General features: G+C 39.1%; 2 protein-coding genes across 2 annotated transcripts; both read left to right on the top strand.

The window, feature by feature from the left end:
* Window positions 1-31378: 31378 nt before the first annotated feature.
* On the top strand, window positions 31379-39057 carry kbtbd8 (kelch repeat and BTB (POZ) domain containing 8). The gene is made up of 5 exons (XM_041783644.1): window positions 31379-31414; window positions 34187-34394; window positions 34512-34818; window positions 35019-35838; window positions 35997-39057. Exons 1-5 carry the CDS (start codon window positions 31399-31401, stop codon window positions 36458-36460), a joined length of 1815 nt encoding a protein of 604 aa, XP_041639578.1. The 5' UTR covers window positions 31379-31398; the 3' UTR covers window positions 36461-39057.
* Window positions 39058-39341: 284 nt separating this feature from the next.
* Window positions 39342-66283, top strand: LOC121528205 (monocarboxylate transporter 2-like). Its single transcript, XM_041815507.1, has 5 exons — window positions 39342-39436; window positions 42996-43216; window positions 49078-49221; window positions 55186-56001; window positions 63062-66283. The coding sequence occupies exons 2-5, from the start codon at window positions 43000-43002 to the stop codon at window positions 63325-63327; spliced, it is 1443 nt and encodes a 480-aa protein (XP_041671441.1). The 5' UTR covers window positions 39342-39436; window positions 42996-42999; the 3' UTR covers window positions 63328-66283.
* The last annotated feature ends 5806 nt before the right edge of the window (window positions 66284-72089 follow it).

Raw genomic sequence — 72089 nt, 5'->3', positions numbered from 1 at the left:
TGATATTTATATTAATTAATGTGCTGACATAATTCACTGTCATCCTGAGAAGTAATTATTTATCGTCTAAGTGATAAACCGCCCTGGATTTGTACTGAGAAAGTATGCGGAATATTCCAGTCACTGAGCACGTCCAGGTTGAGTGTATTCAGTTTCTAACTCAGTGCATGCCGCTCTTTGTCACCCTTATGAACGTAGAAGTATGCATTCATGCATCGTAGGCCATCCGTGACACCAAGCAGCATATGTCGGTGCGAGGCCATGCACACATGTGTAAGGCACCAAATGAACAGATATACAGCTGTGTATGAATCGGTGAGAGTGTGCATCTGACACTCAAGCATCAGCAGCTGGTGAACTGCTCTCACACACCAGGTGCAACCTGTAGCTTTAGGCGCTGTGTCAGCAAATAGCGTGGCAATATGACACTCCGGCGCACAAACACACACTTACACACAAACATTCACTGTATGCACACACACACACAGAAAGTCTGCTCACAGAGGCACGCATACACAAGACGTTTGAAATGATGAAGCCAGACTTGGATAGAGAAAGCAGCAAGTTTAAATATGAAAGGTGTAAATCACTGATTCTATCAGAGCATTCAGTTTGATCTGATCGGCTGACAGCCTGAAGAGCTTTGAAGACTGGGAGAGAGAGAGAGAGAGAGAGAGAGAGAGAGAGAGAGAGAGAGAGAGAGAGAGAGAGAGAGAGAGAGAGAGAGAGAGTCATGTCATGTAGTCCCTGCAGTGTTCATGACTGATGTGATCGGGACACACAAGTGGTAAAGGCAGGCAATAAAAGGCATTTGGTTGCCATCTGTCTCTGTGGCCCCAGTGTCAAACAGTTGGCTGTCAGGCTCATGCCATAGACACACAACCAGGATAACCATTAGTCCATAAACAGGCGCCCTTCTATAGACAAATGGTTAGGGATTTCTATGCTCATGTCTGTGGTGAGATAATGGCCATAAAGCTTTGACGTACAGCTGTTCACGTGAAATACATGCTAAATGGAAGTGGATTCAAGGAAAAAAATGCCTTTAAGGAGGATTTGTTTATGTGTCAAAGAATAACTGGGTGACTTATGGAGGATCATGTAGGATAATGGGCAGAGGCCTGATCTTTCAGCAGGAGGACAAGTCATGTGGAGATCACAAAACTCACAATTGTTTTCACTGTATTTCTTACAGAGCTGCTGTCCAGATAGTCCCCTGCTTATTAGAGATGGTGGTATGTTCTTAAAGCCAGTGGAAATCCTAAACCACACAAGTATGGGGATTTATCTTGATAATATAGGAAGCATCTTAATTATATAAAATCAGCATTAATCTAAATTTGCAACATTTTTATATGAGATCCTGACATTTATGATTCTTATGTGATTTTTGTCACAAAATTTTTGCAACTAAAATCATCCAAACTCAAGCTTGAGATAAGTAAACCAGCAGATATTGAATTTGTGCATTCAGCATGAGCATCAACCAACCTCATTAATTTCAACCAGTGGAGATACTTGTTGACTAATGTTGCTGATTTTAACCAGTGGGGGTTAGTGAAAGCTGCTGTTGATCTATTTTTGTCTGTTTTTGGTGGCAGGTGTTGAGCGTAAGCTCAGGGAGTTAACACTGTAACAATATAGCACTAGCTAATGCTTCAGAGCGATCTCTTTGCATTTCATTCATTGCTTTGACAACTAAATGGTAAAGTCTCAGCTGGATGTGACATGTGTGCTATTACCAAGGATAAGATACCAATAAACATATATTCAGACTCTTTTTGAAATGAGTACTTCTTCTGTGCAGGACTTCTGCTTTCCTCTTTGATTCTGACTAAATTCAACGTTAGACAACACCTTTTTAGCATGATTATAGCCTGGGCTTACTTAGTGTGCCAGAGAAGCTGTTTCATATATCCATTGTTTGGATATATTTCACATTCATCTGGGAAACCTCCCATACAAACTTTTTTGGAAGTGCAGGACTTTTCAAAAAATTATTGGAAGACGTCTGTCACAGTCATGACGGGCCAATCAGAGCAGAGCAAAATGAGGTAGTAGGCGTGCACAGCTCTGGTGCTAACCCTAGCGGAGCAAGGGCAAGAGCTAAAATACATTCAGCCAGTCGGGAGATATCCAAAAACATTGTTTCTGCTGAGAAAAGCCTTCGGTTTGGCTTGTTGCTCTTGTTTTAATAAAGAAATCTGGTTGAAGTCTGATTAAACTGCCACTTTTCCACAGCTACATCCAAAGCTTACAGTACACCTCCCTCCACCATGACATCATGAAAAGCTTACAATGTTGTTCTTTGTTGGCTGTTACTTATCCAGCCATTAGCCAGAGCAGTTCCTGTCTGCAGTGACAGAGAGGGCCACATCCCAGATTCTCTTTAACTCAATTTGACTCCTTCATGCCATCTCCTGCATGTGCTAAGTTTAAAGACAATTTGGCAAAAAAAAAAAAAAAAAAAAATTCAATGTTGTAGTTACTGGTGTGGGTTTAATCTTTAAATGCCTGGGAAAGTCACTCAACTCTCAGGCTGGCTAGAAAAACATCTGTAGCGGCTACAAAGGCATGGACAGCATCATAAGAATGGCACAACAGCAGGCTGCAAGAGGAAAAAAATCAAGTAGCTACAATTTATGGCTCAAAAGTAATTCAACACACCTGAGACCCACTCAAAATGTCTTCAAAATAGCTAAAATACAATAATACCAATATATAGTACCACCTGATGCTGAACATATCATATGATGCAGTCCTACTCTGGTTCAACTGTTACTTTATTTGAACCATGATCTAAAATCATTTGGTTTTATTCTGTGCTAGTTAAAAGCTTTGTTTTCATGTTACAGGTGTAGGAAAGAACAAGGTGCAAGTGTGTCTCCAGTGTCCTCTGTTTGACCGCCCAACCTGCACGTCTGGACAAGGCATCAACTTCTCCAAACTGCTGGTTAACAGTAAGTACTTTATTGAGGCTTGATAATCTGCAGAATTAATCTTTTTCTTATGAGGAAAACAGAGTGGGCGATAGGAGCAGCGCTGACAGACACGCTGAGGACACAGACACCACTGGCTCCCACATCTATCCCTCTGTACAGCAGACTTCCCAATCGTCTCCGGCTTCACATAAGCCTGTCGTTGGGATTTAGAGGTTATTACTCTGTGTTCCCTTCTTTGTTTGAGGGGTCATCCTCCTGAGCTGAGGTGAGATGGGGGTGAGCACAAGAGAAATGCAGGGTAGAGCAGTATTGTGAAGCAGAATAGATGCTAAAAACTCAGTCCTGAGCGCTCATCGCCTCTGATGGCATAATCTTTGATGATAAACGTGGGAGTGTGAGGTTACCTTATATTGTTAAAGATGAGAGGAGAAAAGTAGCTTTAGAGTAGCTCAGCCTTCCACCCCCCTGGAGCGCCCCTGATTGTGAGGCCTGTGCGTTTGAGCACTGAAGGTCATGGGTGACACCTGTTTCCCGTCTCATCTCCCAACATCAAGTTAAGTCGCAGGGAGGGGTGGGGTGGGGGGGCTCTCAACCCCCACTACAGCACAGCACAAAACCTCCTGTGTTCACTTCCTGCCTCGAGCAAAATAAAAAAAAAAAAAAAAATCACTGAAAGGGGATGAAACAGCCAAGTTTGTGTATCAGGGTGGGAAATTAATTTCCGAGGTGAAAGGAAAGGCATGCATACTTTTGAAGAAAGAAAGGAGCCACTCTGCTTTAAAGAACAACAGAGTCTACTGCAGGCCAGAGGCCCACTGGAACACTTGGGTCAAACTATTCTACCACTTTTGTCGTTCTTTAAAGGCAAATCTGTCATTTTCATGCAGCAGCCACAGAAGGTCCACATGGACCGAGATGCAAACACTGGAGAAAGTTTGCCCCCTTGTGGAGGAAGTGAGTACTTTGTTCCCTGATGAGTCTGCAGAGTGAAAGGACGTCTGCAAAATCAGACAGACTCAAAATCACATGTGCATTGTAAAATCTACTTAATATGACATGAATTTCCTCAGATTATCTTAAAACAGTAACAACAAGCAGAGTTTGCCAGAGGCTGTCTGCTTTTATTGCACCTCTCTGGTTGGAAAAGTTGTACCTGTTTTTGTTGTGCTGCTGCGTGACAAGCCATCTGTTGTCTGTTTTCATGGTCAAGTTCAGGTCCTTGTCTTTTACCATATGGTGCTGCAGAAATAAAATTAAATCAGTTTTACACAAGCATGCAGGCCTATTAGATTCCCCAAATATCCCCCATGTTCATACAGATACAGTCTAATGCCTTTAAAACAGAATTGGATTGGGAAAAAGTCTGCTAGAGCAGAAAATCATCTGCTCCCAGTCTCTTTATTAGCCCCTGTTTCCCAGTTGACTTCTCTGCAGCTGAGGCGTGAAACTGCTCCATGTTTAGGCTGGGCCCAGCTTATAAGCCTGCAAACACGCCACCGTGCTCGCAGCTGCATCCTGACTCAAGGTACAAACCCAGCTGCTTCTCTTCTCTGAACCCTCCTCCTCCCTCCACATTTTCTCCCCTCTCCATAACTTCCTCACTCCTCCCACAGTCCACATGCCATACCACTTATATTTCAGGGGCTTTAATAGCCTCTCTAACACTTGCCTTCTCCGCCGCCAGACAATTAAATGGTTTTCAGAATGCATCCATATGTATGCCATGTGCCATACTGCAGGGGGAAACTAGACTTAATCTGGTGCTCGTTACTTCATTCATTTCTGAATTAAGTGCATATTAAACTAAAGAAAAAAAGCAAATTTATTACAAATTATCTAACAAATTAAATTATCTTTGCAGTTTTGGACCAGAAACATCTTTTTTCCTAATGAGCATAGTAAATCAGAATATTTAAAATGTGTTAAGTTTGGGGAAAACCAGACAGCAGATGGCATCAGTGCGCTGGACTTTTGTGCATGTTTTCAGCTGATCTCAGACCATTTGGTGCTTTTGCTAAGGTCACTTAATGTTGATAATCTGTGCAGAACTTATTCTGGCCTCTGTCTGACAAGACTGGAGAGTAAATGCAGAGTATGACATGTTAAAAGTTATGTTCTGGGGCATGGGTTACACTTTTATGACAGTATAATCCCATGTATCCCATGGTGCAATTCACAGAGGCAGAGATGTTTTCAAGAAAAGTCAAAATCCTTCACTGTAATAAAAACCATCATAATTTAAGCAATTTTAATTGATTTATCCTATCTTGTAGTGATAATGTAAGCTTCTAAATCAAACCAGTGTATCCAGATGTTGTCATGGAAACCTGTAGTAGATAGGAGCTGACAGCTGTTTAGTGAAATTATTCAGCAAATCTGGCAACTCCACCCCCTGGACAGATGGAGAGGCTGGCAAGGTAGAGATCACATTTAGTAACGTCACACATCACTCTGGATTTGCTAATTGCCAAACTCTTTCCATCATTTCTGGCGCTTAAAATCTGTTTGTCCTCTGTATTTAAGAGGAAGAAAAAACAGAATAGTAACGTGACAGTGGACAGGATTTAGCTCACGGACAATTAGGAAGATGACCTAATTCTACAGAGGTCCAGCCAACTGGTGCTAGTAGTCTCACAATTAGTGAAATTGGGATCACCTGAGTGCAATGAATGTGTTTCAAGCAATTGTAGTATAAAGACACCTGTATCTGGAAGGTCCAGTCACTGGTTAATCAGTATTTCTGGCAACCATTACACCATGAAGACAAAAGAACACTCCAAGCAACTCAGAGAAAAGGTTATTGAAAAGCATAAGTCAGGGGATGAATACAAAGAAGATCCCAAGGCTCTTAAGATCCCCTGAAGTTCAGTTAAATCCATCATGGAACATGGCACATGTGTAAATCTGCCAGGATCAGACCGTCTTCACAAACTGAGTGACTAGTGGAAGGAGACTAGTGAGAGATGCCACCAAGACACCTATGACTACTCTGAAGGAGTTACAAGCTTCAAAAGCTGAGATGGGAGAGACTCTGTATACAACAACTGTTGCCCGGGTTCTTCACCAGTCAAAGCTTCATAGGAGAGTGGCAATGAGAAAATCGTGTGTGAGACTCCACGGTCAAGGGGAAGAAAGTTCTTTGGTCTGATGAGACCAAAATGATGCTTTTTGTGTCATCAGATAAGACACTATATTTGGCGGACACCAAACACTGCACATTACCACAAACACACCATCCCCACTGTGCAGGACGGTGGTGGCAGCATCATGCTGCTTCTCTGCAGCTGACCCCTGCAAGGCTTGTGAAGGTAGAGGGTAAAATGAATGCGGCAAAATATAAAATCCTGATTATCTTATTCAGTCTGCAAGAGAACTTCAGTTTGGGAGAAAATTTGTTTTCCAGCAAGACAATGACCTGAAGCATACAGAGATACCTACACTAGCATCTTAACTATTACTCTTCCTCTTCTGGTTCAGAAAAAGTCCATCATGGATATCCATTACTAATCATTACAAAATTTACCCTAGCCTAGCTTAGCAGTGCTTTGAGGCCTCAGCTGCTCTTTTGGCATGCTAGAATGCCTGCAATGATATTCAAAGGCCAAGCTAAGTTTATTGCTAATGTTAGCATGCTAGCACAGTCACGTTAGACTAATTATCATAGACCAGGGTTTCTCAAATAGAAAAAAATGGGCATACTGGTGTGCTTTAAAGGCAAGTCTTGGTGTGTAGTGGGAAATAGTATGATGATATGTTATTATAGCAACTTCTGAACTACTGAAGTAACTGTAACATGTTTCATTTGATCATAGGTTGAAAGGGAGTTGCAAATTGCTGTAGTCTGTTTTACTCAAATTTTGCAGAACATCCCAACTTTTTTGGAATTAAGGGTTGTACCTACAACAGCAAAATTTTCATTGACGTACTAAATTTATTAGATGGTGAATAATGGGGTTCTGTCTTAATCAGATTTCATGAAAATCCACAACAGACGTTGTTTAAATGAGAAACTAAGTCCTGCATTGACCAGCATGATCTCCTACGGTACCATACCAAGCAGCTAAAACTCTATCAAGTCAACAGAAGTTTGCCGTGTTTGCAGCCCTGTAAATTCTCTCAACGTTTCACTGAATAACTTTATTGTGCTGATCCTCTCTAGTTTCCTCTCTGTTTCTTTTTTCATGTTTTATGCACTCTTCACCCACAGACGCTGGAAGTTCTCTGGAAAAGTCTTACACCAAGGAGTGTTAGTGGATTACTCAAAGCACAGGCAGCACTCTCTAAATTTGGCTCATCAGAGGAACTTATCGATTTGGCCGCCAAAGACCTCGTTTGTCTCCCACTTGGTGAGGTGTCAGATGACAGAGCGCTTGCGTTTTACCCTCAGCGAGTGGCAGCCAACCTTAGACAGAGAGACAGAGTATTAATTAGGCCCCACTCCCCCCCCCCCCGCTGCCCCTCTTCTCAGCCTCACCTCTCTGGATGCTCCCACAGAACGGGCATCTGCAGCCAACACTGGAAATGAGCCTTGAAAGTGTAATTAATGAGTGCAATGGTGAGATAATTACAGAGAACAAAATTATTGATCAGGCCAGCAAACTCCTGAGTCTTAAAATGTCTGACCTGAGGAGAGTTACCTCATACTAATGTCAGGAAATATGGGCTGTGAGGTAATGTAATACTGTGCTAGCCATGGAGCATGTTTAATCGCTCTTTAGAGATTAATAAGAATGAGAAAGGATTGCTTATTTTCACTGAGAGAAAAGTATTATTATCACCATATAAAAATGCCAAAAGTTATTTTGAAATTATTAGTGGTGCAAGTTTAGTTCAGTTATGCAAGTTATTGCTTCAAAATGCTCTGAGTGTACTGGATTACATGAAAATAAATCTGAAACTTTTTTGGCTAAGATACTTAACAAGAAGAAGATTGTTTTTTATTTACCTAAGATTGTAACCTGAGGGATTTGCAATTGAATTTGGGACAGAGATAGAAGAGGACAGGCTTCAAGTCTTGTTTGTAACAAATGTCTGAAGAACAAAGGATATTCCCCTCTGCTTCTGCTGTCGACCATATGCAGTTAACAGTGGATGTCTCTGGCTAACATTGTGGTGCGGCAAGGCCGCCCATAAGGGGGGATAAAGGGGAGAGCTGTTTGGGGCCCCACCAAATTGGGGGCCCATGGAGGTTAGCAAAGTCATGGTCCATTGTAAGGTTAAGCTGTGATAACCAGATTTTATATTCAAAGTGAATAAATACCACTCTTATAAAAGTAGCAAGTGGCAAAAAGTGGCGAAAATCATTGAAAGTGGCAAAATGGGTTCAAAGTGGTGAAAATTGAAAAAAATTGCTAAAAGTGCCAAAAAAACATGTGAAAATGGGTGAAAGGCTGCAAACATGTTTTTCAAAGGAGCGTCAAGAAGTGGAAAAAGGGCTAAAACCAAAAAAGTTGGTTAAAAGTTGTAAAAAAAAAAAAAAGTGGTAATAACAGGTTAGAATCAGCAAAAATGGGTTTAAAGTGGCAAAACCGGGTTCAAAGTGTGAAAAACAAATTCAGAGAAAGCCAATAAAATTTGTGTAGAAGTGGCAAAAATAGGCTAAAAATGCAAAAAAAAAAAAAATGCAAAAAAAAAAAGCAAAAAAGGAGGGAAATGGTCAAAAAAGGGCGGCAAGCTTAAAATGTTTTTCAAAGCAACAAGAAGTGGCAAAATAGGCCAAAAAAATTAAAAGTGTCCAAAAAGTAGCAATAAAAGGTCACACAAAACAAATGGCATTAAAGGGGCAACAAAAGTGGCAAATAAGGCCAAAAAGTTTCAGAAATTATTAAAAGGATCAAAAATGGGTAAAGTTGCAAAAATGGAATAAATGTGGCAAAATGGGTGAAAAGTGGAAAAATGGGTTAAAAGTGCCAAAAAAGCAGCAAAATTATTTCAAAGGGGCAAAAAAGTGGAAAAATGAGTGACAAGCAGAAAAAGGGTTAAAGCAGCAACAACAAATGTGGTGAAAAAGGTTAAAACATTGATAGATAATTTCAACACCTGAACCCAATAGTAGTCTGACTCTCTTTTCAGCTCCAGAATGAGGGAAGTGTTAACCAGGATGCTAGCACCAGTGCTCAGATCAGCTAGAAGGTGACTAGAAGAAATAAGCTGACAACTTATTATTGTGGCCAGCTTACTTCTTCTCTAGTTTCTCAACTTTTGTTCAGGTCCAGATTTACAAATGGCTCATATAATTGAAGAAGAGAGCGTTGAATATGAAAAAAAAAATCTACTTTTAAAAATGTAAAGATATATTTGGCTATTTATGCCTTCATTTAGAGAGGAAGACAGTGGATAGAGTTGAAAATAAGGATGAAAGAGTGAAAGGAAGGGGGGCTGGACTTGAACCTGTGCTATCTGTGCCAAAAAAGTCTAAATTTTTGAAGAAGCATAAAATAAAATGTGTATTTAAACTATTACTAATTCATGTTATCATAAATTAGATTTAGGATGGGCCTTGTTTTGGCAAATCTTCTTGCCCCCTATACCCCAGAAACTTTCCCGCTTTTTCCTCTTTATGAGTGGCTTTTGGGTCCATGAGAAAATCTGGTCCCCCACAGCTGCTTTAAACTGCTTAAGATCCCTTATAATAGCTTATTTAATAGCTCATGTTTATGTTTGCAGAAAGCATACAGCCTAGAAATAAAGTAAAACTTTTGCAGGACTATAATAATGAAATGTATCTCATAATATCAAAACCAGTTCAAACACAAAGCTTGTTTTGATTTAAACAAAGTGCTTCTATGTTTGATTCAGTTATAAGAAAGAAATGTTTTAATTGGCTGTTGCATATTCGTGCATCTGTGAAGTCAGCTTTCTGTTCTCTTGTTTACTGCCTGTACTTTTACAGATTTAAATGCAAACTAGCTTTTATTGGTCTCTGATCTACTAACATGCATAAAATACACCAGGCATTTTGTATGATTCATGTGTGATATCACTAATCACAAACTGAGAATGAACCACATTTGTCAAAGTTACCATGAGAAATAATTGCAGCTTAATGTTGCAGCTTAGGACAAATTGTCAACTCTCTGAAAATGGGACAAACCATGATCCTGAAATATTGATTACAGGCCAGAAGAAGATGATGATATTGCCTGAAATGAGATCAAATGATTGCCTTTCACATAGCTTCACATCTGTTAAATATTGTTCAGGAAAAAAAAAACGTACCAAGTATGTGTGTAAATGTGTGTTTTCTCCTCTCTTCTCTGTCTTTCCCTCCCCTCCCTCACCTGTGCTGTGTAGGTAATGAGGCTGCAAGCTGATGGCCAGATGAAAGATGGACAGTGGGAGCGACAGGTTTATTTTTGGTCTTCAGATACAGCACCAGGCATGAAAAATGACTTGCCAGCTTGAATAATTAAACAGTTTCAGAGCTGCGCTCATCCACCTGTCTGCAGATCAATAGACAACATTCAGATGGAGCGCGCCATATGTTCTGAAGTGGCGAGCTCCACCGCAAACTGGGAGAGGATGCCCACTTTATTTTGTGGCAAGGAGGTATGAGAAACCTGAGATAGCTTCAAAACAAATTGGCTTTTGAAGTGCTTTTTTCTTGCATCGATAGCTATGCTATCTTGTCAGACAAAAAAGGCAAGGAATGACTGGATCGAAACATAGAATTCATATTTAATTGTAATCCCATAATGCCCTTCCTTCCCTGTCCACTCATGGCTAACCCCTAATGAATACTCATAGAGTGTTTGCTCTGTTCTCAGGGATCAATTTTCCATTTTATATCTGTGTTTTGAACATCAAATGCTGTGCAGGGCCCTTGTGCAGGATTAGAGGGCTTGTTCCTTCCTAATAGGCCCTTGACCTTCGCTGCTTCCTGACAGGACTCTGGCATTACCCCCCCTCCTTTTTTTTTTTGGTGGTACAACGTCCGCTACCCAGGCTCCCATGATGCAAATTTCATGTCACAACATCAAACGGCGTGCTGATCAAAGGTCAGCCCTCCTTTGTGTAGGTGTTTGATATCAAAATTTCTATTTCATCTCCTGCTGTCAAGGGCTGTTAGAGCTGAAGAGCAAAAAGGATGGAGGGAGAGGGGAGAAGAGTGGGGGAGGGTAGTCAAAGTTAATAAAAGAAAAAGTGGAGTAGTGGACCAAGCTTGGAAAAAGGCGACAAAGTCAATTAGAGCTTAAGTATTTGAAATGTTGCATACATTTTATCCTGAAATATGTTCTCTTTTTACAATACGGTGCATATTTATGAGAAGTGAGCACACAGAGGTATTATTAAGCTTCCCGTGAAGAAGACATAGTGTTTATTTTTTCTGTGGTTGCTTATTTTGCTTTGATTGTGCTCCTGTTTCCTCATCCGTGCCTAATAAGCCCTTGAAAATTGTGCAGGAATGGAAAGCAGGAAGTTGGGATCAATGCATCATTCCGATTAATTAGGGCCGTGATTTGCCGAGGCGCCCCTGAAATAAACTAATCTGAATGTAGAATTAGGATTCAGGGCAGAATAGCAGGGCTGTGCAGTCTCTAGATCTGTGACATTATGCATGAAATTAAGATTAAGAAAGAAACTGTCTCTCTCAATCATAATGACACACTCCTGTGGCATTCAATGAATGTGTACAGGTGTGTGGATGGATGCACTCTATGTTTGCATGCATGCTAATAAAAAGGAAAGGTCATGCATCACACACTCCAGTGTCAATGCTGCACAGCAAATGCACATGTTTGTAATATGTAATCTCACTTAATAAATGGCACTTTTGACTTATTTGGCTTGGGAAAATTAAATCACATTCTCTCTCAGGAGTAGCTGGTGAGACTTTCGGGAGTCACAGTGTTCCACAAAGTGGCTGCAAATGCAAAACCGGTGTAGCAGTTAAAAGGAATAAATCTGAAGCTGTTGTAGGCCATGCAGGCCACACTATTTGCATGAGGAATATCACTCATGATATTATATGTTAGGCATGCTTGTGTTCAACTTTTACCACTTCAGAAGCCATATTTGGGACTATTCATCACTTCATAGCCTGATTAACCTCCGGTATAATTTTACATGAGCTTCCATTGGCTTCATTTAATCATAAGCAGGCAGAAAAATCAAAGTTATGGTTCTGAACTCAACATAAATTCAAAAATACTTCTCTTGTTTTTAGGGAGTATTGCTCTGCAGAGTCTTCTCTTCCGCTTCTGTGGTATATCTGCATTTCTGTTTCTCACTGATAGATGGCAATGTTGCTCTTTGAAAGAATCACCCTGTTGGTTTGGGTACTGCTTTTTTTTTTTTTTTAAAGAGTGACTTTCCTTGGGAAACATTTTTGTTGGTAATTGTTCAATTTAAGCCCATCAGAATGCACTTTTGTCAAACACACGTTTGTGTGGAAACACAAATGAATGCAACACTTGAAGGAGTGAAGGTTGGGAATGTTTATTATGAAGACTTTAAGATGAGAAAAAAGGGGATCAGATAATGTTCAGTTTCCATTACTACTCAAAATATATTTCATACTTGAGCAGCAGCATGAAACAAAAATAATTCCTCTTAAAAGCAAAAACCTATTTGGTGAATTATTTTCTCATTGTTTGCAGGTTCTTTGACTCCAAAAGAAGTTTTTAAAGGTACCATTTCTGATTTTACAGTGCCTGTAAAAAGTAATCACCCCCTTGGATGTTTTACCCTTTTACTGATTTTATAAATCTGTTATTGTCAATATAAATTGCCTTTTTTATTCTTTTTTTACAAAAACTGTTTTATGTCAAAGTGAAAAGACATTCCAACAAAGTAATGTCAGTTAAAAAAATATGTAATGTAAAAAAAGTGACTGCAATCACATCACTGAGTCTGTGTGGACAGGTCTCATGTGGGCTTGCACATCAGGATACTGCAGTTTTACTCCATTCTTCACATGGGGATCAGGCATGAACAGCTCTTTTCAAGTCCAGCCACAAATTCTCTATTGAATTGAGGTCTGGGCTTTGACTCGGCCACACCAGAATATTCACCTTGTTGTCTTTAAATCATTTCCGTGCAGCTTTCCCTGGATGCTTCGGGCCATTGTCTTGCTGGAAAATAAATCTTCTCCCAAGCTGAAGTCCTATTGCAGACTGAATAAGATTGCCCCCCAGGACTGTCCTATATTTTTGCTGCATTCATTTTACCCTCAGCCTCTAAAAGCCCTTCCAGGGGCAGCTGCCTAGATGCACCCCCACAGCATGATGCTGCCACCACTGTGTCTTACAGTGGGGATGGTGTGTTTGTAGTGATGTGCAGTGTTTGGTGTCCGCCCAACATAGCACCTTATCTGATGCCAAAGAGCACCATTTTGGTCTCATCAGACCAAAGAACTTTCTTACCCTTGACCATGGAGTCTCACACATGCCTTTTGGAAAACTCCAGTCAAGATTTAATAAGTTTTCTTCAACAGTGGCTTTCTCTTTGCCACTCTTGAGTAAAGCTTTAACTGGTGAAGAACCTGGGCAACTGTTGTTGTATGCAGAATCTGTCCCATCTCAGCTGCTGAAGCTTGTAACTCCTTCAGAGTAGTTACAGGTGTCTTGGCGGCCCCTCTCACTAGTCTCCTTCTTGCAGAGTCACTCAGATTGTGAGACGGCCTGATCCTGGCAGATTCACACATGTGCCATATTCCTTTCATTTCTTGATGATGGATTTCATTAAACTATGGGGGATGTTCGGTGCCTTGGAAATTTCTTTGCTTACTTATTTGTATTTTTTGGTTATTCTTTGACTGTCAATAAAAGTCAAATTGTATTGACCATGAATGACTTACAAAATCAATCCAAGGGTAAAGCATCCAGTGGGGTGAATATTTTGGCACTATAGCTAATTTATGTTTGCAAAACAATGTTAACCATTATCTGCTTTAAGGTAAAAAAAAAATTTCTTGGCAAAACAGTTTATATTTATGCTAAATTCATCATACCAGCATCTGAATCCCTAGACACAGTAGTAAAGTTTTTATAGCTTCAACAGGAAAAGTCATAAATTTGCACTTGTTGTTATGCATTTTCTATTTGTTTCCTATTAGCATATTGTGACAAAAATGGGGGATTCCTCCTTTAACAGACTGCCACATAGAGGCAATCTGCAGAGATAGATTAGCTGCATATTTACATAGGAAGGTCATTACTCTCCCTCTGATACAAATGAAGGGGGGATATCCTCCAGCTCATGAATGGGCTATTTTTTTTTTTTTTATAATGAGAGGCTCTTCATAGCCACAAGGATCTACATTAATAGCTTGACAGGACCAAAAACATCAACATGTTCACAGAAAGGCATGAGGAATAGCAATAGAGTATGGGTAGGGGCGTCCTCTTTTTTTGTCTTGTTTCTTCCGTTGTTTTTTTCTTTCTTGGCCTCACCACCTGTGGAGAGGCAGGGAGAGAGAGGTAGAAAGAGAGGATGATGGGATGGAATTTAAATGAAGTTGCAGAAGTTGGGAGAGTGAGAGAGACGAAATAGGCAGAGAAAATGGGAGACCCGGTGCTGAAAGGAACATAATCAGCGGCAAAATGAAACAAAAAGCGAAACAGAGAAAGAGAGATATCCTGAAAAGAGGCTGTTCAAATCCCACTTAGAGCTTAGTTCTGATATGAAGGAGGGGGTTAGGGGTGTTCTCCAAGGTTAGACACCCATTAAAGACAACTTTCTTATTCATCCACACACATTTCCTGCAAAAACTCACTTCTAAGCCGGTGTATCTATCTAGTCACACATATCTCATTATATAAGGCACACTCACCTGACAAGTCCAAACAAACAACTTATTACAAGATATTAGGCAAAAAAAAAGGTCTGAATTGCTTGGAATGAGTAAAATCAACTGCAAATGCAGCAAATAAATAAACTTGTTAAGGTTGTTGAAATAAGAAATTACATCAAATTTAGGACATTACCTTTAATTTGATGGAGGCTGGGTTGTTTGACAGCCAAGTAACTGAAAACAATGGTATGCATTAGAGGACCTTTTAAGATGTCAGATATAAAAGAAAATACCTCATTCTGTTACAAGATGTTCAATCAATTGATAAATTAAACTTTTTTTGTGTGTAAAAGTACTTTTAATACAAGTAATAGCAAAGTGGCTCTCACCAAACACTCCTTAACTGAGAAAAATACAGCATCTCTTTAGAACAAATAAATACAGAAACTGGGGAGGTGTTTTCATAATTTAGATATTGCTGTATCTTGAGGAAACACAACATAAAACATTTATTCAGACTCTAACTTGGCATCAACAACCATAAATCCAACAAAGACTAGTTACACAAATATACAGTCAGAAATGACTAAAACAGTTTAAAAACCATTAAACCAGATTATAGAGGTGGAATGGAGTAAACAGATGGATGCATAAGTTTAATAACTGGAATCAAAGGTCATGACTGAAAGGTAAAACACGATTAATAAGCAGAAGAAAGCCTTTGAAGCCTTGCTTTAGGCTCCATTTAAGCCCATTTCAAACTGGATGTGTGGGAAATGCGTAACAGTTGCATCATGTTTTGATTTTTATTTTGATGCCCCCTCCTGTAGACCACCACTGTGAGACACCACCTCTGTCAGGAGGGACGTTAGATAATTTGCTGGTACCAGGGGCATAGCTACGGATTTTAGGCCCCAAGAAAGAATATTGCACAGCCCCACCCACCCACCCACCCACCACCAACACCACCACCATCAACAAATGTTGCGTCTTTTTTTTTTTTTTCAATAATTTTACTATAGTTTAATTTTGCAGTGTTGGTCATTTTTAAGGGAGGAGCAGCATGCTTCTGCATGTATTTCTATCCTGATCTAGGTGGAGTCTAACAGTTTTGGTCTGTAGAGCGCCTGATAAGCATGTCTTATGCGGCAAGAATCAGAGGAATAGAGGGCTCGCCTATTCCCACCAAAAATGGTCCAGAAATGATAGACTAGATAAACTTTGTTTTAGCAGAAATGTACATAATTTTCAGGCATGTTTGGGCCAAAAATTGAGTCTGGAGTAAGGCATGGTCATCCTGCGCAGGAGGATTGACACAACCCCAGTCATTCTCTGGATGTCCTTGCATATTACCACAGGCATGGGAAAATAAGCTGTTGAAAAAATAACAAAGTCCACACCTTTAGGGGGGAATAAGGGGTGGATCTGATGAGTAATTGTGGCCTAGGGTACCGTCCGACTGGTGGGTTGGCACAAGCCCCTTGGTCGTGTTGTGGATGTCCAAAGGGTTTGAAAACTGCTGGTAGTCTCCCGGTGTAATACCAGAGGTGAAAAGGCTCGGATAAAAGACATGCCATAGAGCTTGACCTCAGTTGCCTAACGACACACATGTGTCGACATTTATCACGCTAAACTCTGGCCTCCCCCCACCCTTCTACAGCCCCAGGGTTGTGGCACATTGAGCCCCCTGATGAATCCTTAGGGCCCTACATGCCTGAAATGTATGCACATGACTGTACGTCACCATGGATAGAATACCTCCTAACTCCAAAATCAACACTTCTCAATTAATTTCAACACCAAATAGCGATAGTCAGCATATGTGTGACACTTTTTATTGGTTTTAAACAGCAGTGTTAATTTTAGTCTTAGTCTTTAGATGAAATGTCTTTTAGTTTAAGTCAGATTTGAGTCTTTTCTACCCTTTATAGTTTTAGTCAACAAAAACTCAAAAACATTTTAGTCTAGTTTTAGTCTGTAAAAAGTCCTCACATTTTAGTCTTTACTTTTAGTCCAAGGATTTAGTCTCTTGCCTGAGTCTGGTACTAAACCATGGTAGTGTGTTCTCTGCACTCTGCCAAACCTTGGATCCCTGCTTTCTACATCTGAGAGGCAGAAGAGAAAAACCTGCATTGTTTTTTGACAGATTTACCCACAGTGGAGAAATATCATGGATTTTGAAAGACTGACAAAAACGACTTTACATTTTAGTTTAGTTTTCGTCATCTTGATGAAAACTAAACTGACTTTTTGTCAGTTTTAGTCATCACAGATTTATTTTTGTTAGTCTAAGTCTAGTTTTGGTCATGGAAAAAAAGGCTGTTGGTGAACATTTTTGGTCATAGTTTTAGTCAACAAAATTAACACTGATTTTTAATTTGTAAAACCCACTCAAAGATGTAAAGGACACTCATTTATGGAAAAAAATTTAAATCATGAAAAATGGAGATAGGAGGTTTTGACCCAATGCCAGCGACAGGCACAAATGCATCAGTCTAATAAAGGTGTTCCCTAAACTTCAAATGTTGTTGGAGCTTTCTGTGTCCAGTAAGATTACGCTTCCAGTTGGTGCTTTTCAAAGTAAAAGCCCGGTTTAAACATTGAACCCTGAACTAGTCCTCAGTGAGAACCACTGTCATAGAATGAATACTGGCCACTGATCTACTGCTTACCTATTCAGTTTGTTGCATTGTAAGAAAAGTAATGATGTTTAAGATTTGATCAAAGATATCTGTCTCTAAAAAAGCCCAGTTCAGGATTTCTGTGGAGAACCGTTGTTTGCACAAAACACTTTTATACTGATTTTTTCCTGGCTCAGTTCCTCTTACAGTGCGTAAAGTCTCTGAGAGAGAAGATAAACAGGGCACATACACACTTGATATAAAAGCTGTGACGTTGCAACCAGAGTTGACACGCACCACAGCAGACATGCATCAAGTTTAAAATAGGCATTAAGGTCTGCTGATTTTGGCGCCCCTTGTGGACAAACCGGATCATCTATCCATCCATAATCTGCATTGCATGTCCCATTAAGGGCTGTGGAAAGCTGGAGGCAAACTAAGCCATTGCTGATGAGGCACAGTACACCCGGGACTTTAATCAAATGTCTAGCATGCAATTTGAATAAAACTTTGCTGTTGAAATTGTTTTAAAAGTCTGCTCATGCAGCATGGTGCAAATTTCATTGTCCGTCACTCAGCCCCTGGCACTGCTTTCAGGAAATTAAAATAACAATAATGAAATAGTTTTGTCCCAGATGGTTTAATTTTCCTTTTGTCGGTCATATTTGAGCAACATAATTTCTCACTTTTTTATTACCAGTGAGAAACTCTTAACAGCAGCTATAAGGGATAACTTTGCATTATGCTTCCCTTCATCAGCCCAGATAATCACCATAGGAGGACAATGAGGCCTAGCTGTAGTTTGCTTTGAGCCCGAGGTCAAACCAGGATAGAGGTAATAAACTCTGACATTTCCAGTCTTATTGTAGCAGACGGTTTCTGGCTGCACTCAGCCCCATCTCTCCTTAGTTCTGCGCTCCATCCCGACACCTCAGGTCAGTAACTTTGACTCGCTAACCGCCCTCATTAGTATTCTAGAAAGCTCCGTGGCAGACGTCCAGGTTCTGAGAGGGGAAAACAAAAGCTGCTGGTGTAGGTGTACTGTAAGATTCTGCTTCTTTCCAAATGGCTGTGATATGAGCGAGAGTGCTGGGGAGAATGAGGATTCGTTCTCTGCAATAAAAGTTTCAGTCTCCTTGAGAAACCTGTGTGGAACAGTACGCCAACATCAACCGGTTTAAGAAGAAGAATGGTTCTGTGCCAGGATTACACAGTTTCAAGTGCATTTGCACAAAAACTGTGGCACAGTTTTTTATGAAATACCTCACTAGAACTTTCAAAGATGCAACATTTAAAGAGTTTTAGTGGCAAGAATCTTTGAGGATTGAGATTTTATCCACTAAATTTGATGGGGATGCAGTTTTTGTTCATCTAATCTAATTCTGTTTCAAGGTTGAGCCTTTCAATCCTATAATTAGACCAAAGCAAAGAAGAAGAAGATTTTGAATTTTAGAAAGTACTTTATTTAAATGTCAAAAATTAAACTGGTATACAAGTGACATCAACTTTATTCAAACATTTAAGCCTCAGCTAAGAAGTGTTAAGTTTTAGCTCTCCTTGTTTGGACACACTGCACAAAATCTCCTCAAATCCCCACAGTTCCAGAAACCTCTCCATGTTGCCTTTGGCCTTGTGGAAGCAGAACTCCAGCCACAGCCTGGCTTTAATGTTCCACTTTTACAAGACCATATGCTCAAGCCGAGGTCCAGGCTGCAGTCTGTCTCTGCTCTGAGTCAGGTAGATTGACAGTTTGGCTTCTCCAATTAAAAAAGTTGATGATTAGACTTGTTTCTTATGTTGTACCTTATCCCACAGATACAAACAGGATTAGTAAAAACAGCAGTAGAAAGATTAAAAATTGCAGTTAAAAAGCTTTAAAAAATTTGTCTCCTACACATTAAAAACATGAAAGGCATTCTCAGAAGGACCACAAAAAGGACAGGTGGGGTCAAGGCCATCCATAAAGGGGTATAAAGAGGAGAGTTTCTGGGGCCCAGCCAAATCAGGGGCCCATGGAGGTCAGGAAAATCACAATCCAGTGTAAAGCTAAGCTGTAATAACCATATTTTATGTCTGACCTAAAAAAATAACTACTCTTTTCAAAGCCAAAAATAATGAATTTCATCTTTGCTGGGGCACAAAATAACCCTTTTTAGATGTATAACTTTTTTCTTAAAACAGAATTACATTTTTAATGTTAATGCTGTCATTGTGGATGGAAGAATTGGACTAAACCCTTTAGTGATAAAGTCAGACTTCAGAGCTAAGCCATGATGTACAAAAACACCAGGAGGCCAGCAAATAAAGTGGGAGTCAACAACACTGAGAAAGAATTTAAGAATTGTGGAAATGGACCAAAAAATGGGCGAGAGTTAACCTGAGACATCAGATGGAGTCGTTACACACAACCATCTAGAAATCCTCCATAGACAGCGTCTGGAGAAGGGAAGAGCCTTTGAAAAAAAAAAAAAAAATACCTCAGAGGGTTATTGGACAAATGTTCTGTATGTCACATCTTTAAGAGCCAATCAGAGCACATGTGACATTGTAGATGTACGCCACTACCGAAGAGTAAACTCCATAGAGAAGTGAATAACGTGAACCGCAGCAACTGTAGACATGTCAGTACACGACTTTTTCTGTTTTTGAAAACAAAACAGCTCAATGCCTTTCTTTGTTCTTCTTTTAACTGAGAAATGTTGTCAGGTTCTGATGAGGCAGTACTTCCGGGCACGGCGGAGTCGTGACGTAAGCAAGTAGCAACAAGACACCGGTGCAATTACTGCGGAAGACATTAGCATGGATGCTGCTAAAGCACCAGTTTTATCAGAACTTGAAGACTTTTCTTCGTTAAAAGAAGAACAAAGAACAGCAGTGTGTTGTTTCTATTCAAAAACCACAAAAGTCGTGTACTGACATGTCTGTACATCATGGTTGGCATTATTCAGTTCTCTCTATGGTGTTTACTCCTTTGGTAGGGGTGCAGCTCGGTAGCAGCTACATCGCGTGTTTTGTTGCTCTGATTGGCCTGTAAAGATGTGACAGACAGAACATCCATCCAATCACCCTCCGAGTTTTTTTTTTTTTCAAATGCTCCGCCCTTTCCCAAATGCTGTCTATGAGTGGTTTATCAGATGGATGTGTGAAATTAATCCATCTGGCGTGCCAGGTTAGCAACAGGGTTGGAAAGTATCAAAACTTGGTGAAAGTGGCAAAAAATGGAAAATAGGAGCAAAAGGCAGCACATATTGGTAAAACATGGCAAAAAGAAGCAGCAAGAATGGATGGGAAAATGGTGAAATGGGTACCAGACTTCACAGCTAAGCCATGATGTGCACACACATCAGAATGCAAGAAAATAAAGAAGAAAACTGAACTGAAAATTAATTGAAAATCAGTTCAATTGTGAAAAGAGACAGAAAACCATGGGTGAAAAGTGACAAAATATGGCAAAAATGGGCAACAAGAGGCAGAAACAATTTTGAAAAATGGCATAAAAGCAGCAATAATGGTAGAAAGGCAGTAAAAATGGTTTTGAGTAGCAAGAGAGGGTAAAAAGTGACAAAAATCCGTCAAAATCGGCAAAAAGAGGAAGCAAAATGGGTTAGAATAGGGCAAAAGGCAGCAGATATTGGTTCAAAGTGGCAGAAATGTGGCAGAATGGTTGGGAAAAGGGGTGAAATGAGTTAAAAGTAGTACATATAAATAGTATCAACATCAGAACTCAGTAATAGCTTCATACACTGTTCACTTCCAAAATGAGGGAACTGTTAGCAAGGATGCCACCAATGCTGATCCAGCATCAATAAATCACTGCTGGGGACGGCCCATTCATGGGTTTGTCAGAGGCCCAGCCAATTCTGTGGGCAGGCCTGGTTGGGGGGTTGGTGCCTTGCTTAAGTACTCCTTTGTACCAGTTAGGAGGTGAACTGGCATCTCTCTGGAGACCAGACCAATTACCAGAAATTGGTCCTTTCATGACTTGAACCAGCAATTTCCAGTTCCCTACACAAATCCTTACAGACTGAACTCCTGTCAAAGACATGCCATAACAATAATTCTAAAATCAACATAAACAAACACACAAAGAGACAAAAATACAACAAAAAAGGCGAATAGACACGAGATCAATCCTTAAAGCTTTATCCATACAAACAAAAAAGTTAAAGTAGTGAAACAAAAGCAGTGGTGGCAGATAATGCTGAAAAAGTAGACTTGCTTTATCCCTTAAAGCTCCATTTAAGAGTTTTCAGCTTGTAAATTTAATGCTAATGCCTCTATGGGACCTACAGAAGCAAACAATAACCCTTATCATAAACACTGACTTCCTCTTTATGTCTGTTATGTTTTCGACATTTTCAAAAACAAATATTCTGAAAAAGTGTCAGGTTAAAAAAAACAAACATTACGGGACAAAAAAGAGAGAGATTAAAGGTACCAATTTGTCCACAGGGGGCACCAAAATCCACACAAATATAAAGGTTCTTACTTGAGCTCTAAACGCATAATGGAATATTGTTCTGGATGGATAAAACATGAACATTGTTGCTGGTATGTAGACCTAAATCTGTAGAAAAGGAGAGGGAAAGCTAGACTTTTTATTTATACATACATATAAATTCACTAAGCACTGTCAGAAAATGACAAGGATTCAGGCAACATCATGATGACTCCCCAAAAAATCTCAATTACCCAACAGTGGGAAGCAGAGCTTTAAACCTACATAAAAGAAATCAGCTTAAAGCAAACCACTGAGAAAAGTGTGACTTGACAGGATTTATGTGCTAACATATTGCCATAACATTTGTTTAGATGGATCAGTTTAAAAATACAGCCACATTTACTAATGCTATGATTCCTGTGCTTTTATGTTCCTTCATTTGCACTAGACAGAGGAAACAAATGAGTGTGCAGATGTTTGAAAAAGAAACGGAGAGCAGAAAATACACAGTGTGCAGTCCTAACTGTGATTCATCTTTAACATAAATCCTACATGAGCTCGTTTTAAAAATGTCCCAAAAACACTTCTTATTCATCAAACAAATAGCTGGTGGATAAAGCGTCTGCTTAAACAACCTTGCCCCTGCAGTTTGAGCAGCACTGTTATGCTTTGCCCACTAATTCCACGACTTGGCCTGCGGTCATGGGATTAAAAGAGATAAGTGCTAGTGAATATTCCTCTGCTTCTGGAATAGAGGTCTCTCATTTATCACCCAGTGAGACCAGTGAATAATACATGGGCCTGTCCGGTCCACGCACAGTAAAGCAAGGGCACTTGTAGTAAAAAAGTATCGCCCTTGTCTAACCAGTTAGACCTCCCCAGGCTGATTCCGACAGGTCTATTTGGAACAGTCTTGTTTGACCTCTCCCTATGTCTTCCCTTGGAGCTATGCATGCAGCCGATCAATCACTAGATAATACACACTCCTCCCTTTTCATTTCTATGCACACACACACATACACAGATAGCACGCTTTTCTGTTTCTGGCTTTCTGTGGACACACACAGAAAGCTGAATTACACAACCCAATTTCCTTAGAAGTTGGGATGTTGTTGAAAATGTCATTAAAAGTAGAATGTGATGCTAAACAATGAAACCCTAGGTTTAATCATGAATAGCACAAATACAGCATCAAAAGTTGAAAGCAGGGAAACAAATTGTTTTGGAAAAAAAGAAATAAGGACAATCAACATTAGTGTGTCAACTGCAAGTCATTACGGTCAATAATTAATGCATCAATTCTTTTTAACCAGGATTAATTTCATGCTTTATTGTCCCTTTCAGCCCACTTCGGTTACTGTAAATAAGGACAACACTGCAGCATGATGAAAAGTCAAAAGTCATCTGCATCTTACGTTAACTCTTCGGGGTCTACGATCACGCCAATCAGATGTCATTATGGGCTATTTTTGTCACATAACAGCATGAAAACAAAGCCACATTTTGCATTACAATCATTTCATGTGGAAATCATTATCTTTAAGCTTCCTTTCAGTTTTTGTTTGATGTCAATAAGCCAAGTAAAACAGGAAATATGATCATTTTAATTTGATATAAAACTTAATTTGACACATAGGGGACAGTGGACCATGCTGTACAAGACTGACACTGGTATTTTTTCATAATTTCAGCATATTGTAATTTCTTTTTAAAAATGGCAATATATTAATATTAATAACAATTTTTAAAAATCCATTTTGTGGGGTGTTGTGTTTTTGGAGGCCCTTTATCCAATACAATGATTTAAATAACAAAATATATCTATATATAGTTTTCATTTTATAAAATTGAGTTAGTGCCAAAAAAGATTATACCAAACATGAGCATAGAATACTTTTTATGACTGGTTTATTTAGTCAAAAGAAAATTAACAAAATGGCAAAAAAAAAAAAAAAAAAAGCCAGTGGACCTTTAAGGGTTAACAAATAGTTCACCTATTTTGTTGCCTATTTCCTTTGCAAAACTTAAAAACTTCCTTTCTTCCTTTTTTTCCATGGTTTAGTACAGGCCATAATCTTCAATCTTCCCAAAGGTCCTTATTTTTCTCTGAAAGTAAAAGAAATTACCCTCAGTTCAAGAGACTTAAAATCCAAACACAAACAGTCTGAAATGCAAAGGTGTGAATTTCAAAATGTGACAAACAGGGGAAATTATTTGCAATTAAATAAAAGATTTTGCCATTTCACATCCCTTGAAATATTCTTTAAAAAATAATTGTTTCAGAAATTGGTAGGAATTTATTCTAGTAGGCTATAATTACCAAGAAATTAATCATAATAAGTGTAATTATCTAGTAATTTTTCAAAAATAAGGTAGTAATTACCTGCTCATAAATTGGCATTTTACCAAGGAGTGACTCAGTAATATTAAGGAAGTGTTTACCTTGTGATAATGTCTAAATTATCTAGTAATTACTAGAGATAGGGAAGCAATTTTCTGGTATTTATATAGCATTTTACACTAACCCTACCCCCTTACCCTAATATACTAGGAAAAATACTAGGAAAATCTTCCTTAACATTATATTTACGAGTTACTACTTTTACTATCTTATTCTTGAGAAATTACGAGATAATTACACTTATCACTATAAAATTACTAGGTAATTGGGGCCCACTTAAATAAAGTGTTATTCAAAAATCTTTCATGTAAACTGTTTCAAAAAAGGTGGGACAGGGTCATGTTTTACCTTTGTTGAATAACTTTTGTTTAAATCAACTTTAATTTTGAAAGAACTATGATGTGTCATAATTTCTTTATTTTTGATTTTAGCTTGTAAACAGTCCAGGGTCTCTCTTTTTGTTGTTTACATTTGATACTTCACCAAAAATTTTCAACAGGTGAGAAGTGGGGGCTGCAGGAATGCCACTTAAACACCTGACTCGATAGATGTAGAATTATGTAAATAATTCTGTTCTGATTCATTTATATTTAACTAAACATCCAGATATATAAGGAAACAGTATCCGTTTCCTGACAGACATAAACTCAATGTCCTTTAAACGTTCCTGGAATGCATGTCAGCTAATGTCAGTGGCATTCCTCCACTTATGCATGCATGCTTTTCCACCACGACTCTGCATTGATCACACCAGAATGACTCTGATTGTGGAGCTCCGTTCACAGAGGAGATGGGACTCATGAATCTGAATCTTCCAGTGGGTGTCTGCAGGTAACATCGCGCCCAGCTGAGGTCTTTTTCCGCATGGGCTGAATTGACATATAAGCACAGGTCTGAAGCAGAAAAGAGCAGGGATTTGGAGAAGAGAAAGCTCCCAGCCATGAGGGACACACTACAGCAAGCCCACCATGAGGGCTCTGGTTTTATATTGTGTGGGAAACCTTCCCATAGACTGTTGCAGCCGCTTTGGGCGAGATGATTAAGTGCTAAAGTTGCATTTTGTCCTCGGAGCAGGCAGCCCTAAGGCCAGAGAGGTTGCATGATTGCCTCTGTGTGCTACATTACATTGACATGATGGAGAATACTCTCCTGGGGACTGAAATAATGTAAAAGGAAAGAGTGTGTGTGTATGTGTGAGAGAGAGAAAAGCCCATCCCAGTCTTTTCTGCCAGGACTTCAGAATTCTCTGCGTGCAATCGGATTTGCTGATAGATCTACCCGCGCCACTGCCTCAGTATTGATGACTGGCAGAGCATTCGCACACTGCATGGCATGGCAGCACACACCAGGGGTGTCCCTTAATCCGATTCTGCTATTAGAGCCTCAGACCTCCCTGCTGGGTGTCTTGAGCCTTGCGGCCACTGACAAAAGGAGATCAGCTCTGCTATGGACACAGGTCTGTGAAAAAGACCACAGGAGGACAATTGAGAGGGAGAAAAAAGAGGCTAGTCAAATTGAACGAAACGTGTGGAGGCATATTTTCCCCCCTCCCTTAACTAATTAGCGGGAGGCTAAAAAAAGCCAAATTTTATAAAACCAAATCCATCAGCCGGACAAGTGGAACAAATGAGTCGACCTCACAGTGGGAGGCGGCGCAGCCTTATTTGTTTGCTTTTACAACTTGAAGGGCACACGATGTACGGTCACCCAGCAGCTTACCCAAACTGTTCCTAAAGTTAGAGGCAATGTGAACCTCGGCTTCTTACCAGTCATGGTGGTATCTTTTGGCAGGCAGATCAAAACACATGAGCTTTGATCTATGTTGTCAGCACAGTCATTTTTTCAGCAACTCAAGAAACAAGAACATTTCTTCAGCAGGCTCCTCTCTGCTTAAACCATAAGTTTGTCTCTTTTTTTCACAGCTATATAAGCATAAATGTTTTTTATCAGCACATAACCAGCATGATAGCAAGAAACTGCCACTCAGACACCTTCCAAGAGTCTAATATTTGTACCATCTTATCATTTCTTACATGAACTTAGTCTTTGGGAATCCCAAGAAAGGTCTTGTGTGCATACCCCAGATCTCAGATTCCCCTCTCTTGCAGGCCACTACTGTGAGATGTCACCTCTGTCAGAAAGAAAGTGAATATGCTGGTACAACGTTAATATGTTTTTCTTTAATTCAACATTATTCATAAACAAAGTCTGGTAGTTACATTCATGGAATAACTAGATTGCAAAAAGTTAAGACTAAGCACCATTACATTAGGAAAACAGTAAAAAAGTTCAGAGGTCTAATCCGGGATTAAATTACATATAAACCCATTTTAGAAGTAGTTACTTGAACCGTGGCTCACTTTAGCTTTGTTAGCTTAAGCCAGCGCTAGCATAGCTTCACAAGCTAAGTAATTAATGTTACTATGTCTGCTTTAGCTAGAGCTAACAGTGCTAAAACAAGCCACTATTCATGTAATTATTTCTGAAACGTACCGAGCTTTAGCAAACGTAGCGTAAGCAAACGTAGCTAACATAGCTTCATTTGCTTTAGCTTTAGGTACGTTAGTGTTGTTGCTAAGTTACCTAAGTAGCTAACCTAGCTAACGTGCAGTGTGTCCCAAACTGTGTTCTTCTGTACAAAATCTGAAATACTTTGAGTGCATTAGTGCGCACACTTAAAAGCACACTTAGAGCACTAAGAGCATACTCAAATGCAGTGTACTACTTGGGCACTCAAAAATGACCAAGAATTGAGTGTGAAATGATGGATACTTCCCATCCTCTATGAATGCCATTTTGGTGACTTAATGGATGTCGTGCTGTTAGCATGCTCACGTGCTAGCGAATGTTAGCATCTGCTAGGTAACTAGCATTTCATTAGCAACAGCAGTACATTTCAGTTGAGTTAATGGGAATTTAAGGCAAAATAAGCTAGTGTTACTGAAGCAAATAATGTTAACAAAAACAAGTTACATGAATTCAATAGTGAGTCACAGATTTAAGGTCTTTACACACCTCTGTTAGTTTCGGATGCACTTTTTCAGATCTGATAAAATGTAACACACTCAAACCTTGCACACTGAGTCTGATGTGTTTTTATTTGCTTTCACTGCGAAAATTTGTAACGTGGCAAATTATTTTGTACTGTGTGCAGCTGCTGCTGTAACTTTGATCCTTTTGCACTACTTCCCCTATTTTTAAACAGTTCATTACATATAACTCTGTTTTTGATTTTTATTGATATATCTATATTTATTTTATACACTGCAACTGCTTTGTTTGTCAGTATTGGTCCATTTCACAGTGTTATATATTTATTACAGCTGAGATCTTCATCTCTTTGTACTACAACCATTTTTGGCTTTCATTTTTCACCGATATTGTAAAGCTTGTTTCATATAACTGTCATATCTGAGACCTATATTTATAAGCATCTGTTTAAAGTGATCATTTTTGTATACAGACATACATATACTGTATAAATGTTTTTAAAACTATTTTCTTTTTATATTGTTTATATTTGCAGTTTTTTTTAATAAGACTTCTCCTCTTTGCTTTTTATAATGCTGCTGCTCTAAGTGCCTTGAATTGCAAATAAAGTTTAGCAAATTGAACAGAATTTAATTTTCAAATAATATATATATAATTTATTTACAACACAAGACCCCTGGCAGAATGAGAAAACCTCCCACATCTGAAGTTAAGCAGCTAATCAACCATTAACAAACAGCTTTGTCAGCACTTTGAGTTGTCAGGATTTGATTGTGTGTTAAGGTGCTTTTAGGGAGACTCAGACCATCTGCTCATGTGCTCCTTAGGGTGGCGTTAGCAAAAAAAGAAAGTCAGGAGCAGAGAGTTAGAGAGAGACTTTTTAAATATGGAGAACGACCTCCAGGTCTGTATTTACAGCAGCCTCCCATTGTGCTCCTATTTGTCTCCTCCTGAGTGGCAGAATGGGGAAGCACATAGCTCTTCACAACATCTGCAGGCATTTTTCCACAAGCCCCCGGTAGCATATAATAACCCATTGCCTCCATCTTTGACAAAAACACACATTTAAACTTCAATTACACCCCCTGCCTTCTCTTCCACATGCATCCCATCTTGTCCCATATGCTTTTCTGCATTTCAGTCACAGCCAACCTGGGACTTCATCATTTAACCCCCTGCAACCTCCGTTTCTCATCGTCTACAAAGATTACATCAGACTGACTCAATTTAAAAGGGGCCTTTAAAGAGAGGATGAGAACTTTTTAAAAGCCTGTCACAAATGTTTATTTCTTTGAGTATTTATTAATGAAAGGAAAATTAAATGGAGCTAATTTTTTAAATGATGATATAGCCAGCAAAATATGTAGACCTAGTTGACTTAATACCCACCAATGTTAGTTTTTTTTTGGAATAAAACAAAAAGAAAACTGCTTTTTTGAAAGATCAAAGATAATATATCCATGTTTTCTATAGTCACCTCACCAATTCCTTGCATACCGCCTCCTGGCATGTTTTAAAGCTGAGCTAGAGCCATTTTGAAATAAATTCATGGCTTTAACATGACAATCCTCACAAGATTGGGTATGAAGAAGAAAGTGCAGATATCAGGTGATCATTTTCAATGTAAAGGCATAAAGAGGTAAACAAAAACCACAGCCATCATCAAATAACAGCTACCTAGGAAGCTCTTTTCTCTCATTCAACGGCACGTATAAGTCCAATTTCACAGGCTGCACTGCAGCTGGATGAAAAGGAATTGGAAAAAAAAAAAGTGAAATCGATTGCTCAGATTGTGGTTGTACCTTTATTTGTCTTTCCCTCTGTCATCTTACAGTGTTATGCAGTGTTAGAGTGCTTTTCCAGCCTGTACAGCTCAGATAGTGGCGCTGTTTTAAAGGTGTTTCCTTTAGTTTGCACATTTATCCATCTGCATATAGCTTTCAGTGTTACCACATTTTATACACCTTTCACTCAGTAATGATATAGTCACATTAAACAGTGTGTTACACAAAGATATAGTTTAAGTGAAAAAAAAAAATCATATAATAACATTAACTTCAAATCTAGTAACTCCTAGCCTACACAGGGACTCAGACGATGTCATTGCAGCCACAGGAAGTCAAAAGACAAATGCCCCATGTTTTTATCGAGAATAAGGTGAAGAGGTTTGAAAATATTGCACGTTTCCTGCAAACTGTAATGTTCAACAATGACACACAAATTGTCACTGTCTCTCACTGGTAGAGTAGAGAAAGGTGGGGGTTCGTTCCTCAGCTCTTGTAGTCGCATGTTGGAGTGTCCTTGGGAAAGCCACTGAGCCTCAGTTTGCTCCCACTGCTGTGTCAGTTGTTTGTGAATGTGTACAAATGGGATTTGTTTATACTATAGACTGCAGAAATTATTGGATGAAGCCTGAGTGACGTCAGCCATTTGGTTACTGAAGAGGGGCTGAGTTTAATCTGCTGTGGCCACCATAATGAAAAGGCTATCTCAAACTTATTTAACAAAAAGTAGATTTTGAAGAAACACCCCCCCCCCCCCGCAGTGTGAGCCCAAAAGGCAATAAACCTCCTACATCCCAGCATCACCATATGAGGACATTATATTTTACTATAACTATTACTCTTAATTCTGCTGAACTTAGACATGTTAGCCTCATTCGTAGAGACTGTCTTTCATCGTGATCACAAAAGCACTTTTTAAAATCACTGTCATTTTAAGATGGCCACCATTGTAACTAAAATGCATGTTACAGTCCTGACACAAAACTGTTTAAAGTACAAAAACTCTTCAAACCTTATGACTGGAAGGTTTTTATTCATTAACCATTTATTGTAGCGCAGACTTGTTTAGGTATTTGAATAAAGTTGTATTTGGGCCATTCTACCAAAACAGTGCAAAAAAGTGTAGAAAGGCATAAAAATCCCCCAATCCTGGCATGCAAAGCTCTCTGTATCATATTAAAAAAGACTTGAGGCTGTAATTGCTGCCAAAGGTACTTAAACCAAGTACTGACAGAGGGGTCTGAATACTTTCTGTAAGTCAATGTGATAACACTGTGTTTTCACTTTGTCATTATGGGGTACTGAGTGTAGATATGTGAGAGAAAAAAAATGAATTTGAAGATTTCTAACACCATAACAAACTTTCAAAGACTGTAGGGGGTCTGAATACTACCTGAATGCACTTTAAGCTATGAGTATACCCACTTCTGCACACACAACTACACCACTGAGTACAATGCTTTGCTATAAGTGGAGCCAGAATGTAAATCAAGTTGAAGTCAGTCCAGAGAAGAGCAAAAATGTTTCCACTTAAAGAAAGCATATCAGCTTGAAGCTTTACAAGATGGATCCATAGAATCTGACCTATCCATCTAGGACACTTTGAAAGGTTAAATTCTGGTATAACTTAATCTTGCTTTTGTTTTTGTAATACTTCACATGTATTTTAATCTTATATTTGATCTATCTTAAAATAAATGTCTTATTACAATTAACGGTATTGTTTATCAAAGCACACCTTTAAGAGAAAACTGATTGTTAAAAACAACAGTAGCTCTTACATCAAAAGTTAAACAACATAAGTTCTATTGGCGATGCTATTTTGTATCAGTAATAACCAACAATATCAAATGATGTCAGCTTCTGTTATTTTAATGTGTACTTTAACTTCCATCATATTGTTAATGCATTATATCAGAGCTATTTTCCATTAGACACGTTAGACTGTTAAGAGCAATACAACACTTCAAAATACGTTTAAAACGTCTTTTTTTTTTTTTTTTTTTTTTTTTTTTTTACTTGAATGTTTTCTCTGTTCATTATTTCAACTTAAACTCGAGTTTGTTTTCATGGACCATGCCATGTGTATTTAAAGTGACGGGTGTATACTGTGGGCTATAGGGCAAAGAAAATGGATTCCTCCTATAGAGGGATGTCAACATGTGGTGTTACAGCGTGTGTATGCTCTTAAAAAGCTCCGGCAAATGCTTCAGAGTGCTTCCTCTCCCCAAAAGACCACTTTGTATTAGCCTGTTTGAGCGGGCTAATTGGATTTTATTGTCTGATTTTATTGAGTCTAACGTGTAATTCCGTTACTGTGTATTATTTGGCCATACAGCTATCAACTTTTCCCTATTTCAGATAAAGGGATTATGATTGGCTGCGAGATCCGTGCTTCCTTTGTGATTGGCTATTCCTTGTTTCCGGGGCTCCGCTGTGCATTCACTGACGTTTCTCGGTCTGCCCCGAGATAGACTGGAGAGAATGGCTGCCAGTGGAGGTTAGCAAAATCTTCATTGTTTTGTGTAGTAATCTGACTTAAATAATGACCTTTAAAGTTACAATTTGTATGTTAACGTGTTCGCGGAGTTTAGTATTAAACACTGATGTAAAGCGTCATGACATATTGCATTCTCGTTAAAGGAGGTCAGGCTCTAAACGACTCATCAAAAGTGTTGATTATCGTTAGCCTCGCTAGCGTTAGTGGCTAATGTTAGCTGTCTGGCTAACTTTCGGCCGGTTAGCTCGGTACCCACAGCTGATCGTGTAAACACTTGTTTATGACAAGACACAAGGTTGGACAAGAGGCACGTATAGTTACTGATATGAGTGAAATGCACTAAACGCTTAACACAGTAGCGTTTCTTTTTAAACTAAAACTAAAGCTGAAAGGATTTGAGTCGTTATCGCCCTTTAAATCTCTCAATGTTGTCAAAGAGAGCTTGCTAGCGTTAGCTTTACGCCTAGCCGTATGCTAAAAGTTAAGCTTGCACATCAAGTAGCTCTGATAAGCACGAGCGTTGCTGTTACTCATGACAACAAAACACTCTGAATTACCATCACACGGCTTCTTTTAGAGAATATATTCTTTAAGCTCGGGTTCAGTCTTCATAGACACTCGCATAGTTATAGAAGTCTCAGAGAAATGTTTGTCGATGTTAGCAAGCTAGCCCCCTCCTGGCCAGACAGTAGTTTGAATTCACTCATGGTGAGCCTTTGTCCTGTCAATGAGTTAGCTTTGCACACAACACGAGGTATTTTTAAATAAAACTTTAGTCCACCGCACCTGGAAAATAAAGTAAAATGAAACACCGTAGCAGCACAAGGCACGAAGTGGAATGCCACTTGTGAATCTCGCCTCAACACGTGTGATAAGAACCAGGTTTGCCAGTGAATGCACACGTTTTTTAAGCTCAGAAATCACCCGTATCTCTTCAGTTCCTCCTTTAAAATGAAACACTTTAGCCCAAAGATAAATGTAAATAATCAGTGAGAGTAACTGTAAAGTTTGTAGTTGGCACAGTAATTGTTAGACCATGGCCAAATGTCAGCTGGAAACGAATTTTAAACATTAGGTTTAATTCACTTTGCTGTGAGAACACTGTTTCTGTGATTGACTTTAACATAAAAGACCCTTCCCAATTTAGAACTAACTGTTGCAGTGCTCTTTGCCCAAATTCATAAGCAATAAAGCCTTCTGACAAATGAGTTAAATCACATTTGGTACTTCTTTTTGGGCTGAGTATACATTTGTTCTCACTTTGTGTGTGGATGTTAGTATTGCATTTTAAACGTATGAATCTAGGCCCAGACTGTTCTGTTATGTTTAACAGTGACCCACACAGGCTTTTTAAAATGAAATAATATATATTTATATTTGTCTAGTCATTTGTCCCATTTTATTTCACAGTTTGTCTGACATCACAGTGTCACAGTTATCCTTATCCTTTTATTTCTGCCTGACACCAGCGCTGCTCTCCACCTCAGCATCTCAGGCTCTGTTTACACGACAACGTTCTACTTTGTTTTCAAATAGTACCACGTGCAGACGGCAATGTTTTTAAAACAATCTCTTGCAGCAAACACCAAGAATGCTGTAGTATACATGCCAGGCCAGTAGTTGGCGGTGTGATTTTACAATGAACCAAAACACGCATGTTTAGAGATCCTTCCTTCCTCTCCTGGGCATGTGCTAAAACCCTACTTGTGCATGGCTATTAACTGCTACTGTAGTGTACATGTACATTTTCAGAAAGTTGCATTTGTCCTGTCTACATGGAGACAGAGACTGGGTGTTTTCAATGCTTTTCTCCCTGGAACTTGTTTCCAAATTTTTCCATTTTCAGGCACCTAATACGCTGCTCTTTGTAGACAGACAGCCAAAGCACAACAAAAGTTTTGTGTTTTCCCCTGAAAATGTTGTGTAAACAGGGCCTCGGTGTCAAACTTTGGCCCCTGTAGACATTTTCTTACCTGTTAAGCCAGAAAAAATGTTCTCTGCATTACTGTAAAAAAAAGCACATGCAGAAAACAGACAGTTCAACAATTAATGGGGGGACAAAGTATGTGTTTTCATCTGTTTGAGGGAGGTCTGTGTGCTTACTTTGCAATGAGTGCATATTGGTTTGTAAGGAATACAACTTGAGAATGCATTTCAAGAAAATTAATGCCAACTTTGTCGAAACTCAGCTCAGATTTTTACTGCAAGATGACTTTGGGGCAGACCTCATGTTGAGGTCAAAGACATGGTGCCCTTTGTAAAGAAGAAAGATCTTGTCAGAATCACTAGTGGCATGGATTTTACAACTGCAATGAGCAATGCATGCATGCTTGTACTTATTGAGGTCATTACAGATGAAAAAATCCAAAACAGTTAGTTGTATTATACTGTATGTCCTGCAATATCTCAGGCTCTTTATGTAGGATCATTTTCAGGCACTGGCCCCCGTTACAAACTAGTTGAATAGCCATGATCTAGGCCATTGGTTCAATTGACTCCTGGTGTGTTCTGCATAAATGTGTGAAGGCACATTTTTCCTTATCAACCTACATGAACTTTTAAATCTTTGTTACACTAGCCAAACTGGACAACTTTGATTGGGGCATTGGTTTAAATATAACAACAAGGATTACTAGTAACCAAATACTAGAATTGTATGATCTGTGAGGTCAGCTGCACATTGAAATACGTATCTGTTTATATGTTTTGTGTTGCATTAACACTATTTTAAGTGCATTTTAAGGATCTTGTTCTTCTTATTTCACTGTTCAGAGGTAGGGAAGCTGTTACAAGTACAAAATGGGACGCCTCCAACCACCAACTATAACGGGGTAGATGCTGTTCATGCCTGTAACATCCTTCAGCAGCTGAAAGCCTTGTACGATGAAGCACAGCTCACAGACATTGTTGTAGAAGTGGACCATGGCAAGACTTTCTCATGTCATCGAAATGTCCTTGCAGCAATCAGCCCATATTTTAGGTAAGAATTTTGGATGTGCACAGGTAAAACATTATGTGGTTGTCAGCATGCCTTCCTTGTTACTTCTTGACAGAATTTTAATATTGGTTGAAACGATTTGTTTTCCAACACTACCAGGTCCATGTTCACCAGTGGCCTTACAGAGAGTAATCAGCGAGAGGTCAGAATCGTTGGGGTGGAATCTGAATCCATGCACCTGGTCCTGGACTATGCCTACACATCCAGGGTCACGCTCTCTGAGTCCAACGTCCAGGCTCTGTTCACTGCAGCCAGCATTTTCCAGATTCCTGCACTGCAAGACCAGTGTGCCCAGTTTATGATCAGCAGACTAGACCCGCAGAACTGTATTGGGGTTTATATGTTTGCTGACGCCTATGGGCACCAGGAGCTGAGGGAGCGGTCCCAAGACTACATTCGCAAGAAGGTTAGTTTAATTGGATTACAAGATAAGGCTCTTAAAGTTATTTGCTTTGTGATTAAACGATCTTGCTATGAGTTAACTCCACTTCTAATTTCTACTACTACTAATATGTTGTTTTTTCCAGTTTTGCGATTGTGGCTTTTGTGAACAGTTTGTTTGAAACGTGACTGACAGAAATGCTCTGTTTGTCTTGTTTTCTGCAGTTCTTGTGTGTTTCCTGGGAGCAAGAGTTCCTACAGATGACCAAGGAGCAGCTCGTTAGCATTTTAAACAATGATGACCTCAATGTGGAGAAGGAAGAGCACGTCTATGAGAGCATAGTACGCTGGCTGGAGCACGATCTGCCTGGCCGAGAGGCCCACTTAGCTGAGGTTTTTTCCCAGTGTATCCGTCTGCCCTTGCTGGATGAGGCCTTCCTCAGTCGGATACCTGCCCCCTTTGCTTGTGCCCTGTCTCTATCTAAGGACCCTGCTGAGGCCAAAGCTCGCCTCACTGGCACCAATGGTTGCCCACAGCGCCTGGGTATGACTGCTTCTGAGATGGTCATCTGCTTCGATGCCGCTCACAAACACTCAGGGAAGAAGCAGACGGTGCCTTGCCTGGACATAGCCACAGGAAGGGTGTTCAAGCTCTGCAAACCACCCAATGATCTCCGGGAGGTCGGAATCTTGGTGTCCTCAGAGAACGACATCTATATTGCTGGAGGGTACAGACCGAGCAACAGTGAGGTGTCCATAGACCATCGGGCAGAGAGTGACTTCTGGCAGTATGAACATGCAGGCAATCGATGGCTTCCACGTGCACCTCTGCTCAGAGCGAGGATAGGATGCAGGCTGGTGCACTGCTGTGGGAAGCTTTATGCACTGGGAGGCCGAGTTTATGAAGGTGATGGACGAAATGCATTAAAATCAGTTGAATGCTATGATGCCAGGGACAACTGTTGGACAGCAGTCAGTCCTATGCCAGTGGCAATGGAGTTTCACAGTGCTGTGGAATACAGGGACCGCATTTATGTTCTCCAAGGTGAGTTTATGTGGACAACTTTTCTCAACAGTGAGCTGAACAGGATAAGAATTATTTCCTGCTTCACAATGAAATATGTCAAATATTCAACATTTAAATGGCTGAAGAATATGTGAAAACAGCTGACAAAAACTCTAAATTATGTTTGTTTTCTGCAGGTGAGTATTTCTTCTGCTTTGATCCCCGTAAGGACTACTGGAGTCATCTCGCTCCGATGAGCGTCCCTCGGAGCCAGGGTCTCGCTGCCTTGCATAAGAACTGTATCTACTACATTGCTGGAATCTGCAGGAACCACCAGCGCACATTCACCGTGGAGGTCTACGACATCGAGAAGAACACATGGAGCCGCAAGAGGGATCTGCCTTTTGACCAAGCCACGAGCCCGTATATCAAGGCCATGCTGCTTCAAGGCAAGCTACACCTGTTTGTACGAGCCACACAGGTCATGGTGGAGGAGCATGTGTTTCGCACCAGCCGCAAGAACTCCCTTTACCAGTATGATGATGAGGCAGATGTATGGACCAAAGTCTATGAGACGCCAGACCGCCTCTGGGATTTGGGTCGCCATTTTGAATGTGTGGTGGCCAAACTTTACCCACAGTGTCTACAGAAAGTGCTTTGAGGAGGCTGGTTTTTGTGAACCCAATCTATGAGGCAGAGGGAGTTGTGTGATCCTGCCTGCCTTGTGCCTGGTGTAGCCTTCGGGTATCACCACAAGGACCATTTATGGTTGTCTTAAGTCATTCAGACTTTGGTTTCACATGATCAAACTGGGGGTGCTTTTAAAAGATTGCAGTATTTTTTTTTTCCAGACAGCACCAGCTACCCACACTGATGCTTGTTTAACAAAACCGTACAATGAATCATAAGTGCAATTATCCTATTTTTTGCTTATTGTTGAGCCATGTTCTTTTTTGTTTTAGATTATTATAGTTAGGGATTTTTACTAATTATAAGCATGCGGAGGAGGGTATTGGCAAGCTAAAAGTGCCCTCTGGAAATATGGATGCTACATGTCAGCATTAAGTGAAAATCAAATCTAAATATAATTATATATATAAATAACTATATAAACTATATATTCATACGGGTAAGATGAGTACCTTAGCTCATAAGTAGGTTGCTGGCTCTGAGGTTTGTGTGTTTGTTCTTTTTTTCCTATTATATGCTTAAGTCTCTCTTCATCTTATTTTATAGACAATTTTTAATTTGAAGTGTGCTTGTGATTTACATTACCTTAGTGTTTTTCGAAGCTTGAAGCTTGTATGATATTTCTCTCTTCCTTCACATGTGTCAGTGTGTCAAACAATACACTATGTGTGGCTTGCAAGCTGTTTTTAAAGTTTAGTTTGAGATTCCAGTTGCATGGAGGCTCATACCTCCCATTTTTTTCAGTTTGCATCCATTTTTGTGTCACATTGCGAAGACAACTTAAGTGAAATGTTAAGAGTACTCACTCTCCACATTGGAGAAAAAAGGACGGAGTCAAATTTGTCGCAACACTAAGTGGAAAGTTCAGACCAACTAACAGGTTTACCTCAGAAACTTAACAGATATTTGACTAGGAGAAAAGGGACATTTCAGGCCATTGTGTTGATGAAGCGACTTTGTGAAAAGCTCAGTTCAGCATTGAGCTCTGAAGTTACTTCTTGGTGTTGGGTTATAATTTTTTTTGCAAAAGGTTCAAAAAGCCTTCCTCTTTAATGCCAAATAAGCATTTGGGGTCTTGTTAAGGTTGATCTGGACATTAAAAATAATTTTGTGGTAGCAATAAGTCATGGAACTGTGATTAGGCTATATTACGTCATAACTTAGTAAAAGTGCATTAAATGTTTTGTGTGCTTGTCTCTGCTATTGAAAATCACAGTAGTTCCAATAATGATTGTGTGTCTGCTGCATGGGTGCAAGCTGGAAGTGATGCGTAATTTAGTGCAGATCATTTGGGATGCCAATGTGCCTGTGGCTTGTAAAGGGGCATCAGAATCAAAAACTGTTTCTCCTGATGAAGAAAAGTCTGAAAGTCTTACTCAGCATTGCACTGAATCACTCTCCACTTCTTCAGCAGTCCTCAACTGCAAACTTTACAAAGCACCCTACTGAACAAGCAGACTATACAGTGGAGTGGCTCGGGTCATGTGCTCACTCATCCAACCGCCATGAATCCGTTTTTACACGCCATCACACAGAGGACACAGATTGTTGGTGCTGCTCTTTTATTTTTTTTGACAATCTTGTACAGAAGAATTAATACCACCACCGAGTGGCGTTCCCTGTGAAAGTGTGACATTTTTCAGTGCCGTCAATTTCCTCATGCAGGTTCCTGTGTCATCTTTGCACTACACATTTCCCTCACATTTTATCTTAAAACGGCAAATGCCCCTCTATTTCGATAAAGGTTTTACTGACCACACAGCAATCATTAAAGAGAAATTATTACAGAATGAGTCACATTCTTTGAGGACTTTAAGGTATATTCTCCAAGAGAAGATCTACTTTAGACTGATTGAGTTGATTTTTAATTGACGCAGCTTGAATAATGCCCTCATCAAGGGTGAGAAAAGGTTTGAGCTTCATCCACGTCTACAGACGGCCATTTGAGAACCAGGAACGGAGATCTCTCAGGATTTCTACTGATACACAGTACTGTATTTAAATGTTTTTGTTATGTGTATTATACTGTACTATAGGTTTGCTGTACTTGCACAGTTTTTTAAACTTCTCTTCAGTTTCTTTTATAACTTGAAAAAATAGATGTGATTTCCTTTTTTGTTGTCTCCAGTGGCTGTTTTTTCTTTTCTTTGTGTAATTATTACCTATTTAGTTATGCTAGAGTAATCCTGCTCGGTTGAGGAAAAAAAAGAAAAGATGTCCTGCACGAGTGCTACATTTTGATTTTCTTTTCCCTCTGTTGTACAGAAGTATTTCTTTTTTAACTACTCACTGAAACTAAGCATTACAGATCACCTAACTCCGTTGTTATGTCATATTTCAAACACCAGTCTTCTTATACAACAAGCTAAAGAAAACAAACTGTTCAAGATTTAGTGGCCTTGGGCTGCAAGATGTTGCTCATCCTGGTCTTTTACATGCATCGCTTATTGGTGCTATTCCATTGTGTTCTCCATGATGTATTCTCCTCACTTTTATTTTGCTGGTTTGTCTGTTTTTGGATTATGGTGGTGGTTAAGCTCAACTGTGAAATTCACATTGCACATAGTTTGAAAATAAAAAAAATATTAAAAGTGAAATATGCTGGTTTATTCTCTATTTATGTAGTTAAGCTATTCTTTCAGTGAAAAGAAGACCTGCATTGAATTTGAGTCCACTCAGTGCAAACTCACTTATTGATGTGTATGATGATGCAACAGTTCATTTAGTGGTCACGCCACAGACGTACACGTGTATGTTTCACCTACAGGCTGAACAGCATGCAGAAACAGACCTTATGTACTGATGATCCTGAAACTAGTCAAAACTGCGAGAAATCCCCCCCAGCGATCAGCGTGACACGTGACTGTGCGTCAACTAAATTAGCGACGGCAGACTGAAACTTAGGCTAAAGTTTGTAGGGACAGTCTGGGAAGACGCTCAATGAGAGGTAAGACCTATTTAAGCGTTTCAGAGCACGTTTATGAGCTTATCTGTCTTAAATGATTAGTAATAAGAGGTTAACCCATCAGATACCGAATGTCATTTTCATGTAGCTGTGCCCACGTGGGAGGCTTTTCCTCATTCGAGTCTGTGCGGAGAAAGTAGAGACGACAGAGGATTTCTTTCATTAGACGTTTATTCTCTGACAAAGCAGGCAACATGTATTACAGCTGTGCGCTCGTGAGTAGTTTAAGAAGGATGCTGAGATGAGGACCGAGACTAAGAGAGGGGATTTTGAAGTGTAACTGAATACGGTCAACTAGTTATGCTGTTTGCGTGTCTGAGCAGCTGTTTGACGGATGTAACCGAAAAGTTTTACTTTAACTGCTCTAATAAGGAACGTTAGCTTCAAAAATTACACACTTTGTTATAGGCTAAAACCATTGACTAAAAGTGATTCTCTGGTTTACAGATATTTTAAAAGTACAGTCATATTTATTTGCTGAAAGACAGGCTATTTGTTTTTCTTTATGAAAGTATTGCTTTGATAGTTACGGTGCACAAGCTAACAATACTGTTGTGTTTAGGATTGTGATTTTAGGTAGACATCCGTACCTTGCCAGAAACCAGTAAACTAGTGATGGGAATATCGGCTCTTTTTAGTGATCCGGGTCATTTAGCTCAGCTAATCAAGAAGAGCCTGCTCTCCTACCGCTCTTCATTTTGGTACCAGTTAAGTAGTGATGGGAATTTGGGCTCTTTTCAGTGATCCGGATCATTTGGCTCGGTTCAGCAAAAAGAGCCGACTCTTTCGGCTCCCAAACGGCTATTCATTGAGGTACCAGTTTGGCCCCCTTTGACCTGCCAATTTGAGCAATTTTATAACATATGATTGATATTTGGGCGGGTATTTTACTCCAACTGTGCTCAAGTTTTAAAATCGATGAAAATATCATGTAACTTTTAAAAATCTACTGTCTCCCCAAAACACCTTGTGGGTCAGATCAAATCTCCTTACTTACTGGGATGTATGGCACACCTGACAAACCTTAATGGTACACCATCAAACATGAGTCCTTAATGCATGGTGTGCCTTTGGTAAAGGATAAAAGATCATCCCTACTAATCAAACAAATAACACACAGACACACATACAAATGATAATGATAATAACAGTTATAAAAATATAAAACGGCTCTCTAAAGGGATCCGGCTCTTATTGTTCACATAAAAGAGCCGGCTCTTTGAACCGGCTCGTTCACAAATGACCGATCACTACTGTTAAGCTTCTTTTGACCTGCCAAATTTAGCAATGTCATAACATATGACTGATACTTGTGCTAGTACTTACTTACTTAGGCCGCCCATAGGCAAGCCTGTTGTCGGTCACTCCAGTCATCTCTGTTCTCCATACACGTTGCGAGCTCTTCTTTAGATGTAACAGCAGCATCAGTTTTCAGCAGATCGTTAAAGGTTTTGATCGGTTTTCCCTTCTTTCTGTGCCCATGTGAGGGTTCCCATAAGATGACCCTGTTTGTTGGGATTCCTGGATGCCGATGGCAGTGAGCTGTGACTCCCATTCTTCTAGTAGAAATTTTGTTGCTGATTGGTGGAAGGTCTTTGTACAGCACTGTATTTGGAATATGATCCTGCCATTTGATGTTAAACACCGTTCTCAGCATACGCGTAAAGGTACCATCCAGTGATTTCTCCATTTGCTTGTGCTAGTACTTTACTCCGATTATATTTAATTTTTTATCCATGAAAATATCATGTTATTTTTCTAAATATACTGTCTCCTGAAAATACATTTTGGGTCAGATGTAATCTGCTCATTGGCTTGGCTGTGTTACACACCATATGTAAAACAAAGTTATACTGTTAAGCGTATGTTGCTAATGCATGGTCTGCCTGTGGTAGAGCAGTGTGGGGAAATGGTCATTCCCATTAATCAACCAAAAAACTCTAAGACATACACAAATATATGATAATAATAATAAGAAAAATAATAGAAAATTGCACTCAAATGGGATCCAGATCATATTGTTCACATTTGTTCTGTCTTATTCATGAACCAAGCAACGACCTCCGCTCCTGAAAAATGAAGCCAATGTGGAAGTACAAAAAACTGCAATACGGCGAGTGTCACCTTGAGGCTGGCTGCAGGAACACTGGAAGTCCCGTACACAACACATGTTAAAAAGACATTTTTTACATGAGAAAGAAACTGGTTTACAGCCTGATTCAAAAAAACCAAACGCGTCTCATTAGTTACCATATATAATCGAAATGATTGAACCACAATCATTGTGCAGTTTCACAATCAGAAACTGCGCAATGATTGGCCCGTCTCATTTGATTGACAGATAGCTTGACAGGCAGACACTACCTCCAGAAGGCAGGCTTTAGTGATAGCTTAGCTGGCAGGAAGTCAAGCTCAGTGGGCGGGCTCTTTTCTGCTGTTAGGTTGATCTAAAGTTTGGTTGAGACAGCGATTTCAATATGGAGGCTGCTCAGATTGGCCTCGAAAGCAGTTTGAGTCCACCTATTGTAATCAAACGGCTGACATCACACTGGCTTTGTCCATTTCTTTCTACAGTCTATGTGAAGAACACATCTCTAAAGTAAACTAAGAAAACCCTAGAGGACATGCATCTATACATGTTTAGTTTACTTGTTGTAACAGGTAAACTTTGTGTTTTGTCTTTAAAAAAATCTTTTTTTAATCTGGGGCTAACAGTGCTAGTTTTCTCATAACAACACATTACTTTCAGTCCTTTTCTTGAGAAATTAACTAATGATCACATGAAAATCAGCTGTGTTTTCTGAGATAACGAAATAGCCTAATCACGTCAAGATCTCAATAGAGCCTGGCAGCAGACATCAGACATCCATGGGCTCTTGGACATTCATAAATGCATGCGCACGGCCTACCTTGTTTTTTTTTAGTAATTTAGGTGACTTTTCATTTAAACTGAACTCCATAAGGTGTATGTACTACACAGTATACCAGCGTCTCTTTTTTTGTGTATAATTTTACATTTTGAGAGAGAAAAGAATTTAGAAGTGCTGGCCTTGCTCTGCATCAGGTTCCCTAAATGCATTGTGTGTGGCTCCCATCCACCAGAAACGGAAGTCGGAATATGCAGTCACTTTTAAAACAGTTTTTTTTCTATCAGTATGTGAAATACATCCACAAAAATGAGACATGGTTTTACGGTTTAGTAGCTTCATTTTATGGACTTCAGTTTTTGAAGTAAATAAAATACATGGATACATGTCCACTTGCAGCATCCATATTGACTATTTATTTTCACGTAGTAGTAGTTAATGTATTTGAAAGATACTAATCAATGTTGCAGTGTTTCTGAACCATACTTTGCAATTTGGCAACTCACTTACTCTAGCATGTAGTTTAAATTTTCATGTTTGCAATAATGTCTTGGACTTCACATCCATTTTAACTTCACATCTGTAACTTCACATCTATTTTAATACCAGAACTTGTCATTGAAACATTGCTTTGTCGTTTGAATAACTGTGTCATGTGTGCTTTACTTACACAGGAACATGTCTCCTGCTCCAGCAGCTCCGTTGGAGTTCAAACCCCCTGATGGCGGCTGGGGCTGGATGGTGGTGATTGGTGCCCACATTTCCATTGGATTTGCCTATGCAACACCTAAAGTCCTCTCCATTTTCTTCAAAGAGATCCAGGAAGACTTGGGAGCTAGTTCCAGTGAAATAGCATTGATTTCCTCAATCATGCTAGCTGCGATGTATGCAGGCGGTGAGTTAAGGCAATCTATGCTCGTTATTGAACAGACCACACTATTATGGTCTTAGTATCATTAAAATGTAGCTTTTGTGCCCCTTTATTTGATCAGGTCTCTTATTCCTTACTGTTGTTGGGCTTGTGGAGCATTTCTGCACAAGCTCTAACTTTTCCTTTACTACTGGGATTAAAATGACTGTTAACTTAACAAGTGTTTGTGAGTGTAATTTGACAAAAAAAATAAATCAGAAATATAGACAGTTTTTGGTGAAGTAAATTGATAATTATGTGTGTTGTGTTAAATTCAGTATAGTTCAAGTTGGCATACTTTCGAGTCTCATAGTATAGTCGGCAACCTTTAAATCAGTACTTTTTACATGACTAGAGAATATATTGATATTGGCCTACATGGATAGCCCGCAGGTTAACCAGGCTGAGCTGTTTTTTTTTTGTTTTTTTTTGGTCTTTCAGTCTTTTTGGATTTTATTTTTTTCCATTCAGGGCTCTAACACACCACATAAGAAGTAGCACTCATACTAGTCTGGTGATCAAACTCTTGAATTGCTTCACACTTTCTGTTAAAAGTTTCTCTTGAACACATCTCAACGTCTGTAAGTAAAGCCATTTTCTGCTGAAACAACTGTTTGAGAGGGAACAAGTATTTTGTGGTATATATATATATGGTATTTGTTATTTTAAGCCATCCATTAACATGAAAGACAAAATTAATTCCTGGTTTTAAAGGAATAAAGAACAGTTTGGAAGTTAAAAATAAGTTGCCATTCTTTTTCCTTGCTTACTTTATTTTCTATGTATAATGTAGGCGTTCAGCTGTCTGCTCATTTGACCCAGTTAGATAATGGTTAAATTGACTTCACATGAGGTACCACACTCACTAAAATAGTGCTTCCAATAAGAAGAATGATGTTAAGATAAACTAGTCACCTGACTCAAATTTTACCACCCACACTGACACTGTTTCATTTCAGTCATTTTTTTTTCCCTCTTCCACGTTTTGGTTAACAGTTTAGCCCCTTACAGCATCTTTTATATAAAGGTAAATGTGAACAAATCTACAGTACAAAAAAAGATTTCATCCCCTGGATGTTTTACCCATTTATTAGTTTTATAAATAAATCATGGCCATAGAATCTGCCTTTTCTGACCAAAGGAAATTACAAAAACTATTTAATGTCAAAGTGAAAACAGCTTTCTACAAAGTAATGTCAGGTAAAAACAAATGCAAGATAAAATAAGTGACAGCATAAAATTTCACCCTTTTCTAGTCAGTATTTAGTAGATGTACCTTTGACTGCAATCACAGCACTGAGTCTGTGTGGATAGGTCTCAATCAAGCTTGTACATCTGGACACTGCAATTTTACTCCATTCTTCTTTACAAAGCTGCTTAGACTCTCTTCGGTTGCACAGGGATCAGGCATGAAAAGCCCTTTTCAAGTCCAGCCACAAGTTCTCTATTAGACTGAGGTCTAATGAGGTCTTCTCCCCACCCATAGTTCTCTTGCATACTGATAAGATTGTCCTCCAGGATTTTTCTAAACTCTGCCACATTGATTTTTCCCTCTACCTTTACAAGCCTTCCTGGACCAGCTGCCCAGAAGCATCCCCCTGGCACGATGCTGCCACCACCATGCTTTACAGTGGGGATTGTGTGTTTGTGATGATGTGCAGGGTTTAGTGCCTCAAAAAAATAATATCTTGTCTTATGGCCATAAAGCACCAGTTTGGTCTCGTCAGACAAAAGAACTTTCTTCCTCTTGACCATAGAGCCTCCAACATGCCTTTTGGTGAACTATCATTGAGATTTAATGAATTTTCTTCAATAGTGGCTTTCTCTTTGCCACTCGCCCATAAGGCTTTGACTGGTGAAGAACCCTGGCGACAGTTGTTGTCTGCTGAGTCTCTCCCATCTCAGCTGTGGACGTTTGTAACTCCTTCAGAGGAGTCGTAGGTGTCTTGGTGGCCTCTCTCACTTGTCTCTTTCCTGCATGCCTTTCAGTTTGTGAGGGCAGTCTGATCTAGGCAGATTTACAAGTACCACTGAGTATTATACATGATGGAGTAATTGATCTTCAACTGCCTTATCAAGGTGTGCTAGTCAGACTTCGAGAGATTTGATTCAGTAAGAATTTAACCGTACTTACATGTTTATATGCATTTTAAAATTCCATTGTTAATTTGACTAGCAGGATAATTTGACTCTTTGTAACTGCATACAAGCACACTATGTGTCTTGTCTGCTTTTGTGTTCCCTCTAGCTTGCCCTTTCTGGATCTACGTAGCTCTTGACTAGTTCACAGATAAGGCCTTGGGAACAAAAGTTCTATGCTTCAGTATCTACATCACACCTTGCAACTCATTTTCCCACTTTTAGTTATTATCTTTGAATTGCATCACTCATCTTGAATTTTCCATGATCACATGCTGCATCATTCCATTTTTCAACATTTTAAGAAATCTGAGATGACTGCTCCTGAACATGATTCTGGTCTTGTTTAACTGCACATATGAAGAGTGTTGTGAGAGAAATAAAACTCCTATAGAAGGACTGGCTGAACTCAAGAGTTGATGTTTTCAAGGTTACAGGACACTAGGATATGTGACTCACCTGCACTGAACTCATAGAGGCCTAACTAGTGAAATATTCCTCTCCACTTTGGCTCAGGCACAAGACTTTATCATACTGTCCTTGGCCAGGCTTCAGCAATGTCACCTAGTGGAGGAAAGAGATGGGGAATATATCAGAGGAGGGTTCAGCACACTAGGGTCTGACACCAAGCTCCCATGGGAGAGACGTGATAGCTTTCCAGAGAACCTCTGACTCAAGTAGTCTGAATGATAAAGTTATAATGGAAGTAGAAATGGCAGTAGTTGGGGGGGATGCCCTATTGTGACACAGCTACAGTGAGAAATATGATCTATGTTTGACCCAGGCAGGCTCCTGGTTAACTGTATAAACAGTAGGAGGGATATTTTTACTACACCTGGTGTAGTTACAGAGGTAGAGCAGGGACAATGAGGACAATTCTTTAGAAATTCAGGGTTAAACAAAAAAGGAATAAAACTTATGAAAAATCAATTTATTTGGACTTAATTATGATTAAGCTGTGGTTGATCTTTACTCTTACTCTACTCAGAATCCGTTTAAAGTCCTAAAAGTACGGGACACTTTTTCATTCATTACCTTTCAAAAAGTTGAACTGGAAATATATGTTGTGGAAAGAAAAAATAAAAGAAATACAATTTATAAAATAGAGTGCATTTAAAAACCACTCCTAAACCAAATGAAGTATGTTCACAAATAAGGAAATTATCTCTAAATTATAGCAGTCCAGCTTGTTCTCCTGGCTTGGATTTACATGTTTTTCTTTAGGAATATTGGTCTATAGATGCTGAGATTTCGTAGCATTCACAGTGTCTCCTGTGGTTGTGAAAACCTTTTCACCAGGGACAGAAGTGGCTGGTATGGAGAGGCGTTTTGCTAGAGGAGAGAGCAGTGGGTACAGCTGAGAGTTCTCTTTCCACCACTGGAGTGTGCAGCCTCTGAGTGTAATGGCAGTGCCAATTCTGTACTTATCTACTTCTGCATCAGTCCCTCTGGTGGACTCTGGTGCTGCTGGTTCAGATTAACTCCCTCCAAAGAGATCCTGCAGTGCTGTCTTATTAAGAGGGGGAGGTTCACCTCAGCTTCTTCTGCTGTGTTTGTCTGGTTAACAGGCTGCTCTGCTGAAGGTCACAAGACAGTTTTTATTGGGTGTGTGACTAGCAGAGTAAAGTGCCAAACAAAAGACTAAATTCAATTTTCTGATTGAAAAAGACTAATTTTATTTATCACATGCTGCATGAGGAGCTGCCTCTTTCTGTTCCACCTCCTTCACTGAGACACAGTTTTGAACATTTAATTAAATAGACAGACCATCAACTTTTACACTTCGCTTTCTTCTACTCAAGTCATTTTCAGACCATTTTAATGCTGTTGGAGAAATCCTGATATCAGCCAACTTCTGTAATAAGACAGAGTGGTCAACAGTATAGAAGACCTTCAATAAATCAAGAAAAATGGCAACACAGTGCTCTTTAACCCTTTAAGCTCACGGTTCACGGATGATATTGGATTTTTTTTTAATGTATAAGCCATTTTTTGATTGTCATTTTTTTTGTTTGTATCCCAGAATGCATTGCGACTGGGCTGTGACAACCAATGGCAGGCTGCTTCTTCGTCACATCATGCTTTGTTGAACAGCACATGTGCACAGACAGCCTGAATTAGTCATAACAGAGAGACATAGACACAGAGACTAATTTGTCCTTCAGAGTCACTGCACTTTAAATGATGACTCAAATTCCCAAAAGCGCAAGGAAGTTTTTGTAAAAATGTCAATATTTTGAAGACTTTTTTGTCACAGAATAATTCTTTTTAAATTCTTTAGTCCAAAAGAGATGGGAGAACAAGTTTGTGCAAAAAACCTTAGTCATTTATGATTGCTGTTTAATACATAAAAAGTTTTGAGTTTTAATTTCTGATCAGTTTTTTTTCTTTTGTCTTTATAGTCCCATAACATTTTTGAAATTCAAGTGACATTGCTACAGCTCATATATCCTTAAAGCACTGGTTGTCCTTAATAAAGGGATGTTTAGTGCTTGACTGTGGACCACAGGGTTGATGTTTTACAAGCTTTTTAAGACAGAAAGTCCAGGGGAGACAGAATGGTTAAAAAATTGCTTTGAGCTCAGAGGGTTAAAGTCAATAGCATTTGTGATATTGGTTACAACCTTTGTAGCTGCAGTACTGTGCTTGTTTCTGAAGCAGAATGCCAACTCGTTTAAAATGCCATTTTGTAACAAAGATTCCTTTAATTAGTTATCAGTCAGACCTTCCAGCACTTGAGCTAAAAAAAACAGAATTAAGTGACAGGATGTGTTTTTATGTAAAAATAATGAAAAACCCAGAGAATCACCACTCTTACCACTGTGTGGCATTTCATCACTGATATTAAACTAGAAAACAAACTCTGAAGAAAAACATGTTGGGATTACATAACAACAATAATGTACAGTAATAGCAACAATCTTTTGACATTAGTACAGTTCAATGAATGTTTAAAAGTGGTAAATAAACAAATAATTTAATTATATCTGTGAAGTTACATAAGCAGTCTGGACTACAAATCCTGTATGAGTCATAACATAGTCAGCATACATGGCTTTGCTCTCAGTGTTATTTGGGAGTTTACTAAGAGAAATTAATCATTAGCCATGGTAAACATGCTACTGAAGATAGTAGTAGTAGTAGGTGTTTGCCAACGTGTAATCCTTTTACTGCTCTCTAGGCTTTTCCCAATAATCATCATCCACAAGAGGCCCCTCTCTCTGAAAAGCTACAGAATTTTTCAGTAACAATGGCAGCCTGTGTATTAGTTTGATTGATGCCTCCTCTAGTTTTCTATATGAATTGACTAATATATATTCAAATGATTGGCTCTAATAGCTGGGAAAATAAAGAAGTTTTCATCATCCCGTGCTGTGCTAAGACCATTGGTGTAATGTCACTTTTCTTGACAAGGTTATGAATGAGGGGAAGAGTGACAGCATATAAAAAGCTGTTTAATTGCTGATTGATCACTGAGTGCACTATTAGGCATTTATCAAGGGAGAGCATAATGAGTCACCCAGTGGCTTCACAGTGGACGTAAATGTGTGGAGGTGTTTCATCACCTGCTCCTTTTGCCCTTGGTTTATATTTAGGGTAAGAACTGGTGGTGCTGTACTAAACTTCAATCACTAACAGTAGGTTCTGTTGAGATGTAACATATGCTAATTTGAGATTTTTCTTTGTTGTTGTCTTTGTTTTTTCAGGACCAGTGAGCAGCGCCATGGTCAATCGCTTTGGAAGCCGGCCAATAGTTATACTAGGTGGACTGATGTGTGGAGTCTCTATGGTGTCTGCTTCTTTTGGGAACAACATCGTATATCTCTACTTTTGGATTGGTGTCATTGGAGGTAAATTAAACTTGGAGGAAATATGAGGGGAAAAAAAGGATAAAATCTAGCCGATGGTGAAAAAACATAATTCATGTAGGGTGCTGGCTACACATACTTGTTATTGTCATCTTGATTAAAGTTGTGGATTTTGGCACCAATTTTAGACTTAAGACTCTTTAAGAGTGCAATTTTCCCCTCTTAGAATCTTTACAGAAGATCTGTTTCCTGCATGTGTTTTTGGCCAATCATGACACAGCATATTAGCATCAAGCTCAGTGACAGACATCAAGAGGGCTCCAGAAATATGTAGCTAAATATCTTAATTGTTCCTTTTGGCTCGCTGCAGTAAAGATGATAGGGACTTATCTCACTGTTAAAAGCTTAAAGCTCCATTCATTTTGGAAGAATATTTTTTAAAGAATCTGTTTATTAGACAAAAATGTTTTATTTTTGTTTATTTCAATGTCTGGCCTCCACAGCATTGGTCAGGAAAAAGCTGACCCTTGTGACAAATGAGTTGATTACCCCCTCAATAGGGTGTATTTTATCACATGCCCTGAACATCACATAAACACAGAAAAGTGCCTCCTTTGGGTTAAGCTACATGGAAGACCACACAGTCAGCTAAATGTAACGTAGATGGACATAGATGTCTAATTTGTTCAAAGGTAAGGCAACATCGTTGAGCAAAGTTTGGGGTAAAGTGACAAGTATACCTCACCTCATACATGATGTCTGTAACATCATATATAGTGTCACCTTGCAGCAAGCTTTGCTGTAAGTAAGCTAACCAGCACTTGACCTATGGCCAACTTCAGCTTGGTAACCTTAGCCCATCATCTTTTCAGCTAGTCTTGTTGTTCTTTGACCATTAGACATCAGTGTTAACTGGTGACAAAGGTTGTAGTTGAAGCCTACCAAACTGCATATATGTATTTTTTTTATTATTTAACCTTTATTTAGCCAGGTTAGTCCCACTGAGATCAGAGATCTCTTTTTCAATGGAGACCTGACCAAGAATGGCAGCAACACAGTTTCAACAACCAGTGCACTCAAACTCATACACAGAGGGGGAAAAGGTACCAGACTATAGTACTCAAGTAAAAGTACAGTTACTCTTCTTAAAATTTACTTTAGTAGAAGTAAAAGTACTGATCTATAAATCTACTCAAGTAAAAGTGAAAAATAAGTCATTTAAGATGTACTCAAAGTACTGAGTAGCTAATTTTGTTACCCAAAGGGCTTTCACAGTGAAATATGACCATCCTTAAAGAGGGGGTATTATACTTTTCTGATTTTTAAAACATAAATGTAAAGTCACAATGTTGGGTGTCCATACTCCAGGTATGCAAATTTTCAAACCGCAAGATAAACGTATGTGGCAGTAATCTTGGAATTAGACTGTAAACTGATGAAAACGAGATCTTCCCGAGGGGTTAAAGAGACAGCAGTGAAAATGAAGCATTTCAGACGGAGGTTAAAATAAAGGTTTTTCAGGACACCAGTGTGAGAAACATGAGGAGTTTTCTGAGCAGTAAATCATGTAAAGCTACTACGTGGGTATCAGAGAGATGGTGTAAAGCCTTGAAAAAAAGCACAATACCCCCTCTTTAATGTGCAGTAACAAGAAAATATGGACCTCCAACCAGGTTGATTAATATAAGGTATGACTTACCCTAAAGTACAATTAAACAGATGTTTTGGGAAGAAATATAGATTGATTCTCTTGTTACGTGCTTGTACATCATGTGTTGTGAAAGCCAATCGACTGGTTGTTTTCATGTTTTTGGCAGAAAGCTTGGACTTCCTTGTTGTGGCTTTTAGTGTTTATTTTTTTACTCAGTACTCAATGCGTTTTTAAAAATGTAATAAAGTACGGTACTTAACTTAAAATGTCCTTAAGTAAAAGTAAAAGTAGTGATTTAAGAAACTACTCAATTACAGTAATTTGAGTGAATGAATGAGTGAATTAGTTACTTTCCACCCCTCTTCATACAGTACACAATAGATGTTAACAATAAAAAACAGTTAATACAGTGATATTTGGAAAGTTTGGATTCAAAAGTTTTTACTAAAAATGTAAACATATTCAGTCACCAGCAATGTTCCCTCTAATTTTCAAAACTCCTGGGCAGACATTCGACTACAATGAGGAACTACTTCATCAACTGTGGGCGACATCTGACATGTATGCTATGTCTACATGGCAGCACCTCTCCAAACTCAAATATCACTGACAAGTGATATCAAGTGACTATAGATATAATGATTAACAATCACTGTTCAAGTCATGAATTTCACCATTCATTCACAAGCCACTCTCAGTTTTAGCTAGCCACAATTTTTATGTCTTGAAATCCTGTTTTTTTAAATCAAGGTTTGTATTTTAAGGATTTACAATCCTTTGAAATGTAAAAGTAAACTGTAAATCTAACTTATAAGCATTTATCCTCAGGTGAAAGCAGACATTAACGACATTTGTAGTTTCATATAAGAAGGCAGAAATCTAGAACATCTTAGATGAGAAAAAACTCTTGCTCTGTTCCCTTGCTTTATCAACCTTATCAGAGTAAGGTCTCCTGAAGGACTTCTACCTGCACAGATGTAACAGCACATTATATGAAATATGTCACACTGAAACATCAGGGTTTAAAACATTTTGTAATAGGTCCATTATAGGAGATCAACTCTTCCCTGGTCTCATTGTAGATCATTTTGGCCAGCTTTATTCTTTAAAGCAACCTTGTTTAGATAAAAATAGACATCCATTTAATGTTACAAAAATTATAGATAAATATTTATTAAAATGATAGATGGTTTGAATGTGTAACATTAAGTTAACCTGTGGGAAAGATGTAATGAGCTGTTTTAACTCTCATTACTGTACTAAAATGATTAAAAACAGAAACTTACAGCTTTACTCTCTTCAGCTGAAGTCTTTAACTCATGTAGAAGTTTTCTATGCCTGGCTCCTGTCTGCCTCTGTTTCTTACTGCCCTGCTGATCAGTTATGAGGGTGTAAGAGATTTTATAATTTTTTAGTTTGTTTATTATATACAGTATAATATACAGTAAATATATAATATTTCCTGCAATGTGTCACCTATCAAATGTTTTGATAATGAGCTCAATACTGATGTTTAATCAGTCTTCGTCGTTTTGATAAAATATAGAAGTAGAATGTTAATAAAATGATCATTTGCACTCTGCAGCTCGCTGAGGAGAGAGAGGGAGGAAAAAGAGAGAGGGGTTATTCATATAGACGCACGTATGCACCATAGTGAGAGAGGAGCTTTAAAGCAGGAGAAAAGTTCAGCTCTGTGTTGAATCCTTTTCTCCTCTGCACCACCAGCACGTTAGCTTGTGTTTGTCTGTCTGTGAGTGGCGTAAATGTTTGCGTCGCCGTGTGAATGGCATGAAGCCAAAAGTGTCTGCGCAAATACGCACGACGGACGCACTGATAGACACGGCCATATGGCAGTTATTTCGGGAAAAAAATCCTCCCATTATGTGTAGATCAGTCATTGAAACAACCATCCAGTTCCCACACACTGGCAATTAGAGCCATGCACAGTTAGAGGGAGGTGGAGTTTGTGACGCTGATAAATTTAACTCACACATGTGCCTCACTGAGGAACCCTCCATGGCTGGAATCCACCTGTATTCGGCGGCTGTCAATATCAGGCCCTGTCATCGGTGTGCCGGCTGTTGCATCCTCTGGTAGCCACACTTTACATCTCTCAGGTATGAGGCCCCCATGGAGGTGGAAGCCCTAGGCTACAGTACCAGCTAGCCTGTGTATTAATGCGCCTTTGATCACAGCGCACATTAGAAAAAAATCAGTGAAAACTCATCGGGGATATTTGAGTGTGCAACTTTTTTTTCGTCTGTGCAGAGAGGTGGAGAGCAGTGCGCAATTGCGCAAAAAAAAACCCTAGGGGGAACAGTGGTCACCGGGTTTGGAGTTTAAATCAGTCTGCAGGTTGTTCCAAGCAAAAGGTGCAGAATCTCAGCGCTCCATGATTTACCTTGCCCATCAGATAAAGACTCTGAGCAGAGGCATAAACATACAAAACCTCACCATAATCAAGGACAGGTAAAAAACTGGTCTCAACTAGTCTCTTTTTGACATAAAAGCAGCAGCAGTTCTAGTTTCTGTAGTAAAAACCAAGTAAACCCTTCTGCTTTTAGCATCATTCTGAATGTGCTCTTCAAAAGACAAGTTTTCATGAGTAAAAATCGTAATATTTAAAAGAAGGTAGCAACTCAATTTCTTGATCATATTTTGTAACAGTTTTCTCAGGGAACCTGAGTTTATTTTTATCTGCTTGAAGAACAGTTTGCAGCTGACAAAGCTGATCTTGAAAATTAGGACATTGCTTTCTTTTGTCAGCAGGGGAAATAAGGTCCTAAATGTTAGTACTGTACCTAAGCCTCAGGCCATGATCAAGCAGGTTTTTTGCATGTGACTACATACTCCATGACAAATGTGTTTTGCAGTCCTGGCTAATAAGATCAACAAATTAGCTGATACAATGGTATGGATCCCAGACTCCATTTACCTTCATAACATTCTTACCAGACTGGTGACTGTTAAAGTCTGCATCTTTCACATCCTTTTAGAATCTCAGGGTTTGACAGATCTGCTTCTGACAGAGCTTCCATGCTATTTTTCCGGACCCTTGATATCCACCCCGGCTCCAGAGTGCAGTAAAAGCACCAAGGGGACCGGCACCAGGACAGTAATTAACAGAACAATCCCTGATCCCAGAGAGCAAGGTCTTTGGTGGCCCTCCGTACTCTCCTGTAGGCTCCCATCATGGTTGTCACATGGGGGCTCCCTGCCACCCTGCGAGGCTCGTTACCATGGCAAGGACTGCTGGGAAGGATTAATAGGCTCAGCAAGTGGCTGGGCTATGTGTGGTGCCTGGGGGCATGCGTGTGCCCTGCTCTGCTCCCCTGTGCCCTGGCACATCAACACATGGGCATTAGCCAGTTTCACCTTGCAGACGTGTAGACATATGCTTACACACATGCATGCATAAATACACACACACAGGCTAAAAGATAAGTTAAAAGCATCTAAGAATCAGCAGGTGGTTTTTATTACACACTTTTCTACACCCTAGATGAAACTTATGGCTCTTTTGTTGCTCCATTGCACATCTTAGGCACCTTTGAGGAGTTTTTAACTGGTTATGATACTAACTGAAATGAATATTGATGCCTTTATATGACCTACAATTTGATCTACTGTAGACACACCAATTTTGGCCTATTACTGTTATTTCAAAGATTAACTTTACTCAGATAGGACAGTGGATAGTCAAAAAGAGGAAAGAGGGGTGATATGCAGGAAAGCTGCCACAGGTGGCATGCAGACATTACCATAAGGTTAACATACTTAACATACTTTTATTTTAAATTCAGAGAATTTTAATACACTGTATTTCTTATGTTAAATGAATAAATATAAGAATATCTTAAGAATAGGTGAATAAAGTTTTAATGTAATTCAAGAAAACTGCTAAAGAAATTCCCCTTTCCTCTGTTAATACTTCTATATCATCCTCTGTATGGACTCACATTCTCTAAAGAGCCTCTCCCCTGAGTTTACAGCTGAACCAGAGAAGATTAAACTCACATTAGAAAGCCAGAATGTAGCCCCCTAACCAATCTACCTGTAGTGCTTCTACTTGATGGAAAGTAAGGTGCTATTAAAATTGAATTTTTGGATAAAAAGGCAAGTGAGTGAATGTATTACCCAGGCCCTCTAATTTATTTCTACTCAGATTGAGAAATTATTTCTGAAATAATTCCAGCGCTCTGTAATGAGGTTTAAGCTGGCTAAAGTGAAATGAGATGGGACCTTAACGAGCACCAGGCGGAATAAGTTCTGATTTAATTTAAAAAGCACACTTTGAGTTTAGGGAGAGGATACTGATTCTGAAATCTGACTTATTTTTATCCGTCTTCACACAGGTTGTGGGCTCTCCTTGAACCTAAATGCATCTCTCATCATCATCAGCAAGTACTTCCTGAAGAGGCGACCTCTAGCTAATGGACTAGCCATGGCTGGGAGTCCGGTGTTCCTGTGTGTCCTGGCCCCTTTTAACCAATTTTTACTGATAAATTTTGGATGGAGAGGAAGTCTTCTCGTTCTTGGAGGCCTGATGCTTCATTGTTGTGTAGCTGGGGCCCTGATGAGGCCTGTGACTCGGCCTATAAAGCCCTCTGCTCATGCACTAGAGAACGCCGTGGAGGAACAGCCACTGAACAGAAACACCAGACTTAGGAGAGACTGTATGAAGAAGGTGAAGAAATTCTTGGATTTTTCCTTCTTTAAAGACAGAGGCTTTGTCATTTACCTCATAGGGAACATCATGTTTATCTTTGGTGCCTATGCACCCATTGTGTTCCTATCAGCGTATGCTACAAGTCAAGGCGTAGAGGAGTACTCTGGAGCTTATCTACTCTCTATAATGGGCTTTGTGGACATGTTTGTTAGGCCTGGCACAGGCCTGATTGCAAACAGTAAGTTGATCCGGCCCAGAATCCAGTACTTCTTCAGCTTTGCCATGGTTTTCAATGGGGCCTGCCACTTGCTGTGCCCACTGATCGAGAGCTACGCCTTCCTGGTGGTCTATGCTGTGTTTTTTGGCATTGGTTTTGGAATGGTTTTCGCCCTGATATTTGAATGCCTGATGGACCTGATGGGGAGTCAACGCTTTCCCCGTGCTGTGGGACTGGTTACCATCATCGAGTGCTTCCCCATGCTACTGGGACCCCCTGCTGCAGGTAACTGAGCACACTCGTTACAAAGTTTACATCTTCAGACATGAGAGATCAGTAGGAATTAGCAAGACAAAATTTACAGGCATCTCTGAATTAATCAGCTAGGCAAAGACACAATCATTTACTTAAAGCTTACACTGATTGATGCCCTTTTTAAACTGAAGAGACAAAACAAAGTGAATGTTGTCCAAATATACAAAACACACTTGGAAAAACTAGATTGTTGCAGAAATAAATAGCCAGTTTGGAACAAGCACTTGTGCAAGCAATTGAGCAAACTAAATAACAGCAAGTGATGCCTTCTGTCTCTCATTGCATGTGTTTATCTCAGTCGTACTCTTGTGCTGTGTGTTCTTTTGCAGCAGAGCTCAGTTGCCTGCAAGGATGTCATTACTGTACAACAGAGTAGGATTACCACCACTGAATAGAGGTTTTTCAGGGAGTGCATGAGCAGTCCACAAAAAAAGAAGTAATTGGTCATGGGTATTTACTGCTGGAAAGAAAATGGCCCTACTAACTGCTAAGTCTTGAATGACGTGTTTATTCTAGGATTTGGCCTCAATGCAAATGATAAACACTCAGAACATAAAGCTTAGAGGCTGGGATGTGCATGTTTTACATTTATTACATTTCTGTACTATCCTATAAAAAGATCTGACAGGATCAAAATTTTCTTTTGCTGCTTTATTTGCACCAGTAGGACTGAGAGGAAAAGTAGGTGGGATCTGAAGGGGTTCTTCCTGTCTGTTGCTCAATGTATTGGCTGCTATTAAAGAATGATAAAAACTGAGATACTGAGATATAAACTACAAGTACTCTGAGTAAAAGAAGTACTGCATCTCTGCTCCCCAAATCCACCATTCTTTTTAGAGAGAGGCTCAAAATAAACAATTTTCCTATACGTACACTGTACATGAGTATAGGGACCTTTTACTTCATTCCCTCTCAAATAAACCCCTATGGACTTTGCTCCATGAAGGCCTCTTTCTGCTCAGACTGGTGAAGTGTGTTTCTCCTATTCAGTTTTCTCTTGACACCAGCTTTGATGATCATTTGTACATGTGTGAAGCCTAAAGCTGTTTAAATAGGTAAATGAGCTTTGGTTTACTGGTATGTCAACATAACAAATCCTGAGAAAAAGGACAACAGCACATCATAGAGTTCCCCATTTGTTCTTATGAGGTTGGAATCTGCTGTTATTAATGTTTGACCTTTAATTTATTTTATTTCACTAACCTGACAAATCAGATATCCATACATCCATATATTGTATGGATATATTTTACATTCATCCTGGAAAGCTCCTATAGAAAGTGCTTGGGAAGGGCAGGAATTTTCAAAAATTCTCTGAAGGTAATTGGAGGAAGGTTCTGTCTGTCACATTCATGACAAGCCAACCATAGCGGCAAGACAAAATGACGTTCTGAGTAGGTGCTACTCTTGAGCTGACGGGCTACTGCTGCTGTAGATTGTAAATGGTGGAGCTCCTCTGAGAATAAAATTGATTCCAAGGCCACTAGGGAGACAGGCATAAACATCTTCTCTGCCAAGATAAGCTTTTGTTGAGGCTCTATGCTCTTGTTTTAAAAAGAATTGTAGTCCAGTTCCAATTAAATTGCTGCTTTCCTACCACATCCGAGCTAATAGCTACCGCGGCAGCAGCCATTGGCCACACCAGCAAATCCACCAGTAAAGATTGCAAACCCATACTGAAGCAGATCAGGAGAAGAGTGAAAAAATCTTTTTTGTGATGGAAAGCTTTCAGTGTTGCTCTCTGCCTTTGTTTAAACATAGAAATGTTGTCCAGTTCTGACAAAACTGCTGCTATGGCTATGTCTGAGCTAATCACCCCACTGGCAACTGTAGTACACAACCACTCACACAACAACTAACCTTTACCCCCGTAACGGTCACAAACTCATGCCGAAGCCGGTCGTGAGAAGAGTGAAAACACCTTTAATTTTATGAAAAGCCTTTAGTATTGTTTTTATTCTTTATTTTATACAGAAACGTGGTCCAGTTCTAGTAAAATTCACGCTATGCTGACGCTACCGTATGGAGGAAGCCATTACAACTGGCTTTGATCACAATGAAACCCTGCCCATGGCGCAACTCTGTATGTACGGCTCTGAAGGTATCGTTATTCACTCAATCAGTTTGTCACGTACGGACCTATGTGTAGGGCTGACATCAGCGGTCAGCCAAAAAGGTGGAACTTGATCCAATTTTTGACAGAAGTGTATTTGCTAACAACTCACTCAGAGAGGATCGAGGACTTAAGTGAAGCAAATGCAATTTAAGGGCAGTATGCAGCTATGTAGAGGTACAGAACTGTGGCTGTAAATGTGTGTTTTGGAGCTCTGCTTAGACTCTGCTACAAGATCCCATCTTGTGTTTACATGAGCTATTGTTGAATGAGCCATTATTTTGCACAAGTAATGCACACTTGAATAAGTGTTCTCAACCCCAACATATCGGTGTTTAGCTGTTAACATGCTGTTTACTAAGAACTGTGTGACTGCATCACAGCACACTGACATAAATCCTAAATGGGATGCCTTTAAAAACGCTCCAAAATACAGGCACTTTATTTCGTCATTGAGTTGTATTAATTTATTCTAAAGATATATTGAGCTATTCATTTCTGTGTTGCTTTTTACTTAGCAGCTTTTTAAAATGTTTTTTCTTTTTTTTTTTTTCCCCTGTGTAATACACTACAGGCTGTACCAACTAACCCAGGTAGCTCTAACACTAGACGGATCAAACTATAGCAACACTACTGTGTTGCTTACAGTTTGATCAAGTAATCAACAAGGGAAACCTAGGATTAGGCCTATAAATTCAGCACAATTAGAAGCAACAGTGAACAACTTTCAGCAACTTTCCCACCTTTGTGGCCTAGTTTTAAGTTGATTTAGTCAGTTATGACCTTTGAAAACTCCTAGACTTCTCTGCTTTGCAAAGCACATCAATTCTCTTTGATTGGGGGTGCATGAGCAACCATAATGTGCCAAAGCCCATCTCTTCCATTTGTGCCAGAGCCAAAGAAGTGTACTGTGGTTGAACTGGACTTAGGGGGTCAGACAGGCTTGGACAATGTACTGATTGCTGTGTGTGAGTACACCCTAATGGACTTCACATCAAAGTGATGAATAGCTCTCTTAGTGGTTTGAATCAGTGGTTCTCAACTGGTCTTGCCTCAGGATGCACTCCCACTTTTTCATTGACCTCCACGAACTCTAAAAATTTTAATACCTCCAATTCTTGAAATAGAAAAACTCTTTTTCATGCAACATGGAACAAAACCTATAACCTCGACATCACAAAGTACTGCTGTATAATTTTAATCAAACCAATGAGCAGACTTGTGTCAGGTGAAATAAATATTGCTAGACAGCATTTTCAGGTACACATCCATAACCGACTGAAAAGAGCTCTGTGACCCATTTTTGACCCACCATTTGAGAATTGCTGGTCTGAATATCTCTGGATCTAATAATGAAAGCGAGTGAGGCTTCCCTCAAGTGTGACATGTGTAAAATACTCAATAGCAGATGACTGTCAGTGTTTCAGCACTTCTCTTTTTCAAGCTTTGCCTATTTAGAAATTTGGTAGGAAATTGCAGCTTTCTGGTTCATATATAGAGAAGTCAAGTGTCTTGAAATTTTGAGGTTGTACAGAACTGTAGCTTTACAACTCTCATCATTTCATATTAGCCCCTTGACAAACTTCCCCTTTGCCTCCAACCTGAGTTTTAATGAGGTGAAAATGTATTACCCCCCCAGTTTTGCTGGTGCGAGCCTGGTCTGAGGGGCTCATTTAATGGGATAAATAAGTGCCTCCCTGCACGTCTAAATCTCTCCTCCAGAGGGCACAACTGTTATACCCCCCTAACTCTTCTGCTTGTTACTGCTCCCCAAAACCTCCGGGTCAATCCAATTAGGAGGAAGTGAGGTAAGTTAGTGTAATTAGCCTTTTGCTTTGGGTGTTTAATGACGCTCAGTGCAAATCCTCGTCATTGAAGTTCTGTACCTGGGCCCTAATTAAGCTGTGAATACATTAAAAATGAGGTGACCATGCCAGATGGACCTAATTACTGCCTGGCCAATCAAGGACTGTCTTAATGAGGGTGATGGTCATTGGCACACTCGCACAAGATGAGAGCTATCAATCAGAGGATACAGCCTGCATTAAGATGGCTACAACTGATCAAAATCCAAAGTTACCACACATAATATAGTCCAGTACTGTAATGTACACATGAATAGTAGTATTTTCATTGTTTAATTTCACAATGCCCATCAGCAAACCTGACCCTTAATATAAAATATATAGTCTTTCTCTTTTTGAGGGTTACATGCAGTGCATAGACTGTACATTAAGATGGACTGAGCTACAGCCGTCTAGAAGTGAAGCCAGAATATTAAAACCACCTTTTAATTGATAATAGTTGGAACATAAGTCAAAACAAAATACATCAGAATTTATCCCAAACCCATAGTCTGTTGTGATGTTTAGGTTGTTCATTAATTCTTGCTTATGTACCAATGTTTATCTCTGTGAAGTTTTGTTGTAATTAGTTATCTGATAGAAAAAAAAATCCTGCAGTAAATGCAGTACTCCTGATCAGATACTCTGTTGTGGCTCCTGGCACCATTCTTACCTGGATTATGAAAGCAGAGGAGGAGAGGCCAGAGAAAACTAACAATATAGTGAAAAAAACTTTACATAACTTAGTTTCTCAGGGTTACCGCTGTAGTCTTAAGTCTTAATTTTACCTTAAATTTTTGAAGTCACATTGCCTAAGGCGTGTCTTTATCCAGTCTTCCTTTCCTAGCCAAATATTTCAATTTTAACTGTTCATTTTTATGTGTTTGACCACATTACAGTTACCAGCATTTACAGCAGTGCTGCCTGTATGTTGACTATGTTTCAGCTGGGTCAGAAGTTTTTAAACTAAAAATAGGCAAAAGTGTGAGCTGCTACTGAAAAACTTAATTTCTTGATGTGGGCATTCACAATAAAAGCACTGAAGGAAAAGAAAACTTTCAGACTTTTATTGTGAATGATTTGTCTGAAGTATTATGTTTATTATTGATTTAACTTAGCTCTGGCAGCAGCCACTGTGTTTATAGATGACCTTGCTGTCGCTCTTTAAAGCTGCTTCTCTTACCTCGCTAAATGCCACAGCCCGCTTCCTTGAATCATCATAGACTTAAAATTAGTGAGTCATGAGTTTAAACTCAGTTTTAAACTGTTGTTTAAGCTGTTGTTGCTGCAGCTCATTTGGTTGCCTAATTTTGCTGTGAATGTACACAGTAATTTTTTAAAGAAGAGAGAACACACCTTTTACCTCATTACTGCTTCCCATTTATCCTACGGACACAAACCATTGACATTTCGGGTGTTATCGGACTGCTCTGTAGTGTTGGAGTGAATTATGAAAATGAATAGACTAAGACTTGGGCCTTTCAGACCGGCAGGGCTCCATGCAGGTTCCTGAACCTAATCTTGAACTGTCTGGCACGTCCAAACCGAAAGAATATTGATCGGAACCTGAAAAGTTGGTTCTCAGCTGGAACCAAAAAATAGTTGGTTGTTCCTCGGGAACCATGATATCATCAGTGGGTGTGTCATATTTAAGGTTGTGAAGATGAGTAGTAAATTGAGAAAAAGTGGTCTACTGAGGCGACTAAATGTTTGGTTGTTCTGGACATCTCCATAATTCAAGGTGAGCCTAGAGAGTTGTACAACGAAGAGCACCTTGAAGGCTTAACTTGCAGAAGAGATGGTAAAAGCTGGGTTCACCTGAAAACCAGACCAAATAATTAATAAACTCAAGTACTGAAGAAGGAATACCAGAAAAGCAAGAAAAACTAGGGCAAAAGTGTAGCTCGACGTGGTGGTACATGTCTATCACGTCCTCCCACTTTGGTTCTGCTTAAACTGGTGTGAAAGTGGGCTGTTTTGCCACAAAGCACCAAGGTTCTGAGACTCCAGAACAGAGCCAGAACCAGAACTGTGTCTTTCTGAAAGCGTTAACTGAGATGCTATCTCTCATAAAGCTCACTGCTACGCTTGCCGCATTGTTTATAAACTGGCATGTTACCAAATGGGGCATTCACAGCCTAGCAGAAATCGCAGAATTTGGATCAGCGAAGCTGACGCCATCAGTCCCTAGTCAGATATGAAAACAAAATAAATACTGGACCTGATGCAGATATTGGATTGGATCTTGCCCATCTCTATTTTTTCTGGGAATGTGTTGGCTCCAGTACATCAGGGTTTCCAAAAATTTTCAGCCTGTGACCCCAAAGATAACGGCGTCAGAGATCAAGGACCCACACCTGCTCTTTAGGGGGATAAAATGCACGATGTTGCACAAAGCATCATGTTTAAAACTTTCATTTAAGGTAGTTTTTGTAACTTTTACTTACATTTAAGCACAAATATCACTTGGTAACTACCTTTTAATTTTAAATTAAACTCTTTTTAACAATACCTTTTTTTACAATAATATGAAAAGTATGATTATAAATCATATTTTATTCATAAAACATTGAATTAGACAGTCATCCATGTGGGGGTGACAGTGATAGTGACACTGGAGCAGGTTTGAGTTACAGTGAAGACTGAAAACCTATCGGCTAAATCTGATCTAAACTACATTTGTCACTTATCTGCAGAAATGGGCTCGGTATTTATTGCTCTGAGAATGAGCCTTTCTTTTGATTCGTTTTGGTAGCAGCTGTCCAAATTGCCCTCCCTGTGATGTTGAGAAAGCCAGGATGGTTGAAATAGCCCTCTGTCGTTTCAGACATGGCTCATCTCAGATTTGCCCATGCTTCCTTTTTACCACACACACATACCAGCCAAGTTTGAGTTTGGTCCTGTTCTTCAACGTCAAACTCGATTAGTCTAGGAATGAGGTCTATTCTCTGACACATTACGACAGATTTCCAAGTGTGTTTTGTTAACAGACACAGTGGAGCATAAAATGTGAAGAGCTCACACTCACTTGGTTTAAAATGTCATAATCTCTCCTCTCCCTTTCTGCAAACAGGGTTACTGGTCGACATATATGGTGACTACAAATACCTTTTCTACATGTGTGGCTCGGTCATCTCGACTGGCGGGCTTTTTCTCTTCATCATGAACATCTACAACTATCACATGCTGGACAAAGAGAAGCAGAAGCAGGAGAACGCCACTGAGTTGGAGACTAAGCAGTCCCCCGAGGCAGCAATGGGACAAACTGAGCCTGAGGCCAAAGAGAAGAATGGAGTCCTGAGAGATCCAGCACCTGAGAGCGCAGAAACACCAAATTAATGTGAATTGAGTTTAATTCTCTGTTCAAGTGCCATGAAATCCTGGCAGAAGAGGATGCAAGGACTTGACAGAGAAAAAAATGCCAGTCAAACAGTAAACAATGGCAAACACTGACAAGACAAAGGAAATGAACATAGTTTGTGGTCACCACTAACCAGTAGTGTCAACTTTGACTGTTTTATGCCTTTTCAGTTCAAGCTTCCCCTGGCACACTTTATTTGCACCATGTTTTATTCACTCTTAGTTTTTCTGTTTTATTTTGCTTTTATTAAAAAAAGTAACTGGACCGCCAAATTCAGAATTGCAAATTAGAGGGTTTTTTCCTGGAGCATGCAGTCATTTGCCTTATGAGTCTAAAGCCAAATGCTAACATCAGCATAGGCAGTAGTTCATCTGACCTCTATCTTCAGACACTGGGTCCGTTATTTTCTGATGCTTTTTTAATTCGGATCTGTTATCCAAAGAAATGTCACACACTTGAACCGTGTAAACTGCATCCGTTGCTTTTTATTTCTGTTCACTGCGAAAATTCATAGAATGTGGTCAATTGTTTCGTACTGAGGGCCTGTGGCTCTGTTACTGTTAAAATCACCCTGTATCCATCCTTCTTACAAGAGAGCATACATCATAGTTCTCTGCCACGATGGAGAGCAACTTTTTACTTTAGTCTCTGTTAGGTGGCTGTGAGAACAAACTTATGCCTTTGACTTGGACTAATGCAAAAATTTGCATCAAATTGAACCCTTTCTGAAAAAAAAAAAAAAAAGACGGTGGACACAAGTTTCAAGGTCAGTGTGCAAACATGATTGAAATAATGTGATATTGATTTTCTTTTTTTTAAGTATGAAAAATTTGGACAATAAAAAACAGACTCAGTGCGCAAATGTAGTGTTTAAGCAGGCTAACATTGGCTAATTATCAGTTATGTAAAGTACAGCTTTGGCCTTTAGGAATGTAGTTAGTGTCACAAGTAGTTTGCTCAAGTATTAGCATTTAGACCTGATTATGTGTTAAGGGAGGAGATAGAAGCTTTCCACAGTTTTGGAAACCCCAAATTCATGCAAGAATCATCATGATTTACAGATTGTTCTCAGTCCTGGTATAGATAATCAAAACTGTCTCATCTGCCTTTTTCCTGAAATAGCGTCAGCATCTGGGTCAGGGACTTCTTATGCATTTTGATATGAGTTGACTTGACAGGGAGAAACACTGAATTAGCATCAGTGATCCCTTTCCAATGATGGTGCTTGAGGAGAAATTAGGGACTCACCAAAGTTAATACATTAATTTTGCGGAGAACATGAGGTGAACACTTATTCTCATTTCTGCTTAAATTCAGAGGGGATTGTAACTCTGAAAACTGAACTGGGACTGCTTTGTCTTACATCTGAGTGGGTGCCATCCATGAACAAGAGAAACCTCGAGTGACCTTGAATGACTTAACAATGGTGATCAGTGATGATTTAGATAGCATGACACAATACATAATCAACTGCCTTCCTTAAATAAACCTCTCAGGGTCATCTCAGAGAGTAGCTTTTTAATGATATAAAAAAATCTAGATTTTTCTACCAACAGTGTAGTACATAAATTATTTGTAGAACCTCTGTTAAAAGTATGTTTGTCAGTAGCTAGTACAAATCATCAGTATTCATTCACTGTGGACTTTGTTGTCCTTTGAGGTTTTTCATAGTGGTTTCACATTCTGGAGATGTTAATTGAGAGAGTGATGAAAATCACCAGTACCTCAGTTTAGATCATACCTGAGAGTGTACTTTTAATTTTATGCTCATGTGAATGATTTAGCTTAACAGATACTGTACATTAGTCTGTTTAACCGTTTGTTAGTGTTTAACTGACAGCAGGGTTGGGTAACTTTACTTTAGACTAGATTTCTGCCATAAGTTTACTGTGCGTTACTTTTGTGTTACAAAAAATCTGCTTTTGTGACTTGTTACTGGTGTTGGTTAGACAGCACCCTACTGTATGTGAACCTTTGAATGTATTTACTGTCAAATCTAGTTTACAGCACAAAATCAGTAGCTCTGAAGCCTAATGGCAAAATCAGCAGATGTGATAACAGCTCATGAACATGCTCTGACAATGAACTTTGCAGAGGAGTACAGTATTAGACACAGCTGTTTCATTGAAACAGTACAACACAAGCTCTTGAGCTTCCACTTCATTGTTTTGTCCCTTTTTTCCCCAAAATTTCAACACAGTGGGGATGTTTTCTAGCGTAAATGCTGTTCTCTGTTATCTTGCTAGTTGAATTAACAGCTGCATATCTGTACTGGCACATCAGTAGGGTTACCATTCACCGCTACGTGCCTGGACATCAGAGAGAAAGGGGGAAAAAACTTTGCGGATTTTTTTTTCTGGAACAGATGCTTTTTATGAAAAAAGTAACTATGTAACAAATTACTTGAATTGCTGAACTAACACATTACAACAGAACGTAATCTGTGTATCTTTATAGATTAATTTGTAATCTCCCAACATTCACTGATAGTAAACTAATCTTCTGTTCTTGCGCATTGCATTTCTTTGTTTACGTTAATATGAAATTAGGTTACAAACATAAAATACTGTAAAGCTGCTGTCAGAGAGTTGTTGGTATTCCAGGTTTAACCTGCTGCTTTACCTCCTTAAGTTAAAGATTATTGTTAACAATAAACTCTGTAATTCACAAACTGTACCTTCCGCTGTTACTGAGGGTGGAGAGCTATCAGATAATACTGTTTTTAAATTTGACTATTTTATCTGAAGTCTAATTTAACATTCTTTACTGTTTTTTTTTTTTTTTGAGAGAATGTAATAATTTCATGTTCACATTTCAATATGTCATTTGTTATTCAAGTGAAGTTGAATTTATGAAACACTGTGCTAACTAATGTGATGCTGTTTGTATTAGTGCATGTTAGTGAAAATGTGTTTGTATTAAAATTTTCATGGGGATGGCAGCTTTAGTAATTCCAGGACTTTATCATTTTTTATGAAAGCTCCAGAAAACCATGACTGTTGTATTTCAACTGACCATTTTTTATCCAAAGTGTTACTAGGCTAGACAAAAAAATGTTGCTGGGCTCATTCCTTTTTGAAAGAATTGAAAATACCCAGGATTTGACTTTTTATTAACTTTTTATTATATGTAATTGATTTGATTATTTTCTAAACTTAGCCTCATTGAGAGAATAAAAAAAGATACAGTGGTGTGTATGAGGACAACTTAAAATCTCTAAAACAGAGTAAAAATGTTTGAAATATCACTGATGTGTGATGCTAGTGATAGGGAAAAACCTTGCCTTGTGTACTGTCAACAAAGGGCTTGTTGTGCAAAGAGAGAAATGTTTGAAAAACTTAGGATAGAGGTAAACTTGCCTTTAACTCCAGATACACAGATGCATCAGAGCTGCCATGCATCTCCTCCATCAGATTGACCTGTGCGCTGTGCACCACCTCTTAAATTAACACAGAGACATCTGAAAGTTTTAAAGACAAACTGATAAATCAAGTTCAAAATTCTCCATATCTGTGTCAGCAGTGGCAAGACCGATCCTTCAAACATTGTCTGTCATACCAGCTGAGATAAAGTGTTTCAAAAGTAAATGTTTATAACTGTAAATTATGAAAGTAAGATAGCTGAAACATAGGCTGAGCGAGGGAGTAGCTTCTGGGGCTTGAGTTGAGACTTTTCTTAAAAGCCCCAAATCTTTCAGGTTGGTTAAAAGTAAGTTTCTTATGAATGTTAATATAGATAAATGTAAAATGAAGAAGGCGATGACCAATCGGGCCTTACAGATCACAAATGGAAACATAACTCCATTTTAAAAAATCTGGTCTTTGTGTACCATATAAACTTGTGCACTCGCAGCAGTATAAACAGTACTTTGGACATTGTTCTAAAAATACAATTTTCAGCATTTTTGGGAATAAATCAATATCTGCAACACCATATGTTGCTTTTTATGTTCTTTGACAATGCATAGTTCAAATCAGTGTGTGTCTGTCTGTGCACCATGACGTTTTTATCTGTACACAAATCCAGGTGAACTCACCTGCCACTGGTGGAGGGAAACCAGAGATTAAATTGTTCTCCTTTCCTGGATAGTGACACGGCACGCGAGCGCAGCACCTCCTCCGCCAAGGAGCTTGATGCTCCGCTGACACCTGTTTGTACTGCCGCTGAGCGAGGCAGAACGTCAGTATTCAAAATGACTGAACAGACTGCAGGTCAAAGGATCAGGGGCTGTAGTTTTGCTTAAAGAACAGCTGACTCACTGACAAAGGCAAAAAGCCTGGATATACGGTGGCAAAGTCAGCTCACAGACGGAGCAGAGACTCAGGGTGTCAGTAAGTGGATGGGCTGACTAATCTCTACGTTTGGTGACAAAGAACTACCATTAAATTCACTGCACTTTGATATTTATATTTCATTAAAGAGCCTTTTTACTTTTTATGTACAGTACATAGTTTTTTTAAAATTATTTTTTAAGTTATATCATATGTTTTGTAAAGATTTATTTTAGGGCATGTTGTTTTTATTTGGAGAGGACAGGACAGTGGATGGTGTAGAGAATCATGAAGAGAAAGTCAAGAATACTAGAACTATGAATGACTAACAATAATAGGTTTGCTTACCACAAAATAATCTATTTCAAATGCTAAGTCTAGTGAAGAAATGCCATTTCATTTTTCTAATTTGATTTAAGGAGCTTTATTGTTAATAGTAGTTTATTGTTATGTAATTTTCCATTTCTATGTTAACAATGATTAGCTTCCTGTTAATTAAAGTGACAGGGACATTTGATCCATGTGGATTTGACTTAGAGGTTACTGTTTTTGTTATTTCGTTGTAGGTTAAGAAATGATTTTTGCCCCATACTGCCCAAATTAGTTCTGGGACTATGTCAGAGAGAACCGGCACTTATTTTTTTCCACTTAAAGCACTGGTTCAAATGATAAACTTACACACCGAATTTAAATTAAAAGATAAACACCAGACATTTTTGGGGGGCAGAAGTGAAAATTTTTGAAATTCACAACATGGTGTATTAAGATTTTAGAATGATAATGACACTTCTTGCACAATTACATTACGAAAAAAATTGATCATATCAAAGCATTTCTGGAGAAGAGACCCCCCAGATCAGTGGTTCTCAACTGGCTGAGCCTCGAGACCCACCATTAACTCCACAATGAGAAATTGTGATGCAAACCTCTGATATTTTTCAACTAATCAGATTTGTTAAAGAAGAAATTGTACAATTTGGACCTCAGACAGAACAAAACATGAGTAGCTAGAAGGCAGGTCAAAACAATCCTGTTTGAAAAGACCTCCATGGACTTTTTGGTGTAATTTTTATTTCCAGGAAAACATTCTGCACCCTCTGAAAAGGGCCCTGCAACCAACTTTTGGACCCCGACCCACCAGTTGAAGACGACAACAAATATCTCTTTTTAGTCATTTTCAAGCCATCTTAAAAGTATATATTCATTTTCTAAAAAAATGAATTGAAATGGGTTAAAATGCCAGATAAAAGGTGGTAAAATGGGAGTTCAAAAGTAGCAATAATAGGGTAAAAGGGCAATTACGGGCACAAAATGTGGTAAAAGAGGATTAAAGGTGGCAGAAATGTGGTGAAAGTGACAAAAACAGGAACATAAAGTGGTAAAAGAGGATTAAAAACTGCTAGAAATAGAGTAAAAGTGGCAAAAATGTATGGAAAATTTTGTGAAATGGTATTTAAAAGTTGGAAAAAGTGGTTGAAACTGGCAAAAATGGGCTACCTACAGCAGAAAAATAGACAGAAATGGCAAATGATAGGAAGACCCCCACCTTTTAACCATGTTGAAGTAATGACATTAACCCCTTAAAGCCTGAAAACACAAATAATGGCCGGAAAATTCTCATTTTTTTGGAACTGAAATGTTTATTTAACTTTCTACTGCAATTCAAAAAAATCCAAATTTCCATAAAATTTAACATATATTTTTAGTATCTCATTTCATTCATTTGGTGTTTTTGGTAACTGATAATCCACTTGAGAGCATTTTTACCATTTAGCAGATTGTATTCATAAGTTTTTTTGAGTTAATTATCGAGCATATTGATTAGATAGAGGTATCATAAAAGTATGTATCAAATATGATACAACAGGTGTTAAGGGGTTAAGGCCCCTATTTCACTGGGCAAAGGTTTGTCTGACCAGTGGTTCTCTCTGATACCTGCAGATGGTTAGTTTGGTTTAATTTCACACACGTGATGTACAATATACCGCTGATACTGAGGGTAACACTTGTGGGTAACTCTTTCATCAAGCAAGTGGTTTATTATGTTAATTGTTTATGTAATTATACATATTTTTTGTCATGTTTTTGATCCTTTTTGTTATTTTTGATCTGCAAAATGAACAAAAAAACAGTGAAAGTCTCTCTGTCTTTGCGTAGTTTTATGCTCACCACAGATATAAGAAAATCTTTTTTTGCATTTCAGATTCATGCAGTAAGGTAAATGATAAACCAACACCAAAGAATATGAAATTAAGGTCTACCGCACAACTTCTCAGTGTCGAAGGCTGTGTCCAATTTTTCACGACAATTAGAAGACTGGAGAACAAGTTTGGAAATGTCAGCAGCTTCAGGGCGTGAGCACCTAATGAAGCAAGGCCTGGATGTTCCAGCCCGGTGCCCTGAGCTGCATGAAGCCTCACACACATCAGCAAATCGGTGGGCCAATAAATTAGCAATGCACGTGAAAACACACATACACTATTTTTTTTCTGCCCCTTTGCTGAGGATTATACAAGGTCTTTGGACATGACAAGGTGGAAAGTTACCCCAGAGACGAGGCACTGTGGCCAGAGATCTGTTCATCATTATGATATTTCTTCTCACCTCTTGTTCCCCTCTGGCCTGGTGACCCCTCTCTCAGCACTGTGTCTGCTTCATGTCCTCTGTCCTCAGAGATAAAAAAAAAAAGAACCCTGGTCTCTATAGGGTCCTGCAGGTAGAAACATCAGCTGGAAACACAAAGAAAAAAGAATAAATATGCACTTTAGGTTGTATGATACTCTGATTTTAGTGTTTTAATTCCATAATTTGTGTTTTATAATTCCAGTTACCTCTCCATCTCAACCCATTAGGGGGGAGCACTCTGGGGCCAAGCCTCAATGAGGAACTACTTATGGTCATATAATCCTGTGTATTCAGACACATTGTCCAGATTAGACTTTAACTGGTGTCTTACGTTCACGCTGCTTAAAGAAAACACTAAAATTAATATTTTGAGGAAACAAACTAAACTAAATTATCATGTACTGCGCCTGTAAAAGTTTTCAACCCCTTCGATGTTCTATCCTTTTATTGATTTTATACATCAATCATGGTCAATATAGATTTTTTTTTTTTTTACAAACAAAGAACTTCTTTATTGTCAAAGTGAAAACAGATTTCTACAAATTAATGTCAGTTCCTTTGATAAAATATCTAATGTAAAATAAGTGAGGGTATAAATATTCACCCCCTTCAAGTCAGTATTTAGTAGATGCACGTTTGGCGGCTATCACAGTACTGAGTCTGTGTGGGTAGATCTCAATCAGGCTTACACATCTGGACACTGCAATTGTTCTCCATTTCTCTTTACAAAGCTTCTTAAGCTCTGTCAGGTTGCACAGGGATCAGGCGTGAACAGCCTTGTTCAAGTCCAGCCACAAATTCCCTGTTAGATTAAGGTCTGGGCTTTGACTCATCACTCCAGAACATTCACCTCGTCTTTAAACCATTTCTGTGTAGCTTTAGCTGTATGCTGTATTGTCTTGCTGGAAAAAAAATTCTCCCAAGCTGCAATTCTCTTGCAGACAAAATAAGATTGTCCTCCAGGAATTTCCTAAAATTTGTCAGATTCATTTTACCCTCTACCTTTACCAGCGCTCCAGGGCCAGCTGCCAAGAAGCATCCCCACAGCATGATGCTGCCACCCCTGTGCCTCACAGTGGGGGTGGTGTGTTTGTAGTGATGTGCAGTGTTTGGTGTCTGCCAAACAAAGCATTTAATCTGATGGCCAAAGAGCACCATTTTGGTCCCATCAGACCAAAGAACTTTCTTTCACTTGACCGTGGAGTCTCCCACATGCCTTTTGGTGAACTCTAGTTGACATTTAATGAGTTTGCTTCAACAGTGGTTTTCTCTTTGCCACTCGCCCATAAAGCTTTGAACTGTGAAGAACCCGGGCAACAGTTGTTGTATACAAAGTCTCTCCCATCTCAACTGCTGAGGCTTGTAACTCATTCAGAGTAGTCATAGGTGTCTTGGTGGCCTCTCACACTAATCTCCTGATCTAGGTAGATTTAAACATGTGCCATATTCCTTCATTTCTTGAGGATGTATTTAACTGAACCCCAGAGGATGTTCAGTTCCTCAATTTTTTTTTTTTTTTGTATCCATACCTTGACTTATACTTTCCATAACTTTTCCTCTAAGTTGCTTGGAGTGTTCATTCAGTATTCTTACACCCTTTGCACACCTTGCAACCATACCACTAATGTACATGGGCTTGGATATGCTATGAAAATACCTAACAAGATCTTGTACATGTTTAAATCTTGATTTTTTTCAGTTTTTTAGTTTTATTTTTGTATTTGTTGTTTAATTTCTGTACACTGAGAGCAAAGCTAACCAGAATTTAGATTATTTCTCTGTTCTAACAATGCTTCTTGGTAATAAATCTTATACCATTGGAAAGCCTGTTTATTACCCTTTTA

This window comes from Cheilinus undulatus, linkage group 3, assembly GCF_018320785.1.
Source record: "Cheilinus undulatus linkage group 3, ASM1832078v1, whole genome shotgun sequence".
NCBI classification, from domain to species: Eukaryota; Metazoa; Chordata; class Actinopteri; order Labriformes; family Labridae; genus Cheilinus; species Cheilinus undulatus.
This window is presented reverse-complemented; position numbering and strand designations above follow the sequence as displayed.

Coding starts and splice junctions, on each gene's coding strand:
- kbtbd8 (XM_041783644.1), top strand. Junction 34,395..34,511: donor GCAATCAGCCCATATTTTAG/GTAAGAATTTTG, acceptor CAACACTACCAG/GTCCATGTTCACCAGTGGCC. Junction 34,819..35,018: donor AAGACTACATTCGCAAGAAG/GTTAGTTTAATT, acceptor TGTTTTCTGCAG/TTCTTGTGTGTTTCCTGGGA.
- LOC121528205 (XM_041815507.1), top strand. CDS start 43,000: ATGTCTCCTGCTCCAGCAGCTCCGTTGGAGTTCAAACCCCCTGATGGC. Junction 43,217..49,077: donor AGCTGCGATGTATGCAGGCG/GTGAGTTAAGGC, acceptor TTGTTTTTTCAG/GACCAGTGAGCAGCGCCATG. Junction 49,222..55,185: donor TTGGATTGGTGTCATTGGAG/GTAAATTAAACT, acceptor GTCTTCACACAG/GTTGTGGGCTCTCCTTGAAC.